This window comes from Suricata suricatta, chromosome 9, assembly GCF_006229205.1.
Source record: "Suricata suricatta isolate VVHF042 chromosome 9, meerkat_22Aug2017_6uvM2_HiC, whole genome shotgun sequence".
NCBI classification, from domain to species: Eukaryota; Metazoa; Chordata; class Mammalia; order Carnivora; family Herpestidae; genus Suricata; species Suricata suricatta.
This window is the reverse complement of record NC_043708.1, coordinates 126,102,167-126,170,061: the sequence shown is the minus strand read 5'-3', so window position 1 is coordinate 126,170,061 and position 67,895 is coordinate 126,102,167. Positions and strand designations below refer to the sequence as shown.

At 39.5% G+C, this 67,895-nt stretch overlaps 1 long non-coding RNA gene across 1 annotated transcript; it reads left to right on the top strand.

Annotated features, from left to right (window-relative positions):
• The first annotated feature begins 8,965 nt into the window (after positions 1–8,965).
• LOC115302572 lies at positions 8,966–17,286 on the top strand. Its single transcript, XR_003913538.1, has 3 exons — positions 8,966–9,099; positions 11,881–12,089; positions 17,260–17,286. It is a non-coding gene; the product is annotated as an uncharacterized LOC115302572 (long non-coding RNA).
• Positions 17,287–67,895: the final 50,609 nt, after the last annotated feature.

The following is a 67,895-nucleotide window of genomic DNA, read 5'->3' as shown; positions in this document are numbered from 1 at the left end:
CACATCTTTTCAAGCTTCAGTAGTAAATATTCTGCTACTATATATTAAATACTGCATGGTTTGCCCAAGCTAAGATGAAACTACATCATGAATCAATAAGCATTTTGCATTTTCTTTCATTATATACTCAAAGTCATGCCTACTGCACCTCTAAACATTTCATTAAATCCAATTATACAGAAAACACTCCCAAAGTAAACTTAGATTGTATTGCAGTTTCACTTAACAGTATATAAAATGCTGTGTTGTGACAGGTATCAACTATCCATTAGATACTGAATCAATTTTTCTTAAGCACTACTCACTGCTTGCTTTTCTTGAAGCTAGATCATTCTGAAAATTTCCTATTTAAAATCTTTGTGTCAGTATACTCCCTATATGCTAAACAAAAACAGCCACTTGCCCTGTATAACATTCCTGTTACTTGTACATCACTATGCAGATAGTGACTACAAAGAAACATGATCCTTAAACTTCTTAATAAAGAAAAATGCTTTCTTTAGTCATTACTAAAGTGGCATATGTTGTGACCGGATGTGCGTTTGTAGTTTTGGGATACTGTAAAAATTAGCATCGCTTTTTCAGCAGGAGCTTTTATTTTTCTTATAGGGACCAAACCACGTCTCATCCTTTCTTGCCTACTTGCAGATAAGGCAGAATCCTTGAGGCATTAGACAGATGTGACTATATCCCATATATCCAGTTGATTACCAACCCTTCTCTCTGCGTGAGGCATGAGATGTTAGGTCTCTGTTATATAAATATAAATATAAATATATATATACACATACATACATATATAAATATATATATACACATACATACATATATACATATATATATAACTGATTTCTAAAAGGAATGCAATAGTGGAGACGGTATTTTTCTGGACCATTTTTAAAAATAAGCAAGCATCCTCAGAAAACTGACACAAGTCTATACTGGCTCTTTACAGAATGAATTTCACTTAGATCTTTCAGTACTTTATGTTGCGCTGCTTAAGAAAATGAGGTGAAACCTTATGGTACCTTTCTTTTTTTTTTTTAATGTTTATTTATTCTTAAGAGAGAGAGACAGAGCATGAGCAGGGGAGGGGCAGAGAGAGAGAGAGAGAGAGAGAGAGAGAGAGAGAATCCAAAGCAGGCTCCAGGCTTTGGCTGTCAGCACAGAGCCCTACACAGGTCTCGAACCCACAAACCATGATATCATGCCCTGAGCCGAAGCCGGACGCTCAACCAACTGAGCCAACCAGGCACCGCATGGTACCTTTCTAACAACTGGAAACATTACTTCTGTTTTTCACAACACAAGCACGTTATTCCTCAAAATCTGAAGAGATTTCCAAAGAAATTCATTGTTCTCCTACATCTGGGTGAAATATAAAAATCCAATGCTTTGCTTACAAGCACTAATCGGAAGTTTTGGTACAGCATGTACCAAACGCATGCCCAATAATATAACAAGACAACTTTCTATATTTGAAGTGGATTGTAAGGGGTCTTTTGCAGATACTGTTGTAAATGTGATTATCTTGCCTCCTTTTTTTTTTATTGTTACAAAATAAAGACTTTTCCCCTTAGGTTGCCTGTCACTTTTGAAATGGGAAGCATGATGAATTATGGCACATTTGCCTTGCTATGCTTTATCAAGCTCATTAGAGATGATGCATGATATAAACTTTACAGAAGGGAAAAAAATACACGGGCACCCTCTTTATCTTATCTTCCTTGTTTACCTCTGAGATCCTGTTGTTTTACTTGTTGCACGAACTGGCCACCTATTAAGAAAAAAGAAAAAAAAAAAAACTCTTGTCTGTAACATCCATGGCTTCCCTCTAGAATAGCCCTGAGTTTAATCTGTGATTTCTCTTAAAGTGGTATCTCTGAACTTCTAGCTCAGAATGGTTGATTTTGTTTTTTCCATTGTCAAATGACTTCATATGCATGTATAAATTTGACAGAAAATGTTATTCTTAGCCCAGTTTTCCAATAAGATAGTCTTATAATGAAAATCCCCAGTGAGAAAACTTGTTTAATAAAAGCAACGTTCATCCATACATTTGAACAGATCTCATTCTGCCTTAAAACCTCATGATTTTACTGAGTATTCATTTGTAAAGAAAAATTTAAGATTGGGTTTTAAACTGATTTGTGTCAAATAAGCTTTAAATAAGTCTTGATAACCCAAAAATTATTGCAGAGCTAAAAAGCCATATCTTCTTACCTCTCTTCATAGTACTTTGAAAATTTGATTTGCACTAAAACCTAGATAGATTCACCATGATGAAGGTCATCAGATAAAAAAATGGTTCTGCAAGTTTAATTCAATGCTTATCAGCTAGAACAATTTCAATCTAATCCTTCAGATGTTAACTACTGTTGAGATGTAAAATGCAAATATTATTTTTAAATGTGAAAGACAGAGTTAGAAAAAAGCATTTAGCTTCAAAATAAAAAGGTGATTGTTTGGACAGCAAATATACATATTATCTGAATTTCATTTTCCTTAAAGTATCTCCTGCTTCCGGTATTTGTGATTGGTAAGTTTCCTTGGTAATAGAAAGAACAGAGGCACTTACATTAAAAATTCTAAAATTGTGGAGAACTGCACTACAAATCCTTACCATATCGCCTGGAGAACTCATCCAGGCGGCCCATGGGTCCAGCTCTACTTGTGAGGATGTTTTCAAAAAGAGTGTTTACGCTTATGCTTCTGTAATTAATCAGTTCACACACATGACGTTTCCAATGGGTCATCGCCGGCATCATCTTGTTCCCTCCCTTCATTCACTTTGAAAATGTTCTGTGTCATGTGCTCTGCTACATTCTGGAGTATTGACCCTGCCCTGATGGAGATGACAGTCTGGAGGAAAGACCAATCTTAATCCAACATAATTTAATTTAGATAAAGAATTAAGGTATTTATGAATGAGGTGAACTCCTTAGAGAGGAACGTGGAGGTGAATTCGAGGTTGCAAAAGAAAGCCAGTGGGGCAGGAAAGAAGGTAAAATCAAGGAGAGCTGTCAAGAGGGGAGCCCGACAAGGGAAAGGAAGAGGGTCAGATCATGCAAGGCCTTGCAGTCATGGTAAGAATGTGCAGTCTGTTCAAAGACTTGTGGGAAGTCATAAGGAGATTCTGAGAAAACTTCAGTGCAAAGAGAATGACACAACCCAGCTTCTATGTTTTATAGATGACCAACACAGATACCTTGTGAGGTAGACAAAGTAAGTGTCATCAACCCCTTTGAACAAATGCAGAAACTATGATCCTAACGTTGAGTTCCTTGCCAAAGGAGGAATGGACAACCGGTGGCTGGTGTATTCACTTGCCCACACTCATGGTATGTCTCATGCTCTGTACAACCCTGCCATTTCTATATCCATCAGAACTCTCCATCCACTACTGAACATATTCAAAATCAAGGCCATGCTTCTCCTTAATTTTTGGTGATGTTGCATTTTAAGGCCAAGTGGGAAAATACAAGTTAGGCAGCTCTAAGAGAAAAGTTATATATTTTTTAAATTTTTCAAATGTCTTTTATTTATTCTTGAGAGACAGAGAGAGACAGTGCGAGCAGAGGAGGGTCAGAGAGAGAGGAAAACACAGAATCTGAAGCAGGCTCCAGGCTCTGAGCTAGCTGTCAGCACAGAGCCTGACGCAGGAGCCACCCAGGTGCCCTGAGAAAAGTTATATATTTTTAAGTAGGCTTCAGGCCCAATGGGGAGCCCAATGCAGGGCTTGAACTTAGTATCCTGAGATTAAGACCTGAGCTGAGATCAAGAGTTGGTTGCTTAACCAGCTAACTAGGTCCCTGAGAAGTTGTTTTTAATAATGGATTTCTCTTTGATGTGTGTCCATTGGTTGTCTAAAGAATTAACTAGATACATTATGTTTTGTATAATTTTAGAATCATTTCAGCTTAAGAACTAGAATGGTATTTAAATAGTAGCAATACTATCTATTCTTAAAAGCAGATTAAATAGAATATTACAGCCACATCATAAGTTCTACATAGAATAACTCCCTTATTATATGCTAAATAATAATTATACATAGATTTCTAACATTGAAGTAGGATAAACATAAGATCTAAGAAAAATATGCTTTATGATATTCTACTTAGTCTGACAAGTGGGGAAACACTACTTGAAGGAAGAAAGCCTGTCATGATTTATACTCTGCTGCTTTTTCTTCAGCCCTTTTGGTTCCCTGGCAAATGCCAGATAAGAGACCAGCTCTGGGCATTCTTTTTCAAAGACTCAGTATATAAAGGGTTTGTCCAGGGGTGCCTGAGTGGCTTAGTCAGTTAAGCGCCTGACTCTTTATTTCAGCTCCGGTCATGATCTCACAGTTCATGGGATCGAGCCCCATGTTGAGCTCCGTGTTGATAGCATGGCCCCTGCTTGGGATTCTCCGTCCCCCTCTCCCTCTGCCCCTCCCCTGCTCACATGCACTCTCTTTCATTCTCTTTCTTAAGAATAAAATAAAATAAAATAAAATAAAATAAAATAAAATAAAATAAAATAAATTCATATGTAAGAGTTTGTCCATTGCATAGGTGCCTGGATGGCTCAGACGGTTAAAGGTCAGACTCTTGATTTCAGCTCAGGTCATGAGTTCAAGCCCCACATCAGGTCAGGTTTGTGAGTTCAAGCCCCACATCAGGCTCTGTGCTGTCAGTGCAGAGCCTGCTTGGGATTTTCTCTGTCTCTCTCCCTCTTTCTCTGGCCCTCCCCTGCTTTAATACCTCTCCCAAAATAAATAAATAAACTTAAGAAAATAAAAAAAAATAATAAAGTGTTTGTCCCTTGCTAGGAACCAGAGGAAAACATTTAGACTTGGTACTTCTCCTTCCAAGGAAGGAAGAATAAAGAAGTCACAACAAGAACATTACAGTTTTGCAAAGTGGAATTGTTGAAAAGCACCGCACAGTATCAACCTCTGCAGTGGTTGTAGGACAATCAGGAATTTCTACTTTATAATATGAACTGAACTAAAAGTTGAGTTAATTTGAAATTAATTGGCTAACAATTCCACAGGAGACAGAGCTGTAACACTCATAGCCACAACTGCACACTGACTGTGTCTGAGTTTGGGCTGCTATACATAGACAGTACAAACTGGGCAGCTTAAACAGAAGCATTCACTTCTCACAGTTCTGGAGCTTTAGAGGTCCAATATCAAGGTGCCAGTACCGCCACGTTTTGTGGAAGACCTGCTTCTTGCCTTGCAGAGGGCCGGCATTCTGTGATTTCCTCACATGGCAGAGAGAGAAAAGGAGACCTTCTGTCTCTTACTCTTTTTATAAATGCATTAATCCCACCATGAGGATATCACTCTGGTCACCTAACCTAACTCTAATTACTTCCTGAGGTCCCCACTTCCAAATGCTATCCCAGAGGGGTTTAAGATGTGAATTTGAGGGAGACACATTCGGTCCATAACAGACTGATTTGCTTATAAAGACCAAATTACCCCCCAAGATGTGTGCTGAGCCCCCATCTTACAGGACAGAGTAAAAGGGAAAGAACTACTATCAACTTTGGGCCACTCCCGTCATCTTGGGTTTTTAGGTGGCATTCATAGACAGTTGGATGAAACAATGTAGAGGTCAAGGGAGAGGACTGTAGACAACTATACAGAATTGGAAGCCAGCAAAGAGCATGTAAGAGAAGCCAAGAGCCAAATGCAAGGCTCTGGGGAACATTAACTCCTGTCACACTGCCTGAGCCCTTCTTTGTTTTGCATAATTTAGCATCAAATGATTCATCTCATAGGATTCAAATTGCTCTTAGAGACCACTCCTATCTTGTAAGCTAAACAGTTGGATTCTTGAGGTCAGGAGGACGTAACAAGATGTTCTATGTCCAATCATTCCCCCAAAATAGAAGCCAGGAATTTAGGAAACTATCTAAATTCTACCACCAAAAGCCAACTAACCAAGCAGTATTGGATTAAATATTCCATTATACTACCTGATTGCTCTACTTTGTTTTATTGTATAAGCTGCCTGAGTCATCATCGACTTCTTAAAGTAGGTGAGACCAGTGATTCTTCATGGGATACGGATGAGGCAAAGAGGGGAGTAGCAGGTGACAAAAGAATTTCTCTTGGATGTTCTGGGATTCAGGTTCCCAAATGCAAAGAGCTAAGTGTGTGAAAAATGTCTTTTCCAAGACATTATGAGTCACTGTGTTTGAAAAACCCTCTGAAATCACAAAATCCCATAAGAGTGGAACATATTTCCTCCATCCCCTCATCAGCATGGCCTTCTCTGATTCTTGCTGAAATGGACTTTCAGTTGTGCTTAGAGATATGAAACCTTGTATTTACAAGGCCAAATTCAAGTTCTGGTTATATTTGTGCTTTCAATCTTCTTTTTTTTCTGTTGGAAACTAAAAAGTTGTGTCTTAATAGGTCTTATAGGCTGCATAGGTTGCCTCCCCACCAAAAAGATTCATATTCAGTCCCAGCCCTCATGGTATGTTATTTGGAGATGGGTCCTTTGGGTGGTTATTAGGTTTAGATGTTGTCATGAAGGTGAGGCCCCATTATGGGATTACTGTCATTGTAAGAAGTGACAGCAAGGAGAGCTTGTGAAGACACAATGAGAAGGTGGTGTAGACACCAGGAAGAGTCCTCACTGAGGAATCAAATTACCTGGTGCCTTAATCTTGGACTTCCCAGCCCCCAGAACTGTGAGAACTGAATTTCTTTTATTCAAGTCACCCAGGCTAAGGTATTTTGTTATGGTAACCCAAGCAGACAAATGTAATGTAGATGTCCAAGATGATAGCAAAAAACTTTTCAAAACAAAAGAAGTTTACTGTAAATTATAATGGGAGAAATTGGTGAGAATGTTTAACATAGGACTTATAAACTCTTCAATCATTTGGAGCGATTTAGAAGGCTTTGTATTGATATAATTGAAGACTGTATTCCATTTAACCATAGTCAGTAGGCATTTGGGGGGTTACACAGCCCAATTGTTAAGATATTATTTTATAGCTTATTTGAAAAACTCGCATCTGATATAAATATATCTATTTATCTAATTTAACCAAGTATCAAGAGAGAGTTAAACTTTGTGCCAAGAATATCATATGGTATTATACCTTCTCGATTAAAAAAAATAAATGTTTCCAATTTGGAAGAAGAACTTTTAGTACATTCTTGAAATCTGAACATGGATTTCATGTCCGGATTCTCAGCAGGGCACCTGGTATGTTTCCATGAAGCCTGTCCATGTTGGTGTGCATTGGTACAACCATTACTTTAATAAATCTGCTTTGAAACACAGAAAAAGCATGCTGTTTAAAAGCTGGCAAAAGGTGATTGCTAGCCTTGAAATGAAAAAAAAAAAGTTGAGTTTTATTTTGCAAAACAAGACCCTTCTCCATTTTGACTGAAATGTATTAAGCAGGATAGAGAGACTATCTCTTGTAATTATCAGCAGATTGGCAATCTGACATATAATTCTGGCAAACCTGTATTTAATTGCTAAAATATGACTTCCTAGCAACTACAAGTATGTTCTGGCAATGTCAAGTTATCCCAAACCACATGACTTGACTTCTGCTTTAGAATTAAAATTGAAGATTTATCCCAGGTTGAAGCTGTGCCTCGTGCATTCTGCAAGAATTCTATACACTGCAGACAGAAAAACGGGATATCGTTAAAGCACTGCAGTGCCCCAGGGGTCAATGTCAGATACAATCTAATTTAACATCTTTATTAAGGATCTCGAAGAGGGAGTAAGCCACATATTAATGAAATGTGCAAATGATATTAAACTGGGAGCTGGTGCAACCACCAGTAAGGACAAAGAAATAATAGAAATGCACCAAAAGAGGTTAAAACTATGAGCAGAAAATTATTACATGAAAATCACCTTCTTGGGATTGATAGTTTGGAGATGAGCACTGGGAGTCAGAAATCTCAAAGTTTGGGGGTGGTATGCAATTGGGAATTAAGAGGAAGAAAAAGAGGGCAACCTTTAGCCAGTATCTAATTTAGACACCAATGTAAACACTTTACATTACATTATGTAAATTTATACGGTCTTTAAAATCAGAAAGATCACCAACTCTAAAAGTTAGATACAAGCCAACTCAAATGTAGGAGCTTAACTAAATTCGGCACAGATAGCTATTAAAAATGGCCAGTACCTGAATAATATTGACATGCAGAAGATTTGAAATAGCATGAAGTGAAAAAGAACAGAATATATGTGCATAATGATAAAATATAACCTAACGCAGCTACGTACACTCATTAGGCTAGCTCCAGAGGTCTTCTACTTTTCTAATAAGCACTAATTTGAAAACACAAATAAATGTGTCTTTTGTTTTAAAAAAAAATCACGAAACAGGAGTGCCTGGGTAGGCTCAGTCAGCAAGCATCTGAATCTTGATTTGGGTTCAGGTTATGACTTCATTTTTGTGGGATCAAGTCCCACGTCGGGCTCCGTGCAAGGCATGGAGGTTGTTTAACATTCTCTCCCTCCCTCTGCTTCTGCCCTTCCTCTGCTTACACTCTCTATCTCAATAATAATAATAATAATAATAATAATAATAATAATAATAATATAAATGAAAAATCACAAAACAGCTTAGAAGCCTTGAACTTTTAGCTTTTGTATCTCCATGGTTTCCCATATCCTACACAAACAGCAGATGAAGCAACTCTAAAAATGACATTGCTGGTGTTGTTGCTGAAATAGGATGCCCTTGAAGCAGCATCTGAGAACCCTGCAGTCTTCGGTAGGAATCCCCTGACTGCCTAGAATTTCCTGAATTCACTCTTTCTGCCTTTTCCACCTCTGCGTCCACTCCCAGGCCAACAACCCTGGTCACTATGAGGTACCCAGTCATTGTGACAAGAACTTATAAGCAAGCAAATGCCCTGAAGCAACTGTGCGCATTTTAGGACTCCTTCCCATCTTCCTCCCTTAGCATTCCTCCCACAACTTCTCTTAGTTGAACTACACACAAGGGCATACCCATGGCATGGAGCTGGAAAGGGCTTCTTTACAAAACCATGGCTTTCCTGGAATTTTTGACTTCGCCGCTCAATCATTGGTGCCTACTCAAAAAAAGGTAGCTTCCATATGCTTTCTAATTTCTTTCATGATCCCTTATCTGCTTTCCGGGTCCAGGAGGGAAAATAAAGAAGGAAAAGTCCCTGGTGCCCTCAGATATACCAAAAGGGAACTCATTTGACCTAGAATGGAATTTAAAAGAATGACTTTTTCTAAACAGTAGGACCACAGTAGCAAATGATCCAAAATGCAGATGTAGGCGAATCCAAAGGATTGAAGATGCTGAGGTTCTAAAGTAGTAGGAGAAAAAGAAAATACTATTTTATTTGCGCTTCACCCAGAGAACCTAACTGACATCATGTAATTGAGGATTTACTGCTCCTGGGTCAGAATGATTCACATATATCAGGGGGTGACTAGGAGCTCATGGAAATGGAGCCACGAACACTTGAGGAAAGACTATAAATACCAAACATTGTAGCTAATAGAGGGGGGCGTGCTGAAAACCTTCCAAGGATAGTCTTGCCAATGAGGAAGAGGAATTATTTTAAATATACTAGAAAGATTTACTGGACATATGGGAATAAGATTCCAGGAGAAAAAAAGTACGTGAAACCTTAAGAATTTTATTATAGTTTAGCCTTTTCATGGATTTAAGATACTTAAGGGTAAATTTAACAAACATCGGAAATGCATACTGGCAGTTGTATTGATGATTCTGCAATTATACTGAATTGGATTAAGCTTCTCTACCTGAAGTGTGAAGTTTCCTTTCATTCATTACCTGAGTTCATTTACAAAGTAGAATTTCCTTGTAACCTCACTATTTCAAGCACAAACAAATTCCACCTCATCCCACCCGAGGTTAAAAAATGTTTTTTAAGAAATTATTGCATTTTCTTAGATATTTCAACTTGCCTTCATGTGTAATTGGAAAACACGTCAGAAATTCAACTATAGGAGCTCAGGAGTGGCTTATTCTCTTAAGCCTCTAACTCTTGATTTCTACTCGAGTCACAATCTCATAGTTCATGAGTTCGTGCCTCATGTAGGGCTTCATATTGATGGAGTGGAACCTGCTTTCATGCTTGGAATTCTCTCTCTGCCTTTCTCTGTCTCTCTCTCTCAAAATAAATAGATAAAAAGAAGTTCAACTATAGAAATTTTCTGAATGCTTTCTACTATGATAAAATAGTTGGGGTTTTTTTTCTCATTAAAGAAAATAAATTCGGCATACCTATGTCTTCTTCCAGGCATACACGAAGTAGAAATTGTTCATGCCACAAGGCCACGGAAGATGTTTAGGCTCACTGTATGACAGCCAATCCTGTTGTGGGAATGCAGAAAAAAAAAATCAGACCTAGTCCCTCCCCTTAAAATTTTCACCATCAGTGGACGGAGGTTAAGCAATAGAGAGTTTTTTATTGTAGACTAAATGTAAGTGGTGGTATTTGTACTAGCAAATCTTCCAGGAATGCACCAAATAATAAATAACTTGGTTTGCAAATGTTAAGGTGCATATTCATTATATGGAAATAGGTGATTTAAAAACAAAAGGCAACTTTCAAAGACCATCAGAAAAGCCTAGGGCAAATATTAAATTGTTCACTGATATTTAATTCCCCTCTTCTGGGTACATGAAAGGATTTTAATTCCCTGTTCCCTTGAAATTAGGATTGGCCATGTGATTTGCTTTAGTCAGCGTCATAAGAATAGAGGAAAAGAGTGGAACTTTTCTGTAACAGCTTTTTTAAAAAAAATTTTATTTATTTTTGAGAGACAGAGAAAGACAGCACGAGCAGGGGAGGGTCAGAGAGAGAGGGAGATACAGATTTCGAAGTAGGCTCCAGGCTCTGAGCTAGCCTGGTGCGGGGCCCGGACCCACGAACCATGAGATCATGACCTGAGCCGAAGCCGGATGCTTAACCGACTGAGCCACCCAGGTGCCCCTGTAACAGCTTTTAATTGGCCACCAGTTGGATTCTTTCTGGTTCTGCCCTGGTGATCACTGAAGTACATGTGGATAGGAAGGTAAAGATCAGAGAAGTCACCTGGAGGAGAGCTCTGAGAGTCACTTAGATCTGCAATGAACATTGCAGGAGCCAGAATTAAATCTGTGTTGGTAGTCACTGATACTTAGAGATGTTTGTTACTGCAGCATGATTTTGCTTATCCTAACTGATTACACTCATTAATCTTATGAACAAATAGGATGTCTTCATTACAAAGGAAGTGTTGCTCAAGGAAATAAATTAATTCTAAGTGAGCTAATTGCCAGCTAGTCAAGGAGCATTTATTGCTATGTGCGCAAGGCTTAGAATAGTTTAACCAGACATGTGTCACGATTTTAATTTTGTAGAATATCTTGAGTTTATAACTTTTGCCTGCATACCACTATCTGTGAATAGTGACAATAAAGGGACCTGATGCAGAGCAAGTGAGTACCAAGTGGATCTTCCGTCCCCTTAGTAGATTGTGGGTCTGAATCTAAACATACCTAAAAGAAACATTTTAAGATACTCTAATGAAGGCAAGATGGTTTTGCCGTTTTCATTGTCTGACACTTAAAAGACATCTGACAAAGAAAAAAAATACAAGTGATCAAGAAACTGTTCTTAAAATTGACTATATAGTTGTAATGATGGGCAAAAATAAAAATAAATATGTCTAATCACAGAATGGTTTATCATGTGAAATCAAATGAACACTCTTCTGCATTGAAGATCATTCTCTTGTATCCAATTTGGAGAGATATTTAACAAGTAGTGTAACAAAGGCTCCCTTTCTATTATCATAAGTAATTGATGTAGACTTATCCATTTTGCCTTTTGGATTTTAGAGCCGAAGAGTGACAGTTGCTTACCGTACCTTCGCTGAAAGGCTGCATTCTAGATGATGTGATTTTTTTGAGACATGTGTATGCTTCTTGAAATGAGAAAACATCCTAACTGTGAAAGAGCGCTGTCATCACTGTGTCCTCTAAGTACCATGTGCAGGATTGCAAAACAACATGGGCGCTCTAGCTCACATGCCATCGAGAATGACCTAGTAAGTGGTCTGGACTTTGAGTCAGGGAACTGTTTTCCTGGTCCCTGGACTCAGGTCTCTTTTGCATCCAACCGTCTAAATAGTCAGCCACCAGAGCTAATTTTCTAAATCTAAGCTGACCTCATTCCTTCTACTTGAACAACCTCCAAAGCTTCTCAGTTGCCTTGGACATAAAGTTCAAATTTCTTAGCCCACTCCTCTGTCCAGATTACCCTGTGCTCCTGTCATGCCAAGTGGGTCTTTCTCTCCAGATTTATCATGCTCTTTCCTTCTTTCATCTGTGACATGTTTCTTCAACTCCTTTTCCTGTACTGGTAAACTCCATCATATGATATGCTTGAGATATATATATATATATATATATATATATATATGTGTGTGTGTGTATATATATATATATATATATGTGTGTGTGTGTGTGTGTGTGTGTGTATGTATATGTATGTACATATATATGTGTATATTATTATTCAGTCATCCAAGTGGACTAATCTACTGTCTTCAATCACAAAAAAATGTATTTTTATTTACCTTTGTATCATATCCTCCCCTTTCACATAGTTCAAGTATCTGGCATATAACTATGGGTGAATAACTGGCGAATGAGTAAATGAATGAATGAAGAAACAAATGTGTGAATGAGTTAATCCGACCTGAATTTAGGCAATGACTTTACCAATAAGCTGCTGGGTGACCTTGGCCTTGTCTGTTTATTTCTTTGTGCTCCCAAATTCCTGAGACGAGAAAGGGGGATCATAATTGCTACCTGCCATGGAGGGTTGCTGGGAGGATTAATGAAATAATTTTTGTAAAGCAGTTTGAGCTCCCTGGAAGAAAAGCACTATGTAAGAACAAAGTGTTATTATAATTATTATGTAGCACCTTTCATCTTAGAATCTCAAAGCACTTCACAAAACATTAACTCATTAATCTTTCCATGCTCCTGCAAGAGAATTCCATTATCTCCCTTTTAGAAAAGGGCAACGTGCAGGCAGTCAAAGGTTAAATATCTAGTCCATGATGCTATCCCCATTGAATGCCAAATCCAAGAGGAAGGCTTCAGGACTCCCAGCTCAGAGACAGCCCTTTGAACCTTCACACTCTGCACCTGCCCCCCTTTTCCTTGTACGGAGAAGCCATTGAGCAGCCTGGGCTGGATGGCAAGGATCCAGTTGGAATGGGAGCCCTGGGTTAATACCTTCCATAGAAGAAGGGGTGGGGTGGGGCAGCAAGGTGATGACCACAATCCTCCCCTCAACTGTAACAATAAGAAGCGAATGTAAGCAATGCCTGCAATCAATCGCTCACCCTCCTCCAAGGGCTCGGACTCAAATCTTTTCATCAGCCTCTTTTAACTTGACACCTTTCTGGGATGTCTGTCTCCCAGCCAGAAAATGTCTCATCACCTTTGAATACAAAGGTAGCAGTTTAGCAACCAAAGAAATAATCCGAAAATACTGCATTCAAAGGAGCTTTCCTCCCCTAATACTGTTTTTCCTGCTGAATCCCATGAATGTTAGCTGAGACAGGTGGTACTAATCCGCCTTCTAAAAGGAAAAGGAAGAATGTTAGCTATTCTGCATATACTTAGGGCAGGAAAAAAGCCATAGTTTGGATAAAGATGCGTTACATCAGGAACCTCTAGCAACGCGGAGCTGTTTCTATTCATAGCAAAGCAGAGATGCGGCATTTGTGCTTTTCTCACAAATGTTGAGTCCCTTCTTCCTGGAGGTTGTGGTCAAGATTACTGGCCCAGGAATGTGGGCAGATTTGCTACAAACATACACGGCATGTGGGTCTCCACATCCCGGAAAGAACAGGATCATGCCTAGAGGTCAGGTGAATCAGGCAGCCGTCACTCCAGTGGTGATTCTTCGGTAGCACCCATTTTTGGGCGACATATTTATTGCGTTTGGTCTTGAGGTGAAATCCCGACTGGCATAATGAGTTCATTGTGATCAGTTTGATGTTGACACCACTCCTGACTCTCCACTCACATCTGTGACTTTCCTGTCCAGGCCAGGCATTAGCATGAGGTCCCCGTAAAGATCTGAAACTCCTGGCCTTCTCTTTTTGGAGACGGACTCGTTTGTTTACCTTTTTAACTTCCTCACACTTCCTTGGATGCCACCTGTAGTCATGGAAAGAGAATGAGCTTGGGAGCCAAACCAATCTGGCAGTTAATCCTAGGGCCTGCCCCTTCCTCCTTGCGTGACCTTGGGCAAGGCTCTCCATCTCTGAGAGCCTTCTTTTGTGCCCCGCTAAGAATTATAAGTCTATATTGCAAGCTGCCTGAAAGATAATGGGCATACGTAGTACTTCTCAGCAAAGATTGGTGCCTGGACTGATAGGACCTCCAAGTGCTGAGCAGAAGATTAAGTCTAAGCTCCTATAACAAGCACTGGAAGACCAGAGATTAGACCGAGGCAAGGCACTGACAAAGGGAATCCAATAGGTGGAATTAAGCAGCCATTGGTAGGGGATCGAGGGGGCCAGGGAGAACAGACCAAGGTCAAGGCCTAAACGGATGGGTAGCAATTGCCAGGAAAATCTGAAAATTACGGGTCAGAAAATCACCACAAGGACCAGAGTTTTGTGACCACAGCCCCTGTAGGAAACTTTGACAAGGGGGTCAAGGAATTAAGGAATAGGATGAGGAATTAGGCTAGGATTTAAGCAAGAATCTCTGAGTCAGAGGCCTCGAGGCAATGAGACCTGGGAAACTTACAAAGAACCACCTCCAAGGAGCTCACTTTACAATGCCTCCGCCCTCCCCACCTCTCAGCCACACATCAGCTTCCATAGTTCTGAACCCTCTCAAATTATTGTTTTGCTTCTCATCTACCATCTTGTCACATATGGGCTTGGATATTGAGCCTGAACTGTTTCATCTATGATGGACTCAGAAGCCTCATTAGATACTAGAGCAGTGCTTGCTCACAGGTACCATAGACATCACGTGCTCAGTCACCATGGTCACGTGGGTGCCTGGGGCACTGCTTGGCAGTTTCCCAGCCACTGTCCACTCTCCATGAAGAAGAACATCAAGCAAGAATGGGAATGGACTCCTAGAACTCCAGTACAAAACAATATACCACCCTGCAAGAACAAGAAGGTGCACAGTAGCACTGGCCTGGACGATCACCTCTACACCTCCTTAGGAGACAGTATCCAGACCCTTTAGATGCTGGATCCGCAGTGGGGAGTCCCTCTGTGCAGCTCGGCACATCATCACCCCAACCACCTACCCGCTGACACTCTGCTGGTGACTTCTGCTGACCTGTGGCTTCAGGTCTCCCACTGAACATATTGCTTCTCCAATGTCCATTTCTCATCTCTAACTTTTCTCTAGAGCCTAAGGCCCACATTTCAAAAGGCTGGCAGGCATTTCACCTAAGTATCCGAAGGACATCTCAACTCCACTAGTGATCCTCTCCACTTGCATTAGTGGTATCGACTATCTTTTACATACCAGACTCAATGAGGCTTTTACTGTCCAAGTTGGGGATTGAATGGGCTCACACCCAGACCCCAGAGCCAGGGGGAGTAGGGTCTCACTATGCATGAGCATGTGCAACAGGGGCAGAGGCCTTCACCCAAAGATCAGGTAGAACAAATGTTCAGGAATGTCTGCAAGATCTAGATTCTTTGCCCATGAATGTAAACAGTGTGTCCCAAGCGCCCCCCTCCACAGACTGAGGGCATTAGAAGTGACATAATAGAGCAGAAGTGACTAAGTTGGCCTTAGGACATTAAATCGGATCCAAAATTTAACCATCATACCCACTTTCTGGCTCCAAAATTGAGTGAGTTCAGTGATACAGAAGGAAGAAAATTAGTAGTACAGATTGTAACTTTTACATCCACTCTCAATACCATCCCCGACAAGGTCCAGAGCATGTTAAGTAATTAAATATTTACTGAACAAAAGAATGAATCTTTGATGTTTACATCTAGCTTTTATTTCCTTGACATATTTTGTTACCTGTGAGCTCTTCCTTTCTGAGTTGTTATTTTTCCTTTCTGCTATTTAGGATTCTAAGCAGCACTTGACTTTCCAAGTGGAAAGTACATTCTACCCAGTGACCCAGTACTATGAACCAGCCAGCACTGTGCGAGCACTTACTTAAAGGATGGATTGGTATGGGGCACCTCATTTCTCAACAGAAAAATCAGAATAACCCCAGGTGAATCAGGTTGAATGCATCCTTAGATGCATTTGCCAAAGGAGAGTGGTAATGACACTCGCTTCCATTTATCCACCTTTCATAATGGGCCAAGCACTGTGCTAAGCCTTTCACAGAGTCTAATCTTGATGCAACAAGAAAGACCATAGGATTATATGAGTAATGTATAGCGGCAGAGTTGGAATCTAAACAGGAGTCTGTCTGCTCCCCGAATGGGGCTCTTCAATTCATACAACTCACACCCCAAGGGAAATATTTGTAAGTCTGTCAGCCTTCTTTGGTGTGAACCTTGGTGGGATCCTTGCCAGCATTCTCAAAGTTCTCAAAAATGTCATTTCCAACTCAGGCTCAGTAGAAGATACATTTTCTGTTGTAATTGACAAATGCTAAAAATAGAAATGGGAAGTCTGTACATCAGAGAGGGTAATGAAAGAAGGAGCCCTCCTTGCTCAGACCGACGAACCTGAAAGAAAGAAAAAAAAAACCACAGTTTTTGGCTTTCGCATTGGTTTCATAAACATGAAATTTACTCAACCAGAATGAACATGTCAAAATAAAGAAGTCTCCGTAGCACAGACTTGGAGACTCAAAATGTCATTGAAAATTAAGATGTTTTTGAATGAAATAACTCTTCTGGTAAGTTATGTCTGAACATGACCACTGGAATCTCAGAATTGACTGTAGGGAGATAAAAGATGTAAATGAGCTCTGCCTGGAGGATCCCAGGCTGCAGGGTTTTCTGGAAACAGTGATAGGAAGTTGAATAGCTATGGTTTCATCCAAAGTAAATTAACCTTGCATGAAGGGCCAAACTTCTTATTAATGCCAAAAAGTGCCCCCAGATGTTTCTATAACTCAGCCATTTCCAAAGAGTGGGATTTTACTTGGGCGGGGGAGGGCGGGGAGGAAATGCTGTATAACATTTCCCCTTTGCCCCACATGGCTAGATTAATTAGCATGTTCTTCAACATTGCTCTTTTTAGATTGACAACTTTCTTTCCAAAACCGTGAACAAGAACAACTCTTGGAACCTCCAGACCCTGCAGTGTTTCTGCACTCGACAACATTTATTGGCCTTTGAAACTCTCACCTCCATGTAGGGATAATTTTAATTGGACCCTTGATCACTCAGTCACTCTCACACCTCCTGTTCCAGAAGATTGAAGAGAGGCTGTGGATCCAGATTGCTTCAGCAGGATGACGGGCAGGGGGTTGAAAGGGAAGGCTGGCCATGCTTTCTTGGCTCTCCACACTTAAAGTTATAGCTTTCATGTATGGACAGGTCTACACAGCTTCCATAGCTACCCACTGCTGCGGGTGTCACCACATCGGATTGAAATTATGCCAGGACCCATGGAAGCCTTACTCTCAGAGCCAACGGAGGCCAGGAAGAGAGCAAGACAGAGCAAAACGCAGGGAGAGAAAGTGAATTCTTAGCTCACACTGGGCTAGAAAGGGAGAGATCCAGATTGCATTATCAACCAGACATAAGGGCTCTAGGATGTTCTATGATCCTGTTGAAGACAGAGTCTAGAGGTGGTAGAGTTTTTCATCTTCCAGATCTCATATCTCCGCATGGATGGCAATCACTTATTTAATTGTAGCACTCCCTACTAAAATCTTTTAAGGGCAGGAAATGGCTCAGTTTCCTTCACCAACACAACCCCCAAAACACATAGCATAGTATCTGCCAAAGGGTAGGCACAAAAAATATTTTTTGAAAATCAGATGTCAACCAGGGACCTTTTTTTTTTGTGTGTCTTATGGCAAATTCTCACTCATTCTACAAATATATATTAGGTGCTGGCTGCGTCAGTAGGATGAGGCTAAAGATACCTGAGTTTCTTTGTTTTTTAAATATTTATTTATTTTTGAGAGAGAAAACGAGAGAGAGTGCAAGTACACATGAGCAGGGGAGGGGCAGAGAGGGAGACACAGAATCCGAAATAGGCTCCAGGCTCTGAGCTGTCAGCACAGAGCCTGAGGTGGGGCTCAAACTTGTGAACAATGAGATAATGGCCTGAGCTGAAGTAGGACCCTTAACTGACCGGCAAACACCCCTACGAGTACCTGGGTACTAAAGAGCCAGCCTAGACTGTTGCCAAATCCCCATTGCAGAGATAGTGGTCCAGGCTTGAAGTTAGTAGCTCAGCTTTAAGATGCAGTGAGGCAAGGAAGGAACCCTTAGATCCTAGGCAAGAAAGGTAGTAACACAAGGAGGAAGAAGAAAACACCCAGGTAGCTTGGGAACCACCTCTACCTCTGCTCTGGTTTCCTTCTTGGATCTGAGTGTGGAAAGACAGTGGCTGACAGGTGCACAGGCTTCCTGGGTTACGCAGAGCTCCACAGGTGTTCAAAGTTCTTGATTGCAGGGCCAACCGAAAGCTGTGTCCTTGGGGAGTTGGGGAGTTCTCACAGCCCCAATAGCTGATTCCTTCTCATTACCCACCAGGTCAGCACCTAGCAGACAGCTGCTTCGTGCATGTAACCCTTTGTGAGCCTCCGAACGCCCCATTCACGGAAGACCACACCAGTCCTGGGGCTGTGAAGTGTGGGCGCAGTCTTATACCATCATTCACAAGTTCAATGACTTAGGAAAACCCGTCCTCTGAACCTCATTCTTTCATCTGTACAATGAGAGAGTGCTTCCTGCTCACTCCTGCCTCCTAAGCTTCTTGAGGAAAAGAAGACCCACAGAGATGGTAGAGAAAAGTGAAATGTAACATGGTGGCTAAGAAAGAGGAGAATGGGAAGAAAGGGGGTTCCCCTCTAATGTCATCAAAATGCAGTCAGGGGTGAAAATTCTAGAGACGGTGGTAAATAGCTGAGTATATTCCTCCAGAAGGAGATAACTGATTGATTTCTGTTTTCATTCAGCAAATTATTAAGTACTTGGTACATAGCTGCTCCATTTATCTTAAACAGAACCTCCCCTGCTGTTTGATGATGCTTTATCATGATGTAACATTTTCCCCAGTGAGAAATTCAAGGAAATGGCTGGGATAGCAATAAAATCACTCAAGGTGATATAGATGAAGAATTGGTAACTTCTTAATAAAATGGGTACCTTAGTGGGCAGTGGGAACTTCTTTCTGCTCTATCAGCTTAATCTTAAACTATAAGGTTGGGCACCTGGGTGACTCAGTTGATCAAGAGACTGACTTTGACTCAAGTCATGAGCTCACGGTTCGAGTCTCATGTCGGGCTCTGTGCTGACAGTGAAAATCCTGCTTTGGATTTTCTGTCTCCCTCTCTCTCCCCTTCCTTTCCACGCACACACCCTTTATTTACTCAAAAGTAAATAAATAAGCATAAAAAAACCTATAAAGTTGCTGCACAAGTATTTGAAAAATAAATCATGTAAGAAGAAATATGAAGCTGAATCTTTTTAAAGCAGTGGTACTCAAAGTGTGGTCCCTGGACTGGCCCCTTCAGTGTCACTGGAGATCTGATCAGAAAGGCCAATTCTCAGAGTCTCCTGCGTGGCTCAGTTGGTTAGGCATCTGATTTCAGCTCAGGTCATGATCTCCCAGTTCTTGAGTTCAAGCCCCATGTTGGGTTCTGTGCTGACAGCTCAAAGCCTGGAGCCTGCTTCAAAATTCTGAATCTCCCTCTCTCTCGGCCCTTCCCCCACTCATACTCTGTCTTTTAAAAATGAATACACATTAAAAAAAGAAAGAAAGAAAGAAATGCAAATTCTCAGCCCAGCCCAAAGAAAGTCTGGGGGTGGGTCCAGCGACCTGTATATTCACAAGCCTTCCAGGTGGTACTGATGCATCAGGCTGAAGAGTTTTCTGAATGCTGCTAAGATGCTTTCTTTACTCACAGAAGCTGAAACTGGGAAACTCAGCATGAAGCCAAATACCCAAAGATGGATGAAAAACAGGGTTTAATTCCTCATCTTGTAGCAGGGAGAGTTTTATAATTATCTGGAAGCATTTTACACATAAACTCAAATAAATCATTTTAGGTATCAAAAAACTACTGTGTATTTTTTGTGTATTTAAAATTAGTGTAGCTCTGCCTTGGTGGCTCAGTCGGTTAAGCATCCACCTCTTGATCTGGGCTCAGGTTATGATCTCACAGTTCGTGAGACTGATTGAGCCCAGTGTCAAGGTCCTCGCTGGTGGTGCAGAGCCTGCTTTGGATTCCGTCCCCCCTCTGCTCGCTTGCTCTCTCTCCCCCCTCCAAAAAAAAAAAACTTTTTTAAAAACTTTAAAATTAGTGTAGTATCAAAATCTCAGAAAGTGCCCGAATGGGAGCAGGGGAAGGAACTATCTGAAAATGAACTTTCTTTTTTTGCATCTCACCTCAATAGTTAATTTAGAGATGGCCAAAGCATTTTGATTTAAAGTGTTGTATTAACATTATTAACGAGGGAACAGAAGTTGAGGAAAGTGATTTAGAAAAGATATGAACTTTGTTACTTCTACATTCTTTATTTAATAGCTACCTATATCTGATGGTATTCTAATTTTTTTTGTTTTTTAAACATTGTAAATATTCACCTCAAACAATAAACTTATTAACAATGGGAATACAAGTGACAAATAGAACTTTTCCTAAAGTGTTAATTAAAAATTTCAATAACTAACAACCTCCCACCATCAAAATTCCAATCAAAGCAAAAAAAAAAAAAAAAAAGCAAGCTAAGTTCTCTGAATTTTTTGCACTTTAAAGAGCAGGATAAAGATGCTTTTACATGAAATGCCTTCTCTTTATGTTAATCTGTGGCCACGAAGTCACACCCAGGACTAATGCTCACAATCAGCTGTGCCGGTCATAGAAGTCAGAAAATGCTACTTGGTTTCATTAGAATTTTTGGAAGCATCCATCCTGAAGTTGTTCTGAAATCCTTTTAGCCACTCACCAACCTGTTTCATTTATGTATTAGAAACTTTTAGTCAGGACAACTTTTCTTGATTTTTTTTATAAGTTATGATCCATTAATATGGCTCTTTACTCCACTATGTTCACATTTTAGAACTCATCACTAAATAGACGCAAGGGAAAAATCAACTGGTGTTAATACCTCTAATTCAACAGGTGCTAATATGAAAATAATGACAGCCACAAATTAAACAGCTGGTGTGTGCCTGCTCCTTTTCTCCCCTCCTTTAATGTGAATACAAATGGCTCTGTGCTACGTATAGATTCATATCTGATCAGATGGGGTCTATATAAAACGATCCATTTGAGGATCTATAAACATTGACTCCCAGTCTTAGATTCTAAATTCTGTCTCTTCACTTTTCCTAATTTCCATCCACCATTTTTTTTAATCACGTAACTCTGTCTTGGAAAGGATGGCCTAGATGGCTAGGGAGTGAAGAGTGAAGAATTCAACCTGTTTGGAGAAGTTTTGATGTAAGAGCTGCCTGAGGTTGGTCTGGCTGAGGAAAGACTCCATTAAGATGATCCTGAAATACAACTTTGTCTTCAGTTCCATCCACCATATTTTTCTTGCTCATCTATGATAGGCAATCCTATATCGCTTTCTGTCTTTACTCATATTGAACATAAACAGTTCATCCCCGGGGATGTTAGAAGGGCCAATTAGCTTAGTCCCTAACTGGACTTGCCATATTAGCAGAGAACTGTAGATTCAACAAGGGAAAATTGATACAAGGAATTCTTTCCCTTATGGCATCTGAAAAATGAAAGCCTGTTGCTGACCTGTGTCTTCTGTCAGTTAGCACTTTCTGTCTCGCTTAAGGCAGGATGAGATTGTAAGCTATCCTAAGAATTTGATATGTCTTCCCATTTAAGGAGGGAAAAAAGATAACATCATGCACCAAATTGACCAGTTGTTTCTTCCAATTGACGGAAATAATCAGGTGTTCTGGTATCTTATATATAAATTGTCCAGGCAACGGGGTCAAGATGGCAGACCCCAAATTCACTTGCTCAAAACAGATTTTTTTAATACATGCGTTTTTGTATTGAAATATATTTGACATATAACATTGTGTAAATTTAAGGTGTACAACATGTTAATTTGATACATTTGCATATTTTAATATGATTTCCATTATAGCAATAATTAGCACCTCTATCACATTACATAATTTCCTTTTAGTAGTTGGAATAATTAAGCTCTAGTCTTTTAGCAAGTTTGATGATTATAATACAACATTGTGTATTCACAAACTGTACGTTAGATCTCTAGGACTTACTATTTATTTCACGCTTGTACTTTATCCCTGCACCCCACTAGTGACCACTATTTTACTCTGTTTTTATAAGTTTGGCTTTTTTAGATTCCACATCTAAGTAAGCATAATGTCCTCAAGGTCCAACTTTATTATTGCAAATGGCAGGATTTTCTTTTTTCTCATGATGGAATCACAGCTCATTGTGTATATATACCACATCATCTTCTTTATCCGTTCATCCACTGATGGGTGCTACGACCATTTCCATATGTTGGCTGTTGTGAATAAGATTGCACTAAACATAGAAGTGGGTATATCTCTTCAATGTCTTGCTCAAAATAACTTAAACATCCAATACATTTCTCATTCAAAGTAAATAAATATGCCTCAGTACAATTGAATTATGAGAATAAAAGTCATGAAATTTAACAATAACCTAAATGCCAAAATGGAGGAATAGTTAAATAAAATACCTTCAGCCATAAATCAAATACCAAATAGGGGTCCCTGGGTGGCTCAGTCAGTTGAGCATCTTGATTTTGGCTTGGGTCATGATTCCAGATGTGTGGGATCAAGCCCTGCAATGGACTCCACACTGAGCATGGAACTTGCTTAAGATTCCCTTCTTCTTCTTCTTCTTCTTCTTCTTCTTCTTCTTCTTCTTCTTCTTCTTCTTCTTCTTCTCTCTCCCTCCCTCCCTCCCTCTCTTAGCTCTTCTCTCCTGCTGTGCTCTACGTCTCTCTAAAAAATAAAAATACAAAATACAAAATAGAATAGAACCAAACATACTCACTTTAATTATACAACATAAATGAATGGCCTGGCAAGATATCTGGGTTATATTTACATTAAAAAAACAGATTACATATTTTAATATAATACACTATTTAAATATAATATTATATGTATATCTGTAGTATGTTATATATGTTCTCTAAAATATTGAAAAAGTCATGCATGGCTGTTAGAATTCTATCTCTTTAGTTCATATTTCCTTTTATTTACTTTATTTTTTATAATAATTTTTTACTATATATTGCTGTATACAAAGAACAAAGCAGTACCTACTAGTTTTATATTTTTAATGGGGTACATTTCTTAGCACAGGAGTGTAGAAAAGTGTAAATTTTTTGGCTAAACCGAAGAAAATCTTACCAAGAGTGTTCATTGTGTGGGTCTCTTATTTGTCGAAAAGCAAATTCCATGGGTGAAAAACTCCCCATACATTTGGTAGGGCTCACTGTATGTTGTCTTCCATTGTTTGTAGCTTCTCTTTCTAGTCACTAAAAAGACAACGTAGTTTTCGGAGTGTTTTCCTCATTGCTCCTTGCTCTCTTTTAATGGATGTCAGAATTTCTGCCTGTGGAGTTCTACTACCACACAGAGGAAAGGTAATTCTCCATTCACGAATAGGTAAAGTCCTAAATGTTTATTACTAAGTTGATGGCTTTGATGTAAGAATGCATTTTCCCATAAAAACCGTGACCCACTCTTGTCTGTCCCAAGACCCATAACCCATATATCCCTGAGAGACCATCATTGCTCTGATAGGGAACAATCAATCAAAACTTTGCCAGCACATGTAATGGGTGATCAGAGAAGTGACTTGGGCCACCAGAAATGAGGGCTTTCTTCCCCACCTTTTCCTCTTCTATTTCCAATAAGCCTTTGGGAGTGTGGATTCCTGGTCCCTGGAAGGAACTTCACCAAACTGTGCAGAGCAGGGACTGGAGAAGGAAAGAGAGAAGAGATGGGTGCAATGGGAGGGTGTCATCAGAGATGAGCCCTCTAGGCCAAAGACAGGGCTCTAAGGGTCAGAGTAAAGCTTTTAGAGCTGGGCCTCAAAGATATGACTTGGTTTGAGATGAAAAGCTAGGAAGGATTTTGATTCCTGTCTCAGCCTCCCCCCCTCCCCCATTGGTAACTTGAAGCCTTAGCTTCCTGAGACCCACCATAACTGGAACTGAAGCCATCTGGGTACTTTTCTCTTACTCTTCCAACCTGAACCTAGCACACCACCCTCCTTTGATTTTCTTAGGATTATCACTGTTCCCAAAACAGGAAAAATGGTGATAACAACAAAAATAATAATGTCTAATTACATTTACCTACAGTTTTGTGGATTACAAAACATCTTACAGACATAAACTCATTTCCCATGGAAACTCACAGGAATTATGTCAGTTTCCTGATTTTTCTTATGAGTTTTAGGAAAAACAAAGTCACAGGTACATGAAACGTAAAGCTTGTTTCAATCCTCTGCGTCTTAATGATCCATTTCCATGGCAAACCATCTTCAGGCTTGACGTGGAATTTCATCCAAAGACATGGGTCTCTGTAGAGCACGTGGGAGTAGGGAAGAAAAAAGGACACCAAGGATATTTCTGTGATGCCTCTTGAGCTGGGGAGATGGAGAGGGAGGAAAAATACTAGTCCTAGAGGATTCCCCCTTTTCATGGGATAGACTTTTCCCAGATCAGATATCTAATGGAAGTAACAGAGGAAGAAGGAAAGTAGAAGTGAAGGCCATTTGGCCATCTGGCTGGTGGACATCTGTCCAGGTGGCATTTCAGTATATAAAGGAAGTGTTGTATAAAGTGGAGTGTGTTTGCTGTGCTAAGTCACAACAAAACAACTTGCATTGCATTCTACAAACATCTCCTTGGAGTTAGCCAGAAGTAAGTCCTCACTGCCTAGAGTCCTGCCAGTGCTTGGGTGTCCAGGGGGCTGGTCCCTTTTTAATAACATAGGGTGGGTGTTGATTGCAATCACAAATGTGCTCATATCCTTTGCCGATACTCTGTATAACGGTGATACTCCTAGCACTTAAAGAATCAGGGTAGATTGATCCATGCTTTCAGAAATGGAGCTGGAGACGATCTGTGTGTGCATGCGGGTATGCATCTATGGGCACGTGTGGAATTCAGAGGTGCTTTGGAAAGTTCAGACAATGGCATATTTGTGTAAGGTGTACAGCAAAGATGGAACACGAAGTCACAAAAGTAGACTGGAATGTTGTTTCAAATTGCTCCTTCTTTGTGCTTATTAGGGTAAATATTGAATGTTAAAAAGACGTATGCCACTTTGGTAACATCTAAAGTATTTGGAAGCAAATATGTAACACGTATTTGATCTACCCTAGCCAGCTTCTCAAGGGACTGTCAGAAGAATTGCCTGCAGGGTTCATAAAAAACATATCTGGGCTCTACTTCAAACCTGAGTGTAGTGGTTTCCAAAATCTGTACTATTAACAAAAACCCTGAGTAAACTTAATGTGCACCAAAATTTGAGAAGTATGGATTCTGACCATCATTATCAAGAACTTACGGCAAAGATAATCAATCCCTTACTATTTGTGGCATAGATTTTTTTGGTTTATATTGTGAAATTTTGGCTGACTATTCCAGGCATCCCAATTGACAAGTTATTTTTTGTTTTATTTTTATTATCTTTTTTTCAAATTTTATGTGTGAAAAAGATACATTCTTTGGAAACCTATAATGTAAATTCCTATTCTTTGCATTTTAAATTATATATTATTGCAAATATGCAGACATTTATTGATAAGAAGTAATACTGCTATACCAACTTCAAGGAATTTCTATTATATATAATACATAATATAATATAATATATTAGAGAATGCATGAACAGGGGAACAGGAAAGGAGGAGAGAGAGAGAGAGACAGAGAGAGACAGAGAGAGAGAGAAAGAATCTCAAGCAGGCTCTGAACTCAACCTGGAGCTTGACATGAGGCTCTATCCCATGACCCAGGGAACATGCCTGAGCCGAAATCAAGAGACGGTCACTCAACTGACTGAGCCACCCAGGCACCCCTCAGTCAATTTCTATATATAAAATTGTCTTTTGTCACTAAGTCAAATTAAAAAAATAAAATCCTGGAGCACCTGGGTGGCTCAGTTAGTTAAGCATCCAACTTTGACTCAGGTCATGATCACACACAGTTCATAGTTTCGAGCCCCATGTTGGGCTCTGTGCTGACAGCTCAGAGCCTGAAGCCTGCATCAGATTCTGTGTCTCCCTCTCTCTGTGCCCTTCCCCCACTCATGCTTTGTCTCTGTCTCAAAAATGAATAAACATTAAAATAGAGAGAGAGAGAGAGAGAGAGATAAAATCCTTGGGTGCAGTGATGTCCTTTGTATTATGCAATGGGACTTAAAATTTAACAAGTGTGGGGTGCCTGGGTGGCTCAGCCAGTTCTGTATCTGACTCTTCATTTCTGTTCAGGTCATAATCCCACAGTCCTTAGTTCTAGCCCCGTGTTGGGCTCTGCACTGGAGGTGGAGCCTGCTTGAGATTCTTTCTCTCTCCTGCCCCTCTCCCTTGCTCACACACACTCTCTCTTAAAAAAAAAAATTAACACGTTTCAGTGTAATGTATATATGTATATTATAGGTAATATATAATATGAATATAGACCCATCTTATCAAGAATTCTCTAATGACTGGGGCACCTGGGTGGCTCAGTCGGTTAAGCATTCAACTCTTGGCTTCTGCTCAGGTCATGATCTCACAGTTTGTGAGTTCAAGCCCTGAGTCGGGCTCTGCCCTGAGACAATGGAGCCTGCTTGGAGTTCTCTCTCTTCCTCTCTCTCTCTCTGTTTCTTTCCTGCTTATACTCTTTCTCTCTCAAAATAAATAGGCAAACTTAAAAAAAAAAAGAATTCCCTAAAGACAATCCTGAACCCTATGGTTTTCACTGAGAAACCACCCAGTTTGCTACACATTTGAAAATACAGCTGAGTGTGGATACTTATTTATAGTTGCTGAGATTACATACCTTCCAACTGTATGAAGAAAGAAAAGGAGATAGCTGGGAAGGCAGGAAAGGAAAGAATGAAGTCAAGCTATAGCGAGAGATGTCCAGTTTGGAGACTTTGATGACCAAACACCAACCTTCCAGAATTTTCTTTCTCTGAATTTCCCTCTGGACCTGTGCAACCAGGCATGGGTCACTTCCATGCATTTCTGAACCTTGGCACCTCATGCAGTCTAGATTGACTTCTCCAGTGTTCCTGAACACACTAAGGGCCCCCAAAACATGTGTTTTAAAAGTAGTATTAATGATGACTTCAGTTTTATGCTGACCTGGAGTTGAACAGCTTCCTGTCACAGCCAGTACAACCCAGGCCAGTATCTCCTATCTGCACAATCATTGTCTGTAAACTTACCCAACGTCTGACACACAAAAGAATATACACTTATTTTTTTGTAGATCACTTACTATATATTTGGGCCCCGTGACATTCATTATATGCACTATTAAAAATTCTCAGCATAGGGGTGCCTGGGTGGTCCAGTCAGTGAAGGGTCCAACTCTTAGTTTCAGCTCAGGTCATGATCTCACTGTTTATGAGTTCGAGCCCCGCCTCAGGCTCTGTGCTGACAGCTCAGAGCCTGGAGCCTGCTTCCGATTCTGTGTCTCCCCCGCTCTCTGTCCCTCCTCCACTGGTGTTCTCTTTCACTCCTTCAGAAATAAATAAATATTTACAAAATTAAAATATTTACAAAATGATGAAAAAAAATCCACATCATAACCTGGTTAGTCAAATAACATCACCCCAACATTAATGACCAGAAAGCTAAGGCCTGGATGAGTTGGAGGACATGGCCACATTTACAAAGTGGGAAATCTGGGATTCAAATCCAAATCCACTTGTCACAAAGTTTTGAATTTTCCTCAATATCTCACAAATTTTTTTAATTTTTTATTACATTTATTTATTTTTGAGAGACAGAGAGAGACAGAGCATAAACAGGGGAGGGGCAGAGAGAGAAAGAGACACAGAATCTGAAGCAGTCTCTAGGCTCTGAGCCAGCAGTCAGCACAGAGCCCAATGCGGAGCTTGAACCCACAAACCTGAGATCATGACCTGAGCCTAATTTGGACGCTCAACCAACTGAGCCACCTAGGTGCCCCAACATCTCACAATTTTTTATAGGAAATATTTAGCACTTACAGGTACCAGTTGCCATTTTCCTTAGCAATCGATTCAAAATCTCCACCCAAACTAGGCCACTCACCCTCTGACTGTTTGGTTGGTCCGCTAGAGCATACCCATAATCTCTTCTTTTCTACTACACTCTATAAATTATTTCATCAATGTCTTATTGAGCCCCTCTCATATGCTACACCCGCTGTCTTGATAGTAGGTGTGGGCCACCAGTCTTATGAATACAAGTTTTTTGGAGAACTTTGTAGTCTTTTCCTTCCATTCATCAAAAACACAGACGGACTGTAATGACGAAGTGATTCTTCTACAAACAGTGGGTCACGACTTCCTATTAGGGATATCATTTATGTGGTTTTCAAGTAGCATTTATTTTTAAAGCGAAATAGAATACAATAGGAAATAGCTGTGTGCACTGTGGGTAGTAAAGGAAACATTACATTAGCAATGTTTTTATGTTTTGTGCATACATTCCCATATGTGTTGCTTTACAAAATATATATTTTTTGAAGTAAATGAACTTCAAAATAAATGAATATATTTTGAGAGAGGTAGAGACAGCATGAATGGGGGAAGGGCAGAGAGAGAGAGGTAGACAGAGAATCCTAAGAAGGCTCCAGTCTGTCAGCACTGAGCCCTACGTGGGACTCGAACCCAAGAACTGTGTGATCATGAACCAAGCCAAAACCAAGAGTCAGACACTTACCTGACGAAGCCATCCAGGTGCCCCTAATATATATTTCTTAATATGGGTCTTGGTGAAAATAGTTTGAAAAGCTTTTATCTACACTAAAGCCTCTTGAGATAAGTAAGGATGTCTTTCATTTTTCTGTCTCCAACTGAACACATCACTGCTGTTCCTATGGGTGGGTTATTATCTCTGATTTCAAGAGAAAGTTCATAGCTTGTTGATTCTGTGCACCGACTTTGAGAATTGCAAATGATGTTCTGACGTGCTTAATGTGATCGTCTATTCCTTCATTTATCAATGCAATATCGGACAGTGGGCTGTCTGGATAGCATAATTTAGCTACTTTTTGTAAAGGAAAAAAATCTTTCATTAGTAATGCACTCATTTATTCTTTTCCAAAACACTTTTCATCATGTGGACATGGTCTTAGCACCTTGAATGTTAATTATCCACTTAAATGATACTAGATATTCCTGTGTGGAAAATATATTTCATGAGTTCATCTGGGGGGAAGAAAAGTTAGGAAGCATATCTCTGGCATGATTTGTGGGAGGCCAATTTTGGAAGGTCCCATTGGATAGGAAACTCCAGGACAAAACCCAGATTTGTTGCCCCATCTCATGATTCTACCCAGTTCCCATTAGTCTACATCTTTAGTTGGTTAACTTATTTATGGAAATGAACCCCTATAGAATAGTGGTTTACAGGCGTGGGGGTTGAAGGATATGGGGAGATATTAGTCAAAAGGCACAAACCACCAGTGATAAAAATGAGTAAGTTCTGGGGTAGTGACTATAATTAACAATACTATATTATGCACTTGAAAGTTGTTAAGAGAGTAGATTTTAAATATGATCACCACACATACACATACATACACACACACACACACACACATCATAATTATGTGAGAGGATGGGGTGTTAATTAAACTTATTGTGATGATCGTTTTGCAATTTGTATGTATTAAATCACCACATTATAGACTTTAAACTTACATATGTTGTATGTCAATAACATCTCAGTGAAGCTGGAAAAATTTTATAAACTCCTAAAGGATTGGTAAAAATTTTAAAAAATGAACCTCTGAATTATGTCAAATCATAATTTGGTGACACAGAAACAAAAATATGGAAACCACACCCATCTTCCAAAATGTATATCCATGGTATTTTGTCAATCTCACACATATGTCGAGTGGAGACTGACTTTGAAGTCAAAAAAACTCTGGACTATTTGGAGTTGAGACATGAAGGGAGATTCTGTAAGTGAGAAAGGAAACTCACAGTTTCAAGAGAAAATTGGTGCTAGAAATTGGGGCATCACTATTCCTCAGGGTTAAAGGCAGAATGTTAAAGATTAGATAAGGGATAAAAATTCACATTTCCTCTGAGTGACAAGACATCCCCTTGGTGCTGGGTAAATTAAAAATCAACTTTGTTTTTGCCTTCTACAAAATGTTTTGGCCTAGAATGGAATAAAACAGTGTATATGAAGAAAGAATTGCCAAATATTCAATTCATTTGGAAATACTCATTTCCTTCCAATGGGTAGAGCCTAAACTTGCTTAGGTTGGTCAACACTCAACATTTTCTCTTGCCTCACCACTCTTTTTTTTTTTTTTGAGAATTCTCTGCAAGTCTCAGTTGAGAAATATTCATGGATTACAAATTGTTGGATTGGAATTTGTGATCAGAAAGAAAAATGAGGTTTCTTAGTTGCATGAATGGAATACTTTCTGATATTGTGATTACCTGCCACACTAAATTTGGAATTAAAAGCATGATTAGAGGGGCACCTGGCTGGCTAGGCTCAGTCGGTTAAGCATCTGACTTTTGATTTTAGTTCAGATCCTAATCTTACAGTTCCTGAGATTGAGCCCACAGTTGGGCTCTGTACTACCAGTGCAGAGCCTGCTTAGGATTCTCTCTTTCCCCCAACTCTCTCTCTGCCCCTCTCCTGCCCACTCTCTCTCCCTGTCTTTCTCTCAAAATAAATAAATAAAATTTTTTAAAAACCTATGATTAGATTAATGGCAGTAATACCCTGAAAAGTACAATGACTTGTTCTGAAATCTTACAGGATTATATACTTGAAGTGGCCTATGTAAGTGCACAATTTTAAGATTGTAAATAGCTATTTTCAAAAGCCCTAAAAATGCCCGAGCTGATTCATCCTCATTTATTCTTGAGTATTCATTGAAAAGTAAGGAGAAACCAGAGGGGGTGAGCTAAAGAACAGTCCCTTCATCCCAAGAGGCACCCCTCCTTTTGTTTACTCATAGCATTTTATCCAGCATATTGAAATATTTATGTCACATGTCACCCCCCATATCATCCTCAATTATATAAAAAAAAGACCTGGAAGAGAATAAAGATTTATCAGCATCAGTTACCTAGACATTTCTGTTCATGGGTTTATGACTCATTGAATAAGCTGTCATTCACATAGTGACTATGGGAGAACTCTCCATATAATTTGTTGTCCTTTTGCCTAGCCCCCTGGTCTTGCACTCACCTAATCCCAAACAGTGGCACAGAGAAAATCTGGTCTCCTCAGTTTCCAAGACATTATGAAATAGACACGATATATACACGAGAGAATGACCTGAAAGGCTAATTCTAAAATTCATTTTGTTGTAAGAAAAAATGTTCTCCTATAATCAAAGCCCTGCTGATAACGTCCTTCCCTGGATAAGCAGACATTGTCAACATTGGAAAAGCATCCAATCATTCGCTTCATTCCTTGCTAAGAAAGATCCCACTATCACCACGCACTGGCAGCTCTCCAAAATCAATCACAGACACCAGGATGATTCTTACCCAAACTTGGTCTCAAGGTTACAGCACATCAGGTGATCAACCCCTGACCTTCTAGGGGCCCTCCCAGGTTCACTTTGGCCTCTGATGAGTTAATATGTGCAACAGGACTGTGCATATTTGGGTAATTTACTTATTAAAAACATTAAAAGCTTTTGGCTCTTTGACATCCAAAGAAAAAGCAAAGCAATCAAGTGACTCTTGACCCTCGCTTATCAGATGACGGATGTCATGCTGTCAAGGCCTCATCGCTGACCATGTGAGGAAGGCCACATTTTATAGGTGTTTACAACAGTTGAAGGTTCATGCTGCCAATCTGTGTCAACACCAGGCCATGCAGGGCAACCAGCCCAGGGAGTGAGGCCAAGCATACAAAGAAAAGCATTGGATAGAAATCCTTATCTAATTAAAGATCCCTTCTTCATCACACACACACACACACACACACACACACACACACACACACACACACCTTTTTAAAATCAAAGAGAGAGGAAAGTAATCTTCCCTAGTAACTTTTCCTACATCGTCCTCAGTAGTTGGGTGCCAATCGATTTAAATACTGAAGTATTACAGAGAGTTCCAAGGAGTCAGCCTGAACTCCATGAGTACCCTGGAGAACAGGACCTCAACATTTTGCTAAAACAACAAAGTATTTTTCTTTTAGCCATAGTGCCCTAAGAGAGAAAACTATCACCTCGTTCCAGTGAAAAGCTTAAGCAAGTTGTTGGATCAGTTTTGTGGGACATGCATGCGTTAATATAATACTTCATAGTGTTAGTACTTCATAGGTCTTATTTGTGTTTGTGTATGTGTGTACATGCTCTCATGCCTACTTGCCATGTGCACCCTGATTTTGTCTGAGTTGTAGGCAATAGTGGTACAATACTCCCAATATAATGCTCTCTGTCTGGAGTCAGTAAGTCTGGGGTTAACACTGAAGGCAAAAAACAATATTTTTTGTTATTTCAGCAACATATGCAATGCATATGAATGCTCTGGTTGATAAGAAGGGATTTTCTTTCATGGAACTGAAATGTCTAATGTCCCATGCCCATGTTTGTATTTGGTACTTTCTAAGAGGCTCAGAGAACAGCTGAATGAAAGTTTATGCCTGAATACCTGGAAAGTCCCTGTTTATTCTTTTGGCCATTCAACTTTATCTTTCCTAGTTTTGATTTTAAAAGTTCACACTTCCTAACAGGATCTTTTGTAAAGATGGTGTATCTCTCAAGACAAGTCTTCAAGCTGATACCCAGATAACTTCCACATCGATACACTAACCTAAAACCTCAAGCAATTTGAACTTGAATTGTCATTCATTTTACACTCTTTTGAGGGTTAACTCAAAAGGAAATGACGGTGTTACAAGTTTTGGCTTTTATGGATACACATGGGACAGCAGTTACTCACCCTACACTCAGATGCTAGGTGAAAAAATGTGGCTTACTTATTTGCCATAATTCATCTAAGCCTTCTTCAAGAACTTTTCTTCCCCCACCTCCCCGCCACTCTCCTCCGCCATCCACTGAGCCCACTGGGTCATATGCAGAGAGAAAGAGAGTGACCTTGCCAAGTTTCAGAGTGAGAACCCATCTCCACTTAAAAGTCATTGCTTTCTGGTAACTAAACATCTCTCAGATAAATACTAAGTCTTTTGGGCTTCCTCCCCTTCTCCCTGCTCCTTCTGGAGACCGTGTCGGAGTATGAGGAGGCTCTCTGTCTTTGGAACAGGGGGAAGATGGCGGACCAGATTCACATAATGACTCGGGGTGCATCTGGAGCCTTAGGGGACTGGCAGTTCTGGCCCCACTCTAGACTGGCAGGATGTCCTTTCCCATCTTTTTGCATGTCAGACTTCTCATCTCAAAGGTTCCATTCACCACTGTATCTTTATTCTAACTGTAGTCCTTTGTTAGCTTACAGCCCAACCCAATACATCTCCTCATGGAGGATTATGGGAGACTCTGAGGCCCAACAGGCCTTGTGCTCAGCATGGAGGTAGTGCTGGCTCAGGGGTACATCTGTCAAGCCCAAATGCCACTACGTGGCTCCAGCACCCAATAAGATTTTTCTAAGCAGAAGGAGATTTCCCAGATTGTGCCAAGGAACTAGGCAAGGCCTGCTCCCCTTGACCTCCCTAAATATATTGGGTCATTTCTAAAACCACATCCAGATCTGTTTACCTTATTTCTTTTCCCCAGAATTTTAGCTTTGCACATGACTCCCCTGGATAAGAATCACATTTTCTACCTTTCCTTACAGCCAGGTGGGCAAATGATCAAGTTATGGCTGATGGGAATTGATCACATTTGGGAAGTTATCCTTAAAGTTAGGGAGCATGGTTTTCTTTATAGTTTTTTTTTTTTTTTTGTCTTCAGTGGCTGGGATGTAGATGAGTTGGATAGAGCTAGAGCATGGACCTCCTCTTGGACCATGAGGCAGCCATGGAATGGGGATCATGGTAGAGTAAAACAAGAGATAGAAACTGAGTCCCTTGTACCGGGGACTGTCATCCCATCCAGGAACTGCCTTTCTTCAGGCAATCACACAAGAGAGAAATACATTCCTATCTTGTTTCAACCACCATTTAGATTTCCAATCACTCAGAATCAAAGCTAATCCCTGACACATCTTCTCTGTCTCTCACCTGCCTCCTATCATCTCCCTGAGTTAAAGAGTGAATTTCCTCTTCCTCTTCCTGACTTCCAAAGACATCCTTTCTTCAGGAAAGCTAGGCCCCCTGGTCCAGCCCCTTTGACAGAAGACAGGAGAATGGGAGCTTTCCTCTGGAAGGAATAGCTGATCTCTTCCAAGCTTGACTCAAAATAAGTTGACAAGAATTTAGGGGAATTTAGAAAGGTGGCTTTTTCCCAACAAAGGCTAACTTGCTACGGGTACAACAAAATCCAATGTCTGGTGTCAGAAGCTGAATATTGCATTCTTCTTTCTTTTTGAAGTTCCATTAGAATAATCTTAATCCTCCCCAAGGCAACTAAGTGCTTTGGACAAGATAGGTAGTTATGGTTGTGAGAAGGCAAGTGGGAAATCACACATTAGAGAAGAAGGAAAAGAAAATACATAAAGAACACACAACCACCATTTAAATATTCATATATTTTCATGTACATGCACACAGGCTCACATGTGTGTGTATATATATACAAACAGCACAACTGTGTGAGCCTGTGGCCTAACAGCCACTCACCACCCCAGTATGAAGCTAACCCCACTGCCCCTAGACAGGGGGCTCCTCCCTCTCCTGGGCTCCCTTCCTGGAGCTCCCAAACCTGTCAAATACTTGAGATGAGTCACTCCCTTAGTCATGACCGTGTGGCTCTTAGTCACTCTGTAAATTACCCAGAAATGGAAATGGGGAGAGTCTCCATTCCTTGGTGCCAGCTTAACTTGGGCCCCAAGTCAGCACAGCTTGAACCCCAAATGCCAAATGTTAGTAAATCCCCCACAAAGAGTCCCAATGAATCTCTCTCTCTCTCTCTCTCTCTCTCTCTCTCTCTCCCCCCACCCCCTGGCCTTGAGACCTCATCCAACCAACCATTCATCCAACTATTCCCCATCCAAAGATCCAAGCACAAAATCTCAGCTCCTGGGTGCTGCCCTCTTGCAAACCCACTCCCATTTTATCCACACAAGACTCCCCCAAGTTCCCAGGCTCTATCCTGGCCTTCCTTCACCAGCTTTAAATGCATTATGTCCCCTCCAACCATGGGGCCTCAGGATAATCTGTCCCCCACACCTCAAATCTGGTATCCCTACCTCACACTGAGTTTTTGAGTGCATGGGCCCTGGTCCTCCTTCAGCTCTCAGTTAAAATACCACTTGCTCAGGGCATCCTTCCCTCTATCACCTATCAGGACTACCCATTACACTCGCAACTGCCCTAATTTCTCTTTTCAATACTTCACACATCCAGCACTTTTACTTGTCTGAATGCTAGATCTGTGTATACACAGACTCTGAGAGTGGCATGATGGTCTTGTGTTCTGGACTCCACTGTAGCCTTAGAGACACTAGATCACCTTCCCCTTCCACTGTGTGACTGGGATGACGGGTCCTTAGGGAAGATAAGCATTCCTCCAAAGCATAAGAAACCTAAGAGTTTGGATTCCTAGGCTGAATCTTCCGATAGAAGTATAAGCCAGGTGACATAATCTTAAAACTTTAAAGAAAGAGAAAAGAACATACCTTAGAAAAATCATAGTTTCTGAATGTTTCTTATGACATATCCAGATTGACGCCTAGAGGAATGTCTAAACACTTGCCTAATTCGTTTTTTTAAAACTAGTGTAACAGTGAATGTTGGCGGGATTAGCCAATTCTAGGCAGACACACATGTTGATCCAACGTGCCTGATTGAATGCTGCCCTTCACCTTTGCCTAATTGGCCCATAGATCCTTCCTGTATGTCAGTTCTCAAGACCTTGGTTGGCCTCTCCCTGGTCTTTTCTGGGATATAAGCAGAGGCGTGTGGGAGCTGGTTTGAGCAGGCTCCAAGAACCCATGTGTGCTTCCTTCCCAAATCTGCTTTAAGGGCATTGCATAGTAGCTCAAAATTGGCTATGATAAGGATGTTACGGAAATGAGCCAACAGCACAAAGACTTCTAGGTCCAAAGATCCGGTTCTTAAGAATTTACCAACACACGACTGGAGGTAAGAAATTCCATAACCAAATGAAGAATCATGTTTTTAAATGAGTTAATTTAGGGCCACTTGGCCCTGATTATATTTCCTCTATTTCACTGAGAAGATCGTGCATAGCTATTTATTTAGCGTGTTATTTTTAAACCTTGCATGTGTTTCTTGGGTGAAACTCTTAAGCCACAGTAAGATGAAATAGCAAAGTAAGATTAAATAGAGCCTCCAGTGTAGAAACGTCTTATTAAACTCAGAGTTGTTCATCCACTCTGGCCTCACCCATACTGACTACTGGACTTTTAGGCATATATTTCCCATTTGATTAAAAAATAAAAGTGAACAGCTGCTCCACTTGAAGATGATGGTCAGAAACAATACAGGAAAAGGGAGGCGGAGGGGCTATTCCTGAGACACACAGGACACCTGACCTCTGTCCCCAGCAACCTTGCATTCTGTTCCTCTTAGCACAGGCTTGCTCCGGTGATAGATCTGATCTCTGCCCACTCCGACTCTTCTTCTCATCCTCTTACAAACCAGAGTTGTCTCATAATAAACACTTTTGAAACTAAATATTAAAAGATAGAAGTGGAGGAGATAAGTCAGAAAGCTGGCGGAAATAAATGACAAATTCCATGAATAATCTAATAGTTACCTACCCTTAAGCTTTGCAAATAAAGAAGATTTCCTAGCTAGCCATGATCAAAATTTTTCTTTCTCTTCTCTTCAGCTTTGGAATAAAATAACTCTAAATTTAAACTTATACCAAATTATATAAATTCTCCATCTGGAGCCCAATTTTGATAATATGTCCTTTGGGATCGATCTCCCTCTCTGTCTTTACTTAAGTGGATTTATAAATTCATAATGCAGTCTTCTGGTTCTTTTAATGGAGAGGATTAACGTGAGAGAGCAAGAGTCTTCTGTGTCTTTAAATACATCCACACTCCTAAGCATATATGAGTATTTTGTTCTATGAGAAACAGTCAAAACGTGGCATGACCTCAGGAGCTTCATTTTGAAGATTTAGAACCAATATGTATATGATATTTGTAATGTGTCAGACAGTGTCTTAAGCACTTCCCACCAAGATTCTAAAAGGTAGTAATTGTTATCATCCTTACTTAAAAGTTGAGAAAACCAGGGCACAAAGAGGTTAGGTAACTTTCTTGGGAGCACATACAGGTCAACAATCTAGCTGGGATTTGAATTCAGCATTCTGGCTCTCAAATGTGCACTTACTCTGTCACCAAACCTATGTGTCAGGTAGACTTACCCAACCGCATCACAGCCAAATAGTTGTGCTTCATTTACACAATTACCTCCTTGAGCTACCTCAGCCTCTGTTTACATGGAGTCCGAGGACCACTCAGTGGTGCCTTCGACTTTGTTAAGAATGCAGAGTCCTGGGACCCTGCAAAGACTTAACAGTCTCCTCTGTGTCGCATGCTGATATTTGAGAACCAGAACCCAAGGTACATCTACACCCTGAGATTTCTGGGAAGAAATGATTTCTTCGAGTCACTTTTTCATTGTTTGCTGTATACCGATGTTGAAATTGACAAGGAGTTTTGCCCAAGATGCTGTGAAAGGGGCACAGAGCCAAATCCATCTACACCATCACGAAGAGGCCAAGGAACAGTGAAAGAATCAAAAAGTCCACAACAGGGGAAAGGCGAGGTCTTTAGTCTAGCAAAGTCATTTGCTAGATAGACCATCTGGTGGTTTTTCTGACTCTGTATTAAAGAGTTGTGTGAGGTGTATTTATTGTTTGCTTTTTTGTTTTTTCTTATGTAAAACAACAGAACTTGAATTTCTCCCTGGCTTTCAATGTAATTTCAGCAAAATGGGAAGGATTGAAGTATTTGATGTTATCCATCTGTTGGTTCTTGGGTGTGGACATATAGATACTTTTGCAAACATCCTTTCCTTATAATCAATAAAGACTCCCTTTGGATGACCCTTTAAAAAAAATTGACCAGATATTCTAATAATGTCATACACTGACCCATGGTGGCCACAGCCGTGGGGAGCATAACATAACCTATAGAGTTGTTCAATCATGATGTTGTGTACCTGAAACTAATGTAGCATTGTGAGTCAACTATACTCAAATTTTTAAAAAATTACTAGAAAAAAATCCAGACTGTTCTGTTGTAAGGTAAGCCTGAACTGTGTTCAAAATACTTGGCAATGGCCAGATAGGAGGATAATAAAAGCAATTAACATTTATAATTTCATTTATTTCTTTAGAAAATATGTATGACAAAGTTTTGAGTGCGAAACCTCATACAATGAGTGAGAAAGATGCCAAAGATAAATGGGTTTTGCTACCAATAAGCTCGGAAAAAAGAAAGGAAGATGTCACATGCTGTTTTAATCATGGAACAGTTGGGAATACCCTTTTAAAAGGTACTTTAAATGATCCTTAATTATAATAAGCATGTTTTATCATGTAATTTTTTAAATTTTTGGTACTTATATTTTTATTATGTTAGAGAACCAAAGAATGAACAAAACAGAAAGTATATTAAGTTAGCTAGACCTTCAAACCTCCTACCTTTAACATAATGAATCAATCTCCAATCAATGGAAGATGGTAGAATTTTTTTTTAAATGTCAGCACTTAACTACAAAGATCTATCATTTTTTAAGACAATTCAACTTCTAAAATGTTTGTGACCTCCATAAATCTGTATAACTTAACAGATGTGTTATTTTGTAATAGTATGAGTGAAAACATCCAAGGGGTGCTCAATGCACAGCTTGAATCAAAATCTGTCTTGATCAGTTTTACTTACTTATATGATGTCTTTTAAAATGTTAGAGGGGGAAGAGCACTGGGTGTTATATGGAAACTAACTTGGTAATAAACTATCTTAAAAATAAATAAATAAATAAATATTTATAAATAAAAAATAAAAAACATGTTACAGAACAGAAGTACCTCTTCATATACATCCATTTCCTATCGAAGACCCACTAGCCAGTATCTCTCTGGGGTCCTTAGGCTTAATCAGTGAAGCCTCATCTCATGTGGGGATTAGAGCTTATGTTCAAAGTGCATGTGATGTACAGGTTCAGATTCTGCACCAGAAACACAAAGACAATGTAACAAGGGCATAGTCTACAGGCTGTCTGGAGCAGGGGGTTAGGGGAAAATGAGTTCCAGGAAGTCTTCACTAGAAAGAGAGCATCTGAGGGGCTCCTGGGTGGCTCAGTCGGTTGAGTGTCCAGCTTCCGCTCAGGTCATGATCTCACAGTTCGTGGGTTCGAGGCCTGCATCAGGCTCTGTGCTGACAGCTCAGAGCCTGGAGCCTGTCTTCAGATTCTATGTCTCCCTCTCTCTGACCCTCTCCTGCTCTCGCTCTCTCTCTCTCTCTCTCTCTCAAAAATAAATGTAAAAAAATAAATAATAAAAATTTTTATAAAAAGAAAGAGAGCTTTTGCATCTTAAGGAATAAATAGGATCCTGTTGGGCAGAATAGTTGGAAAACATAATCTGAATTGTAGCATCAGAATGCTCAACTGTATGAAAACATGAAAGAACATGGGGTGTTTGGGGAACCACACACAACACCCCAAGCTTGGAGTCTACAGTGAGTGCAACCTTTGAAGTTCTTTCAAAATCTAGTGAATTTGTAACTTCTGAAGCTAGAAATAAAGATAGAAACAAAATTTCAGCGGTCTTGGGGTTCCAACCAAAGAGGATGAACTTGATCTTGTAACTAACAGGGAGTCCCTGAAGGTCCAAACAAAGGGAGAGTGTCATGTTTGTGTTTCACGAAGTTGCCTTAATGAGTGACATTGTCACTGGGTTGCCCAGGTAGGAAGCTAATGATACTGTCCAGGTTAAGAGAATGTCTGAATGGGAGCCAAGGAGGTGGGGATGATAAAGTATAGGGAGCAAATACTGTTTGTATTAAGTAGGTTACATTTATTTATTTTAAGGAAATCTATTGAAGGTGAATCACTCATTAACAGAGTACTTCCTGATCTGAGTGAGATCTCAAATTGGTCCTTGGACTGCTAATAGCAGTTCAAATTTTTTGGAAGTTTAAAGAAAATGTAACAAAACTTCAGGATAACTTTATTCTTTCATTAAATAAAAAAGTGGTATTTTAGAAGTGAACTTGTAGATTACAAATAGTTTGCTAGCTTTGATATAACATACTTGGAGGAAAACACAATTCTAAAACAGGCCACTTTTCAACAATTCTAGCTTTCAAATTAGGAAAACTATACATTCCATAGTGTTAGAATATTCTACACTTTGGTAAAAGGTAAATGGCTTCTTGCCAAATCTTGCTACTGTCACAGACTACCTGTGGTTTCTCTCTATAGCCATCCATCCCTATTCTTCATCTACAAAACCCCAGTGGTCTTCAGATATTATCCTTCTATCCTTGAGTAAAGCCTCAGTCGCATAGTTGTGGGGTGAATCCATCAGAGAAATTATCCTCCTTTGGCAGGGCTTGATTTTGGAATGGGCAGTGATGAAATTCCTACCAAAGTGACATGAAAGCAAGAAAAGTCAAGGCCTTCTGGGAAAGGTTTTTGCTATCTCTGCCCTTGTCCTACTCGGGTTGCTAAATGAAGTGCTAAGTCTTATAGCTGCACTCTGTAGCAACATGGGAGGACAAGACCACCATGCTGATAATAGCACAGCACAAAAATGCAACATCTTTGATTCTCGAGGATGCCATTGAACTTCTGAATAAACCAAACCGAGAGCTAGCCCCCCACTTCTAGACTTTTTATTGTATTAAATAATAAATATTCTGATCATTTAGGACACTTGAATTAATGTTTTTGTTGGCAGCCAAATGCACCCCGATCAACATTTTATATACAATTAGACACATTTCCATCAAAGGTGCTTTTTATGACTTCTTCCTGGTTCATCTTCCTGATTTGGTTACATCTTCCCACGGAAGACTCACTTCCCATCAGTACAGCGCCCATGAGACAAATGCCAGAGATATGTCTTCTCAGTATATTTCTCAGGATATTTCTAAGAAAATGATATTTTAAGTTGTATATTAGAGTTGTACTATTGGGCATAAGAACAGGAAAATCAATCAAGTGAGACGAGGCTTCTATGATGGCAAAGCTAAAGATAAATCATTCCAATTCTTCTGTTGGACTAGTCCAGGAGCAAAACAGGTGAGATGGGCAGAGCCCACATCTGGTTTATGCACAACCTTGTCTTTTTCTGCAACATGTTATTTCTAGTTCTTCATACTACCCTATAGGTTTCATTGAAGAAATTATGACTTAGATTCTACAGTTCCTCCAAATGAAATCCAGAAAGGTGGAATGAACACATCAAAAAATTAAAGAATAGCACCCTTTGGATCTAAAACTTTTCCCTCTGGACCATATTGTCTGAAAGAAAGAAAAGTCTGAGTGGTTTTAGGTGCTACTATGGACATTATTACTGTGAGCACAGTGCTTTTTTAAAATAACACCACCGTTAAGGCTCCAAGGTTGATCTGGCTTTTCCGTCTCTTTTCTGCCAACCCCTACATGTTCTCTGCAAGCAAAATTTCAGATTAAAGGTGGGCTGAGTTGAGTGTTCTTTGTTGCAAACATATTTCACTCTTCTGTCTGGTTCAAGTTTGTGCATGCCACATATGCAGAGCAAGGAGAGCAGAGCCCATGTAAATATAAAGAAATAAAGTCATTTCAGGAAAAGGAAGAAGATGGCATGGTGAAGGATTCTTCTCTCAAAATAAGAAGAACCCTACCTTGAACTGGATTGGCAAAATGGAAGTAAATGGGAAAGAATTTCTCTTCATTCCTATAATAGTTAAGACTTTTTGATAATAATTAACAAAATCCAAATATGAAAAGCCCATTGGACCTTAGAAACAAATGGCTCCAGGAATGCTAATAAGACCCTCTTTCTAGACCTCTCTTGTGCAAGTATCTTCATGCCTGCCTCTTTCTTTATACTCTTTTGAAATCGTTTTTTTCTTCTTTCTTAAGTATACATAGTGAGAAATACTGCCATCAACAATCTATTAACTTGGTTACCCAGTCCAAGTTTCAAAGTTTCTAGAAGTTGGTTCAGTTTGGTTCAAGTGTCCATCTTTGGGCCAAACAATTTTGCCCCTGAGAAGAGGTTTGGATCGACCCATCTGGAGTCAGGTGTCCTCTTCTGAACCAAGCAAGCATAGCCAAAGTATATTGTCACCCTGAGCAAAATGGCCACCTGTGGTAATCCCTGTAGTGGGAATGAAGAGGGGTAGGGTTCAAGAGAGTCAGAAGGATTATAAAATAGTATTTGTTTCTGGGGCCCATAATTTTCATGGCCCAGTCCAAAATGAATATGTGCCCCCCCCTTGTGTTCACAAATTAAGAATTTTAAGATGAAAGCAGCCAAGTACTAAACCAAATGTGAGGCCCCTGTGAGTGTGGGGCCCTGTATGACTGCACAGTCTTATGCCCATGAAACTGGTCTGACTTAACGTCTACCCTTCCCTTTAAAAGGCCAAAAAAAAAAAATCTTGAATGATAAATTTGATCAAAATAGCTTGCTTGTCAATAAACAATATACATTTACCAACAGCCCACATAATAGATTTTCTATTAATGTAAAGCTGTCATTCACCACAATGCCAATGGCCCTCCCCCCATCTCAACTGAAATATTCCTCAAAAAGAAAGTGTCCACAGAGAGCTGGAGTTTTAAATACAAATTTTATCTTAACACATTACACTGGGAACAAGTAAAATAAGCTCCTTTATCTGTTTCACAAAACTTGATTCCATTTTAGCTTATTTTAATCTCAATTTTCTTTTGTTTCTATAGAAACAAAGAAATGAAATCCTAGCATTTTAGCATTCACACAAAGTGAATTTTCAATTTATAAAAATGGTCCTCTATTGTTTTAACGTCTAACAAATTCAAAAGTGCTGTTGAAATCAAGTTATTTATCATAAAATTTATAATAAAAACTACCTCCACCTTCCCCAAGAAAAACAACAATAAAGAAAATTAAACTATATTTTAGAATGTTCTGGAAGCTAATAATTCCACAATGTAATAAAGAACTGAAAGATGACACCTTGCCTACTCAACTTGGTTTTAATTTTATTAATGTGTATTCCTTCCTTAATAATTACTTCTACTTATCTGATTTATTATTTTCTCATGGCCTCTGAAACAAGATGGAAATTGCACCTGCGCCCAGAACAATGGAATATTTCTCTGTTGAAAGTCCAGGAAAACATTTCAAGAAGTGGTATTGCAGGTGGAGGATTTCACACAAATAAATATGGAAATCCAACTTTAGGAACTGTTCTGAGTATGCATTGCATATAGTACGCTGTATTAGGGAAGAGTGGGAAGTGTCAAAATGGCTTAGATTAGAATCTTAAACTTGCCATTAAGGTAGATGACTTCAGTCAAATTATTGATCTTCTACGTACGTCCCCCGTCTTCTATATATGTCCACAAAATGGTGGCAAAGTCCATTCATTATATGGGTTAATAATAATAGTCACCATTTCCTGGGCACATTACAAACATGGTCTCATACAACTCTCAGAACAGCTCCACATAGGAAATAATAATATCCCCATTTGTCTGGCAAGTAAATGATGATTCAGAGGGGTTAAGATTTGTTCAAACAGTAAGTGGCCAAGTTGGAATTCAACCCTGACTCTGATTTTTATTCCTGTGCTCTTAATTTCTGAGTCTTATCTACTACAGCAAGGTAGAAGTTCATTGGCATTAATCCAATTTTGAAGCGCACTGGTCTCCATACCAGCAGGAGTGGTGGCAGCAGCATCACCTAGGCCCTCAGAAATGAAATTCTCAGTCTCTGCCCCCTAGATAGAGTGAATCAGAAACCCTGGGGAAGAGACTCAACAATCCGCCTCACCAAACCCTCAGATGACAGTGAGGTGACGTACACACATGTTGAAAAGCCATGCTGTAAAGATTACAAAAGAAGGCATAATTGGGGTGGGAGGAATTAAAAATCAACTTAAATGTAACTTAAATCAATAAAAATTTAAATCCATTTAAAAACATAAGACACCCCAAAAAATGCAAGTACCCATAATACAAGTAAAATCTTGATATATTTAATGAAAGAGATCAACAAAATGCAGAGGAAAAATATTGGGGAAGGAAATGAATGTTGAATGAACTCCCTGAGAATCTGAGCAGGACTCTGAAGGATGGGTAGGACTTCAACGAGCAAAACTGGAGTTAAAGTTGGGGCAGGTGCGAAGGGAAGTGTGCCAGCAAGATATTCAATGCTCTCCTTTGTGGGGAGCAAGAAGATTGGGAGATATGAAGGATATCAGGCTGAAGAGTAGGGCGGAGCCAAGCAGAGACTTCAGGGTCTCCTCTGTGGGCAATCAGCAAGGTTTTTACCGTATTTTAAGCCAGGAAATAGCGTGGTGATAGCTGTCCATGGAAAGAGAACTCGGAGGGCAGTATAGAGGTTTGGGGGGAGGTAAGGGCCGAGTACAGTCACAGGAGGCCTTGCTTGCTCAGAGCCTGGAGCGTGTGTCCTGGCCAGAGCCTGAACTGAGACCTCACATCCACATCGTGTGCAGGCCTGAGAATTATCAGCGTAGACAGCAAGGTGTGTAAAAGGCCAGTAAAGGATCCTTTCATCCTCTCCAACATGATCCTTGTTAGTTTTTCTTCTGAGTGCTTTATTTCAGATTATGAAACTCATCCTCTCAACAGAGAAATCTGTAGACTTTAGAGAAATGTGAGGATGATCATAGAAATCACCTAAACGTAGAGCATTGTTAGTATTCTGAGAAAAGTCATTTGAAAGTTGTGTGTGTGTGTGTGTGTGTGTGCCTGTGTGTGTGCCTGTATCATGGATAGATGATAGATATGAATAGATAGATGATAGATAGATAGATAGATAGATAGATAGATAGATAGATAGATAGATCAAACCTTCATACAACTGTTTTACTTATCACTGAATATAATGGGCCCTTGCCTATGAGAAAAAAATATTTGAAAATAGAAATCTTGATAACAACGTAATGTTCTATCACCTATATGGTCTGCCGTTTGCTTCATGTTCTGATAGCCATCATTCTACACCAAACTGTGCCCATAACTTTACATTTCTAATCATCTCCATAAGTAGAGTCTTCCAAGTACAATCAATGGCCAAAGATATAAACGTTTTAAGGATCACTTAACATATCATGAGATTGGCCTCCAAGACTGTTAATCACTTTATGAATGTATCAATTTTACCATAACTTCTCCAGTGTGAAATATTATGATTTAATTTATCTCAATTCATCCTTTGTATAACCACATAATACCATTAGAACTGATAGAACCCAACCCTCGCATTACCTTTTGAATATAGTCTGATAGTGACTTACCTGACATTTTCAGAGTGTAAGTGATTCCCAAAAAAGACCACTTTTCTGACAGAGCCATTGTCGGTCTGTGAGCCCCAACCCATGCTGTCAGGAACTATCAATAAATATCCCAAACTATGAGAAACTGCAGAGTGAAATGTCACAGAGACCACAAGAAAAATCCCATGAGAACCGGAAGACAACAAATAAATCTGGCTTCTGAACCTACAGCATATTCATTTATTAATTCATTCATTTTAGCAATATGCAGGGTGATAAATTTGAGATAACATACATAAAGGGCTCCACTGATTATGAACAGAACATTGGGTGCAGACAAGATTTTCTTAATGCATGAGAGGTTAAGAATGATCGTTTTTGATGTTAATTGGAAGAACTCTCTGTAGGGTAGGTGCAGCCTTGACAAATGAGTTCTCAGTTAATTTCAGGGCATGGTAAGTGAGTGGTACACACTTTAAAAAGCAGTTTTCCTCTCATTTGTCAATACTGTGCCCTATAATGCTATATTTAAAATTGCTTTCGCTTATGATTACTTTCTTTAAAAATTAAATTCAGAATGAGGTCAAGTAAACGGCCACTTTGTTTTTCACTGGTAATTAGCTTACAAAAATAGAAAATTTATTTCTGCATCTCTCTGGGCTGTCCTGAGAAACTCTTAATAATACACAGCTCAATGCACAACATCACTTCCTGTCTCTTCTTAGAGACACTCCCTGGGTGAATTAGTCACCTTTTTGCGCTCTGCTTCTAAAATCCCTTGTGCCTATCTCTCTCACGTCAATTATCGTGTTGCACTGGAACCGACTAGGGCCATGTTGGTCTCCCCAACTAAAACCCTCAAACTGTAAGCCCTTGAAACCAATGGTCATGGTTTTATTTATTCCTGGCATGCAGTACGGTGCCAGTCATCGATTATTTCTTCTTAAATAAGTGGATTGGTGAACAGGTGCAATAGTAGCCATCAACACAGACACAAATTTTGTTGATGTGGACATGAACTAAAGTTCTTTTTGTAAGTTTATTTATTTATTTTGAGAGAGTGTGTGTGAGTATGAGCAAGAAAGAAGAAGAAGAAGGAGAGAGAGAGAGAGAGAGAGAGAGAGAGAGAGAGAGAGAGAGAGAGACTCCCAAGCAGGCTCCACACTATTAGCACAGAGCCCAATGTGGGGCTCAAATGCACGAACCACTAGATCATGACCTGAGCTGAAGTCGGATGCTTAACCAACAGAGCCACCCAGGTGCCTCTACATGAACTAAAGTGATGATAATAGGAAATAAGGAGTATTAGACTCTTTCATCCTACCCATGGAAGTTTATTTTAAGAAAACATAGGGAAGTAAGAACAGGTTTGTGGAGTCTACCCAATACCCTTTTGCTGATCACCTTCCCAATATCATTTTGCACTTTCTTCCTTACAGATAACTCTAACATATTGGGGGCACATGGTTGCTCAGTCGGTTAAGCACCCGATTCAGCTCAGGTCATGATCTCACAGTTCGTGAGTTCAAGCCCCCACATCAGGGTCTGTGCTGACAGCTCAGAGCCTGGAGCCTGCTTTGGATTCTGTCTCCTTCTCTCTCTGCCTCTCCCCTACTCATGACCTGTCTTTCTCTTTTCTCTCAAAAATAAATAAATATTTAAATATTTTTAAAAGAACAAGCACCAAAAAGAGTGTCACCCTTGCATCAGTGTAGCTGTCTTATAAGTGTGACAGACTTTGTGAGATAAAATTGACACCACTTACAAATAAATGTGGAAACTTCTGAGAAGGTGGAGGTCAAATGAGTGTAGAGACAAAGATAATACTGAAATGCTGGGGTCTTAGCAGCAGGAGAGGACAATTTCTACTTACAAACAAAATTACTGAAACCAAAAGGAAAGCGTAGGAGAGCTAGTTCACGGAGAAAATTGACGAGTCTTGATTTTATGTACTGAGTTTGAGAAAATCCTGGTGAAGATAATGAATGTAGGTGAAAAAAATATGGCGGCCCAGACTTGGGGGTGGAGAAAATAACTAGAGTGGCAAGAATGGATGGATTTACCTAAAGATAAAGCCTCTGGCAAAAAGGAGGTGATAGAGGACAGAATCCTGAGCAAAACCATTAAGGCCACAGAAAAGGGGAGTCAACGGAATTGGAAAGAAAACAAAAATAGTTCATCGGAGTGCAAATGAGGGGGTTTCCAAGAAGGTAGTCAATGATGTAAAGTGACAAAGGAGAAAGAACAGTCACAACTTGTCATTGGATGTGGTGCTTGGAAGGTCAGAGGTGTCTGTGAAGAATGCAGCTTTGGTACCAGGGGCTGGGTGAGCTAGGGATTCAAAACCCATGAAGAAGTGTTTGTCAATAGAAAGTATTTGTTCAAGCATTTCGGCTAGGAAGAGAGAAAGAGAAAATACCGTGTGATCAATACCTTAAAGACAGCAGGCTCCTCATTTCCCCTAGAGTAGATGGAAACCACAATGTTTTCATTGGATAAAGAATATGGCATTTTAATATTTAATCATGTCTAATGTTGAGTAAATGCCTACATTTAATATGTATAGGGAATATCAAGTAAAGAAGATTCAAGTCATATTTTGGGCCAGCCAGGTTTGGCAGTGAATATGAGTTTAGAAGACGATGGTCTTCCAATGGAATTCCTAATATGAAAAGAACTTTTAGAAACGATATCCTGCTAGGTTGGAATTAAGAGAGTGTGGGTTTCATGTTTGAATTCCACAACGATTTTATTATGACTTTTGCATATGTTTGCACTTTTTCACCTACCTCTCTGCTGGTGAAAATTAGATGCTAAAAATTGCCAAGACCAGCATTGCTTTATACTTGGCATCGGCTCACCAAGTGTTTTCCACTTGTCTCACCAGATCCTTACATTCAGCCCAACCCATGTTTTGCATCTGTCCAAGAATATGTAGCTATGACTCATAGCAGTACCTCACAGTGTGACAATTCACCCAGTAAAATTCTGCAGCGTGTGTAACTTCATGGAAGAATTCAGAGAGGGTCTCTCCAGATTCTCCTATGTTTGTATTTGGACTGGCTTCTAGAATTAAGAACATATGAAATTGCCATCATCATCGTTACTTTATACAATTATTAACAGCCACCAATTTTTCCAGCATTAACCATGTGCCAAATATCATATATGCCATATTTCATTTATTTAATCCCCACAACATTATTCCCATTGCACAGATGATAAAATTGATGGTTGAAGATGGTTAGTGACTTACACAGACCAAGAACCAGGAAGCAGAGGTGTAGGGATTTGAACCCAGATGTTTGATCATAAAGCTCAAACTTCTAGTAACTATTATCACACTACAGTGATAAAGGAATTTTTTAAAACACTTTACTCTTCATAATACCCCAGTTAAAGTTGGTGTCATGATTTTTCATTATTTTTATTAATTTTACCCAAAGGAAACTGAGCATCAGAAATGTGCCCTAGTCATTCTCCTAGTAATAGATCAAGTCAACATTCAAGACCAGATATCCAGACTCCAATCCCCTCGTGTTCTAAATTACATTATACCATAACATTAAGCATGTTAATAAAACACATCCTCTGTTATAGTGACCTCGTACCTGTATTGCAACTATTTTGATTGCGTGCAGTTTTGTTTTGTTTTGTTTTGTTGTTTTTGTCTTTGTTCACTTGTTTGTTTTGTTTTTAGTTATCAACCAAAAAAGAAATATTCTCCAATGGTTTCTAAAATGCAGCAATCCACATTAGAGGTGGGTCAACCAGATCATTTGGAACAAGGCTCCGGGGTCAATCATTTTTAGAAGCAAAAGCAGAGCAAACCATTTTTAGTTTACTATTTTGAGGTTCTGAAATGTTCAGTTGGGTTTGTTCCCTTTGGTCTGGAGCCAGGAAAGAGGCAGAAGGGCTCAAATACCAAATGAAAGGGTGTTCTCACAGTGTTCCTGGCTAGGACCAGAGTAGAAATATCAGAAAGCTCGCAAGCAAAGCTGTTCTTCTGAGATTTCATACCAAACCCGCAAAAGCAAGATGTTTGGTGGACAGGGGGGAGGGGATCTAAGGAATTATCAGAAACAAATTCAAATACTGCAAACTTTTCCCAACCTGACCGTGAACATTACACTCCCATCCATTCCAAGACCATGTATCCACGTAGATGCACCCTCTTCTACTTATGCTTTAATGAATAGATGATTATTTTATGAATATGTCTCATTCAGAGATACACTTTGCCTCTCTGGCTTTTTGCTCCCAGGAGGACATAGTTGAAGTCAAATATTCCACTCAGGCTGAAAGTGCCGACCAGGCAAATGATGTTGCCAAAAAAACGTATGTAATTATATTCAGTTTCCCAAAAGCTCCTAAATTCTTGGCTTTGCCAAAGTAGATTCAAAACACAATTTTTCATTAGGTAAATATGACATTTTCATATTTAAGTCTAACATTTACTAAATTCCTACATGTAATATATATATTTTATTTATTTTTAGTGCTCCTTTGCAAAATGTCTACCAAATTATTTTGACCACTGGATTAAATTAGCTCTATTCATAACTTGCATTTCTAATGTCATCCCATCCTTCTGGTTCCAAGGATAAGGTATGATCTCATATAACATAACTGTCTTTCCTTTATTTAACCATGACTTGTGACTTACTATTTAGTTATTAATTTTATTTCTAAATTGACAGCTCAGTTTTTTTCTTCTAGATCATTTATGTTCTGCCTTCATAAACTCAGTTCAAGGAAAAACCACAGTAGTTAAGTAGAATCCTTTCTAATGTGAGTGTCTATATAAGCTCATAGTTCAGAAAAGGAGCAGATGGTCTTCAAGAAGATGAGAAAGGCTAGGTCTTCATCAGACCAACACAATGCAGTAAATTCCCTGAGGGAGGTTACAGAATGTTAGAACATGAGTTGGGAGATCACAGAGAGGAGGGATCTACAAAGCAGGTCGTGTTAAATGTCAATTAATAATTGCCACCCAAAAAGGAATTTGGTGGTTACATAACTTTGAGAAACACTGCTTTCAACAGTTAATTTGCTTCAGTGTTTTCAGAATTTTAAATTTGCTCAGGGTGCCAGTAAAGTCTAGAATGGAATATCATTGGCAGTCACTGAATGGGACTGACAGGTGCATAGTCTTTCCATAGAGCATGCCATGGGGCTACTGCTCTTTAGAACCCACTCTGGGGAGCCCTGACTTAGAACAACCAAAGCCCATTGGAAGGAGAAAAATGAACCCCTTCTGAACTTGCTGCAGGTGCCTTAAATATATCATTGTATTTGACCGTCACAACAGCCCTATACTATGTATAGGAAATTGCTTTGCCTATTTTACAAGTGAGGACACTGAAATTCAATGGATGTATCAGTAGTTACTGACCCCAGCTGTTTTTGAACAATACAGGGACCAATCTGTGACCTATTGAACCAGAATCTCTGCAGTGTGGCCCGGGTGTATATAAAGCTCAACACAGTTTCGTTGTACAGCTATGGTTGAGAACCACCAGAATAAACTATTTCCCCATGGCCACCTATTTTTAAGTGAAAGAGCTGAGGTTTTGAATTTTCTCTCCTGACTCCCAAATCCACTGCTGTTGCTACTATAACATGCCTTCCATGAATGAGTCTCTGCTTCCTGGTAGAAATCTGGAAATTGTCAGAAGGCACACGCTGGCTGATTGTGTGCTTTCCTGTCACGGTTCAAGGTGGAACAGTAACCTCTAAGATAGCCAGGTAAACAACATGATTCTTTAGAAATAGAAGTCAATACATTAAATTACACATTGAATTCTTGCAAAACCACCTAGGGACATATCTTATAAACACTGTATTGTCAAATATGAATGCTTTCCTTTCCATTATCGGATGGAGGTATTGTTCCATTTTTCTCAACTGTTCTATATGGATTTCGAATGTTTGGTGACTTGTCCTTAAAAAATCTAAATTAAAGTATGTTCTCAAATATAAAATAAGCCCTTTCCTTTGGCCTCTCTAAAATCCATAAAACTTTCCCTTTTCACGTACACTGGTGAGGTTTCCAGATCTGCTTGCCTGACCTTTCATTCTGATTATTAATGTTCCTGCTCAGCTTCCATTTCTGCAACAAAACTGCTTGTTTAAAAAAAATTGCCAACAATTATTAACCCCTTTGCTGCTGCTTTCCCTGAGGACAAATTGGACAGATACCCAATTCGAATTCAAGGTTTGTCAGATTGAAGTGCCTGAAACTCTAATCGATGGGTGGGAGGAGGGATTCTTTTGTAATTTTTCCCCCTAAAGCACTCATTCTATTCTGTAGACATTTTCCACTTTCCATTTATCTTCTTAGGCTTTTTATGCTTTGCTTGGTTATTAAGGAAAGTCTACCAGATCTTAAGCAGAAAGAATACCCCTCACTAAGAACACTCAACATATGAATGCACTTCATAGTTATTCCTTGAACTTTGGAACAAAGCAAGCAAATGCGAAAACCTTATGAAAACATACCCCTCTGCTCTAAAACGAGCCAAGTTTCTTAGGAAAAAGGAGTGAAGGAGAATTCAAAAAGATAATGGCTTTCCTATTGTATTTACAGGTCAAATGTCTATTTAAGGATATGTTATGCATGCTTCCATAATATATAATATTCACTCAGTTGAGCCTAATGGCTCTTTGAAAGCCATTAAGCAGTACTAAGTAAATACATTTTTTTTGGTATGTGTGCTAATTTGAAAAATACATCGCTTATTTATAATGCACTTCTTCAGAGTAGAACCTACCTAGACTGTAGAAGTGGCCCAGTGTTTAGATCGGGCAGTTTGCTGAGGGAGGGGTGATGAATCTTTGTGGGTGAAGCTTGGTGCTACATCTAGGCAAGTTCTGGCTAAGAGCATTTGAACACTGGGAAAGTCCCCAGTTTGGGGGCTATGAACACGATCTAAGAGTTGCAAGCAATTCCTGACAAGAAGGAGCTAAGAATATCTATAAAACTCTAGAAGACTTAAGCTATCCTTCTGGTATCAACCATCAAATGTTTCATAAATTTAGGGGGACCTTTGGCACAAATGGGGAATGCCAAATAAAGGGGGTGGTACCACGTTAGGTGGTTGCTACTTAATCAAATTAGAAGAACTTTTTTAAAATTAGACATTATTTGTCAAATCTACTCCTTCTATCAAAGAGGAACAGGAAGTCCAGACAGCTAAAATGACTTGTATGTATGCAATCCCAGACCAGCAATGAAACATGGCTCGTGTTGATCCAGGCTTTCATGATTCTCCAGACAGGTCTTCACCACACACCAGAAGTCATGAAGGCAGCTCATGACAATCAGGCTTTACTGGAGGTATTAAAAAAAAAAAACCCATAGTCATGGCCCAATTCTTAAGGAACCTACAATGTGATAATACACACTTTTTATAAACTATGTCATTGAATGTCTAAAGTTGAACTCGAAACTCACCAATGTCTGTGCTTTTTGCAGCTCAGATGACAGCACAGCCTCAGAGACCAAAGCTTCAGAGCTGAGAGTCACCCTGGACTCCCCTCTTCCTCATGCTCCACCACTCACCCCCACACACTGCCAACCCCCAACCTCCCCACCCCTGCCACTGCACTGACCCGGCACAAACCCTTAAAACACCCTGTCTCTGGACCACAGACCACAGCACCAGTGTTCTGATGAGCTGTATCACCCTAATTGCTATCCTCCATTCAGCTTTGGGAAGAAATATTTCAGGTCTGCCTTCTCATGGTCTACTGGACAAAGCTTGAGCAAGTTGGCCAGGAAAATACAACTTCCACCATCTCTGCTTCCTTCTGCAATGGTGGCATTCCCTTGACCTCCAGCTTCTAGCCTTGGGTACCATATCTCTGACTACTGGCACTCCCTTCCACACGCTCCCCACTTATGGGGGTTCATCTCTCTATGCCTTTGATTTTCCTGGTTCACCCTCTCTATTCTCCCCAGCTTAGATCATTTATATAACTCCAACTCATGCAAAAAGTCTTTTTTTAAAATTATTATTATTTTTTGAGAGAGAGCATGCACAAGGGGGGCGGGGGGAGAGAGAGGGAAAGAGAGAGAGACTCTCAAGCAGGCTCCGAGCTGAACATAGACCCTGGGATCATGACCTGAGCCAAACCCAAGAGGCAGATGCTCAACCAACTGAGCCACCCAGGTGCCCCAACAAAGTCTTCATGGCCATACCACCACCACCTCTCATGAGAAACCTCCCATGCTACCATCTTACCCCTTACCAATTAGGTTCCCCCCTCAGTGTTCCTATATGGCATGGTACCCCTACATTTACTGTATATAATTCTCTGTGTGTAATCTTCACCCTGGACTCCAACTCAATGAAGTTGACAATCATGTTTATTTATCCTTGTATTCTAAATGCCTAGCATGGGACTAAATACCTAATATTGCTCAGGTTTTATTGGATAAATAAATAAAGCATTTCCATCCCAGATAATTGCCTTCCCCAAAATTAGACTATCATTCCAACCCAAGTAAAAGGAAGCAAACTTTCCATTCTATTGCTTGGTTTCTTTTTTCAGGAACTGCTAGCATGTAAATTTTTACTTAACATGTAATATCAAAGGATATGAAACATTTTAAGTGCAACTTTCATAATAATAGTGTATGGTCCCTAGTTATAAATAAGTCATCCTCTCCTAACTGAGAAGAGTAACAAAATCAAGGGTGAAGGTGGAAAAAGGGAAATATACTATTAGTAATTGTAACCTTGGCTTTGCAGGTGAAAAAATGTAGTCACGTGGAGGTCAAATAATTTGCCTAAGATCCCAGGGCTGCATATAAAGAATCAAGATTAGAACTCAGATCTTTCCCATATCCTTCCCACTGTCCCTAGCTGCCTCAGGCAAAAACATCATCACGTTGACCTTAGAAATCATCCAACCATCCAAGAATCTATGGTGAATGTTTTAAATGTTTAGTATGTGTGAGAATCACAACCCTGCTTATAATGTATTATGTTGAAGTGAATTGCATTATTTCAAATAGCTTGTTTGATTTCCTTAGAGAAAAGAAACAAGTAGTCAAAATAAAGACATAAAAATCCTGCCTTTGAGCATTGCTCACCCCTTTAAAGGTTATGGGCCATGGCCTCTGGCTCAAAGAAAGCCTCAGATGAATTCTTTTTTTTTCCTTCTCCTTCTCCCAGCAGAAAACAGTTTTGTAACCATCCTTCCATTAACTACCTGTGGTTTCTTTCGCCAAGCCCATCTCATTTTAAAACATCATTTTTATGAAGGGTAATGTTACATGGTGGAAAACTGTAAAAAATTAATGGATAGAGTTGGTATAAAGAAAATACATTATTTTGATAGTTTTATTATTTTTTGTCCATTACCCATTTACAGGTTTTGATGTTTATATGGATATGTCTCATAGATGGCTCTATTCAAAATAGATTACCTTAACACTTCAATCATTGAGAAATTTAAATCAACACTCTACTTGCTTTTCCACAGGACAAACCCTTTTCTAAAACATATATCTGGATTGCAGTTAATATTTTCATTCTTTTTATTTAAAAACAATCTGTCAGAAGCTTTCACAGATCATCACATATAAAATCATCTTAAAGGTTGAATGAATGTCATTAACCCATTAATTTCATTTCTGAAAATCCAGCAACGAATATCTGTTAGAATATATATTGTTCTTACTACTTTCTTTGGTTTTTCACTGAAGCTACTGCCTAGAGCAGTGCCTGGAACCTAGGAAGTGCTTTAGAAGTCTGGTTCAAGGAGAAAATATGCTCTAGACATCTGACCTCATGCATCTAGGGGTATTTCTCTTGTATTTTCATGTTTCTTCATAGACTATCACTCAATCAATCAGTTACACTCAAATTAAGCCAAAGAAAAGAGGGAAATTATTGGGATAACACAGAGCATTCATAGAACCCCAAAGCTAGGCACTCAGGACATCAAAGGAAAAAATATAAGAACTGGACGACTACAGGTTGCTAAATCATAGAAATTCATAAACACCTTCCTCAAGGTGCTGCTCCCAGAAAGAATCTCTTCCAAGCTTATTTCCATATTTGGGTCTTTCCACTCACAGTTCAGCTTCCCAGCCGAGATCACCCAAGTGGCTGAGCTGGGACAGTTTCCCATCCCAGGATTGGAAGGGAGACAGGAAGTTGACTCAGCACAAACATGGGACCCAGCAGGGGTGACTCCCCAAAGGAAAACTCAGGTATCCTTCCTGAATGAAGACACCAGTGACAGACAAAATCAACGGATACTTACTGAGGCTCCAACAGCACAGTGGATGCACCTAGATTCTGTCTTCTAACAGAGTGGTTGAATATTTTTGCATATTAATTTTTGGATCCTGAGGTGTTAAGGTTCATTTTTCAAGTAAAGTAGCAAGCAGGTCTAGATTACATTTTTTTTCTAGTTATATGTTCCCTCTCTCATTCTTCTGCCCAATTCTCATGCCTGGTCAAAAGCAATAGGGAACTGAATAATAAATTAAATATAAAGAATGAGTCACTTACTAGGGAAGCTGAAGAAGTTGATTTTGGATGAGCAAAACTGTAAAATCATTATACCCTAAGCATAAGATATAAAATATTCAATTATACTAATACTAATTGACGAATCATAGTGTTTTTAGAATTTTTTCGTTAATGTGTGGATCTCCATAAATAGAATCCAAATGACATAACTTATGCTCAGGTAAACATGAAAATAGACAAATTGTTCAAAGAATCCATAAAACAAGACTTAGGGCAAACTGAGAAAAACACTATGGTGTGTGGGATATGGGAAAAAAAGCAGTTGGTCCTCTTTCATGGTCCAAAACATTGCTCATGCTATTTCCTTTAATAAGTTCTTGCTTTCTCTTTCAACAGCCAGCTTAAATACCTCCTCCTTTTAAAATACTCCCTTAACAAAATAGTTACTAACAGAGAGGGAAGGAGACAAACTGTAAGAGACTCTTAAATACAGAGAACAAACCGAAGGTTGATGGTCAGGGGGAGGTCATGGGGAAGTGGTGAAAATGGGTGATGGGCATTGAGGAGGACACTTGGGATGAACATGTTGTATGTAAGCGACAAACCAGGGAGTCAACCCCTAAAACCAAGAGCACACCGTTTACACTGTGTGTTAGCCAACTTGACAATAAATTATACTTAAAAAAAAATAATAAATAAATAAAATACTCCCTCTAAAATATTCTTTATTTCCATCTAGCCAAGCTTCCTGCCCTACTGCTATAGAGGCAAATATCATGCAAATATCACAGCTTTATCTCATCATCTCCTTATCTTAATCTTTTGTAGCAACTGCTTTTTAAATTTATTAAGCATTTACCATGTGCCACATGCACATGTATTTTATAGCACTTCTGAGTATTATGTTATAGTAAGTATAAATCCTGTATTTTTATACATTAGATTTCTAAATATTGTAAGTATTATATTATTTTATTGTCCCCAAAACCTTTTTGGGTAGGTCTTCTGGTTGGTCTCCATGGTATAGACTAGAGGTGGGGCCTCAATGTTCAAATAAATGCTGTATCGCTCATCACTTCAGGGAGTCAACAGAGACTCCAAGGGTTTGAGTGAAGGAAAAAATAGACTGTCAAGGATGGTAGGTGGCCATAATGAACTTAAATCAATAAATTTATTTATTCATCTGTTTGTTTATTTATCAAGGAGCGTCTTCAGCCTCAATTGTTCACAACCTCCAGATGATGTTTGACTCAAATGGCCTCCTGCTTACCCATAAATGGCTCATGCAGCAAGAGCACGATCTGGATGCGGAAAACGTTAATAGAGACCAGTGTCTCGGAAGAACATTTCCCAGGTTTCTCCTATAATTTCTAGAACTCCCAAATCTTGTAGTCAGACCTACTCAGTTTCTTGGATGTCTTAACACCCCAACCTTCTCCTTCCCCTTTGACAGAAAGATGTGATAAAATATTCTTCGATTTGATTTTGAGTTTACAGTGTCTTACCCAGTTTTCAACAAAGATATTACTTAGGCAGAAGTGGGTAAATATTCAACACAATGTCTACTAGTCATTAGCCATTTTCCCTGTTGAAACCCTAAAACCGTAAGTGGACTTGGAGTGCCTTCAAGTCAGAACCCAATATTAGTATCATCTTTATCTTCCAACTGAGCTCAATATAGAGACACGTGATACTTCAAGAAGCCAATCTGATAGAGTGATTGAAGTATAATATTTTAATGCAACTTAATTATAAAACAAGTAACTTTTTCCTTTACTTTTTATAAAAATTACTAAATCACTTTGAAACAGTCGAATTCAAATCCATCAGGATGTCTTTCCCTGGCAAATAATACGACCAGTAATCATAGATTTACACTTAGTCTCCTTAGAAAGGACCATAAGTCAGTTTTTTTATTTATTGGGATACCTCCCAGTACTTTGAAAGCCATGTGTCTCAGGTTCCTTATTTCACCTGTAAAGTGAAAATGGCCCTATTGCTTGTTTTCAATTCACTAAGAGAGTGACTGTTTTATAATGAATTTTTTTTCTATTTCTTATTTGAAATCTACACTTGTGATTCTTGGAGCATGACCAGGGGTTGGGGTAAGCTCTGAGGAGAAAAGGAGGACCCATTTTGACAAGAACATGTAATATATGTCATAATTACAGATTTTGAAAAGAAAATAGAAACCATTTTTCTTAATACCAACTACTAAAATGAAGCTTGATTATATCTTTTTGGTTACAGCAGATGATTCTCCAAACTTCAGGGTAAGGGAGAGTTTGAGATTTTTATGTTCCTCAAGAGAAGGTTGGTTTCAAAACTAACTGAGAAATCTTGATGTAGAAGATGGACATCTTTACTTTCTGTAGACTTCAGGATTGTGTAGCCTTCCTTACTTCAGTTTGTAATCAAGTAGCATACTCTTACAGAGGTTAGATTCTGAAGGTAAAACTGAATTTATCCTTGGAAATTCCTTAAACCACCTGTAGCATAGAAGATGTGTGGCTGTATGGTTGTGTACAAGAGTCTCACATTGTGTATGTTCTAGAATCACAACACATACAGAAGATGCTGACACTGTGAGTAGAATAGAGGTGGGGGGCCGCTGAGGGTAACTGAGGGGCTTGCAGATCCAAACCCTTATCCAACCCTTCTCACTCCTAGGAAGAAACAAAATTAATGCAGTGGAAGGCAGAATTGGCTACCTTAGTTAACTTTTTTTGGTTAAATGTGAACAAGTGAATTTTCTGAAGTTAATGGACATGTGTGCAATTCCACTGTATATTCAGGAAGGAATGGGGCAGAAAGACTACTCAGCGCAAGTATGATCATTTATCTTACACTTTCTAAAGACATTTAAATTCCTAATCAACTTTCTGAATCCTCTGTCAGTTGTATGACTATAAAAGCTCTTCATTACTGAAGGTGGTAAACAAAATAACTAATTATCTGAGACATTTCCCTTCTGAATAGACTTTATTGAGTCATTATATTTTTCCAATGCAAACTCATTTTCCAATGCATACATGAAATCCAATCAATATGGGAAGTAGTAAGACGCTGAACGTTGTCCAAAAGCAAGATAAGTGTTAAGGACAGACCAAAGGTCAGGAACACAGTAGAGGTCAAGGAATATCCACGAAATGTATTATGTGGTGATTTTTTTTTTTAAGCAGAGATTTTGACTAGGCCAGCCTATGCCAAGTTCACATAGCAAGTGCTCAATCAATAAGTGTCCGATGAAGACTTGATGTGTCAGAAGGCTTGCTCAAGAAGGTGTTACCCTTGGCTGCAAATTTAAGGCAATAGTGAATTCACAATCTAGAAGTTACTGTTCTCAAAGACTCCCATGAAATCTTGGATTCCAAACTTACCAATATTGAAAGTTAAGTATCTCAAATATGATTTTTTTTTCTTTTAACGAGTTGAGCAAGAAATACTATTGCCCATTCCACTATAGTACATCAAAAATAGAATTACTTGACATGATATATCCCTTTTCATCATCATGACCTTTCACCTTTACTGCGGTACTGTCATTCTTAGGCGACACCTGCTCAGCTTGCAACCAACAGCCCAGTGTGTTGCAGCAGATGGCTTGAGGCGTGACGTGTTAATGGCAGTGATTACTTTATGAATAGTGACAGCTGATCGGGGACATAATAAAACAATAGTGGCTGCCATCCTGAAAAAGGTGCTAAATAGGGGTGACATGCTTAGTGAGGGCTACACCTCTCTCTTGAACCTCATTATCAGTTCCAAAGGGACGCACTGGCCAATAAGGCAATGGCAGGTTCAGACACAGAGGAAAGAACCTAACCGGCACAAAGATTGCCCTCCGCTCTAATTGGAGTGGGGGAGGGTATTCAGTTTCTAGTGTGCAAGCCATTTGGGTACATGTTAATGTGTCTTCTCAGTTTTACTCCTCATTTGTCGTCCTCTGACCTTGTGGTCTGATACTCATCACTTTTAAGAGATCTGGTTCCTACCACTTCTCTTTCATGAATCATCACCTTGAGCTAAGGTAGAAATCCCTATGACAGAGTATTAAGAAGTCAACCCTTGTGTCTAGTGAAAGTATATTTATGAGAACCAACAATATTCTAATCAACTTTCTATCTTTGATTCATACCTTTAGGGAAAGAGTATGTGAAGGGAGTCACAGAGAGGTTTCTGTTAAGCGTTATTCATTTAATCCACAATTTTGGACATTGGGAAACAGCAAATAAGGTGGGAGTTCTTCCTTATCTTCAAGGAGTATGAGGAAGACACATACATAAACACTCAGTTATAATCCAGATCAATGATCTTCTGTGTTGAGAATAAAATTAGTATGGGGTTGGGGTGCCTGGGTCAGTTGAGCGTCTGGCTTCGGTTCAGGTCATGATCTCACAGTTCATGGGTTCAAGCCCTGTGTCGGACTCTATGCTGACAGCTAGCTCAGAGCCTGGAACTTGTCTTCGGATTCTGTCTCTCCCTCTCTCTCTGACCCTCCCCTGCTCACACTGTCTCTCTCTCTCTCTCTCTCTCTCAAAAATAAATAAAACATTTTTAAAAAATTAGTATGAGGTTTGGCCAAACAATATCACCAATTTAAATGTGTGTGTGTAAATAAATTACATATTTATATAGCATATATGTAACACATATAAATACCAATTTATATGAAATTACCTGATAAAATAAACATTTAATATTCCAATGAGTTACTCCAATCCTAGTGATTTATCTTGGATTATCAACTTGCCTTCTTAAATTTTTACTAATTCAAAGGAATGTGAGGTCTTTCATTTTGTATCTGTTCTTTTGAGGCTTCTCATGGGTTTTGCTCTTGTCTTAATTGTTACCCACACACAAAAACATAGTATACATAAAGGCATGTAATAACCTAAACTAAAAAGCACTATATCCAATAACCTTTCTACATCCTTGGATAAAGAGGTGAAAAGACACATTGCAATAGATTCGAGGTATTTATCCTTCAGCATCTGAGGAGAATAAATGGCTGTGTCATTCCATTCAAGTTGCACTGAGCACATGACCCACAGGCCTCAAAAGCCTGGCTCGTATCATGCTACATTAACAGGCATCTCTTCTGTACATGTGATCTGCCACCAATAGTTTCTTTATAAGTCTCAAGACCAAAACTAAGTGAGACTATTACACTGATTTCATCCTGCCCATTACAGTATCTTTCCAGAGCGACTTTTTGAGAATTACTGTATTATGTCTGCCCTGGAGACATTTGAAGGTCCTGATATATTCCAGTGATTTTACTTAACCCAGTAATTAGTTTACACAGTTTTATGGAGATTTTACTGCTTTGGAGATGACAGTTTTTCTTCTCAAGATGAGTTTAGATAGTCAGTCATTTCATTTCATGGTTTATGAAGGATCTGATATATTGGTTAAAGATCTTCATTTAAGAATAGAGAAAAAAATCCTCTTTCATTAAATGAATGCAATCTTGTGTACATTCTCACTTTCTTTTGTTATTTTTTTAACCCATATCCTGTGGGTGATTGTTTGTGAGGAAAAAGAAAGGGCAGTTTCAATGTATGGCCAATTCTTATTAAGAATAGCAAGAATTTTAACTATAAAATGCAGAGGCATGATTTAATAATTTCCATGGCTTTAAAAATGTTACACACGGATGTGTAACAAGTTAACAAAAACCCCACTATGGCTCTGTTAATTCAGTGAACAAATATTTAGTGAGACGTTGCTTCTGTATTCCTGACACTGTCCCAGGCACTGAGACATGGCAGTGAAAAATAAAGTCCCTTCTGTCTCAAAACATACATTCTAGAGAAGGAGAGAGAAAACAAATAAGTGAACAAGGGTAAGTGAATAATTATAAAAAGAGTAGAAAGAATGATTGAGAGACCAAAAAGAAAGCTTCAAGGGTGGAGAAAAATATAAGAAACTTGAATGAGGTGAAGAAAGAGGCCATGTCAACATTGGAGGAAGAAGGTTCCAGAGAAGGGGAGTAGAGTGTGTAAAGTCACCACCCTGAGAAAGAGCAGAATCGTTGTAGGCATGCATTCATAGCATGCTGAATGAATAGCTCAAGATTGCCTTAGAGCCTAGATTTCATTCATTCATTGACATTAAAAAATGAAGGATGTTTCCAACCCAAAGGCAGGAACCATAGAGCTCCTATGTGCTTTCATCTATGTATATGAGTGTGTTTAAAATTTCTCAGGCCCAGAAAACAAAAAGATTTCTAAGACCCAGGTAGAATAATCTATGTACCAATGACCTCTCAAAGCATGACAGAGGTTGTACAGTCAGTGTGCAGTGTCAGATTCAAGTACAGGTAAAATGCTTTGATACTAAATTTTAGGAAACAGCTTCATAATCGTTCACCTTTTTCAATTAGTTTTTAACTTTAGGAATAGAACATGTATTTTTTAAAAACATCTACAATTACAGGGCACTTGGGTGGCTCAGTCAATTGAGTGTCCAACTTCGGCTCAGGTCATGATTCATGGTTTGTGAGTTCGAGCCCCGCGTTGGGCTCTGTGCTGACAGCTCAGAGCCTGGAGTGAGCTTGCTTCAGATTCTGTGTCTCCCTCTCTCTCTGTCCCTCCTCTGCTCATGCTTTCTCTCTCTCTCTCTCTCTCTCTCTCTCTCAAAAATAAACAAAAACATTTTTAAAAATCTATAATTAAAGAAAAATGATTCTCATTGACCCAAGCAATCTCAGTTCCTTCCCTAGCTCTTCTGAGGTAGAAATACTCTGGATACATATCTTTCCAGAATTTATGGGATAATCTTATATATGTTTATATGAGCCCATGATAAATATGTACCATTGTTTTATTGGGTTTTTTTCATGCCAATGCCATCATGATGCACTGAATATTCTGAAACATGATTCTTTCCCCCTAATACATTGTTGAGGGATGGTCTCATTGTTATAAATAATCTTAACTCACTTCTTTTAACTGTTCTAGAGTACTCCATCCCAGAATATACTTAATCATTCCCTCATGATGGACACAGAGATTTTTGCCAAGTTTCTATCGCTTCAAACAATGATTTTAATGAAACTTATAATGGTTTTAATGAACATTACATGGGAAATGTACATGAGAAAATGTTTCCCTTATGTAGCTACCTAAACTTACTACCTTTTTTGCGAGACTTGCCATTTTCTTCCCTTCCCTCCTCCTCCACCAAGACAAACATTAACATCACTGAAAGGGTGCTGCTTTGGCTCCTTGACACCAAGTTCTGACTCTGAGGTCAAACTGACTTGACTTATTAAGGACCACTCATTACCACCAAGCAAAGCACTTCCAAGAATAGAGGTCATCACACTGCAGTTTCTGACTTTCACCTTGAGTTGAAGATGACCCTTCAAGAAAACATGTGATAAAAGTAGTTTTGTCCCATGAGCCAACAGAAAATTGGCCCTTGAGGTGACTTGTAAAAGGATTTTGTGAGCCGTGATCAGAACAGCATGAGTTCTGACTAGGCATGGGATTCAGAGCTATAATGGAAAACATTTATTTGGCTACAACTAAACATCCTAACACATGTTAGCATTTGCTGCCAATATGCTTCCTAATTAAGAATAACGTAAAATCATAGGAAGTCCTGTATCTTGTCTTCATCACTTTTCATGTATCTCTATCTCCCTGGCCTTACTTCTCAAGTATAGCTACCACCAAAAAAAAAAAAAAAAAAAAAAAAAGGAAAGAAAAAAAAGCCAGGTTGATTCAAATGTCCTGTTTTGCCAACCATGAACAGTGGTGTCATTAACAAGATTAATGTACATTCCAGAACTCAACATCAAGCATTTTCTCCTCCTTAAACAAATGCTGCTATTAAAAACTAATTTAAAAAGAAAAAAAACCCTAATAAGCGTGCCCCAAATAAAAGACCAGCAGCATGTCATTGGTAAGGTGTCATCTGTAACTGATGGAAAACTTCAAGAAAAAAAAATTTTTTTAATGCCTGCTCTCCAGGGTTGCCTGAACTGTTGGCCATGTTTGTATATTTTATCATGTTGAACAGATTTCAAGATGAAGGACAGACCAGGATCTGGTTTTCCTCTTAGGTCTTTTTTAAATTCATGCTAATTTCATCTGAAAATATTTAAAGACAAACCTGTGAGTATAAACCATCAGTCCCTCATTACATACAAATAGACATTAGGTGATTGCCACACAGGTAAAGATACATCCAGCACGTCTAACCAAGCCTAGAACGTGTATGAGTTACTCTTAGAAAAATTCCTGATTTACCATTTGGGGTTCAGACTTTGCCCTCACATGGCCAAACTAATTGCTTTCTTTCCCTACCATCAGGTAAAAATTAAAAATTAAGAAACAAACCATCACTCTGGCACATCATACTTTAACTTTCTCCCTCCGGGTTCCTACTTGGTGTTTTCCCCAGGCTCTGAAATAGACTCCAAAATGACACAACAGGAATAAAACGTCGGTCCGAAAAGCACTCTTAAAACATCTTCCATAGTACATTTTAAAGATTTTCAGGATGATTATACTTTTCTCCAAATGAAACACAGAAGCTCTCAGTGCCCCCTTTGCTGAGCCTGGCAGTCCGTCCTTTTCCGACTTTCCCCCTCCTTCCAAATCTATTTATTGCTTGTTGTTCTTGGCCCATCGTCACTTTCCATTTTTCATGATTAGTTCTTTATGATCGTGTGTTTCCTTTTCTTCTCCCCCCATGGCTGCCCGCCCAGTTCTCTCCAGGCCCTTGAACTTCCCTTTGCTAATGAAACGAGAGAGCTGCCTCCCCCCCTGGATTTTGCCATCCAGCTGTTTCCTTTTGAAAATATAAACTCATCTTTATTCAGTGAAGTGCCGGGGCCAATCTGACCCCTTTCACGGAAGAGTTGACAATCACACCAGGGATTAAGAAGGTTTGAAGAGAAAGCAGTATCTGTGAAACTTGGGTGTAGGCAGAAGGAAGGTAAACAGAAACTAAGTTCATTTTTTGTGCAATCTTCTGGGGAGGGGGGAACATGGAACAAGAAAGGTTTTCCTTAATGTTTTCATCCTTGGGCGGCTCTTGATGGCAAGGTGGTCTAAAGAGTATCTTCCTGAATGCCTGCCCACGACACCTTCATGGCGTCTTAAACCTCCCATCATGCCTGCTTTCCGGCTTCTGGCCCCTGAGAAAGTAGCCAAGCTAACCCCACAGAACTGCCTTGTGGGTGATTAGGTGGTGAAGGGTGCCAACCTGAGAGGCAGCCTGCCAAGTCAATTTACTGTAATGCTTTGACTGTGCGAGTAGGTTTAATCCCTCTTCAATCCCCGGCATGTCCTTGACATCATGGAAATTACCAGCAAAGTTGATGTCGTCAGATGAACCCTGCTAACTCTTTCAGAGAAGGTTCCCTGAACAAAACAACCTGTTTACTTCATAAGCTTCTGGATTCCCCACTCCAAATATTTCAAGAAAAATGAATGAGCCCACGGGTATCCTCTCTCAATAAGAGAGTGGCTAATTCTTTTACTGTATTATAACTGATAAGAGCTCATGTGACTGGAAACGTATATTCTACCCAAGCATCAGTTGAATGTATTGTATGAAAGGCCGAACTGATTAGATAAAGAGGTTTATTTAGGAGCTCAAACAGCTCTGAGTTTAAAAAAAAAATCTCTTAAATCTGAGAAACCCTCCCTTCTCTAAAAATGTTTTTCTGATACAAAATTTCCAATGGAATCATTTTTCACCAGAAATAGAAAAGAAACAAAAACAGTTTAGAAAAAAGGAAACAGAAAAAGGATTTGTCATCACAAGAAAAAAATATTTGGTGACTGCACGCTGATTGATGTTAACTGGATTCACTCTGGAGATCATTTTGCCATATACACAAATATCAAATTGAAACTGACACATGTTATATGGCAATTGATATGTCAAGTTTTTAAGTATATATCAGGTGATGTAATTCCATCTGAAAATAATTGTCAGGTGAGATAAAACCCAACATCCCCATTGGAAAGAAATGGAATTACAATAAACTAGTACAAGGTGATTTTTCACAAATCACACTTGAACTTCACTGTAACTCTGTAAGGTAAAGAGCTAGAAAGTTAGTGTCTTTGATGAAAAGTCTCAAAATTTTCCAAGATAAACCTTTGCTTTGAACTAAGCTTGGATCGGAATAGGCATCCTGGATACTGGCACCACAGGCATGCCTTAGAAGACTCTCTGGTCTTAGAAAGAAGAAAGCCTAAGCAGGGAAGGCAGATATTGGCTATCACATCTTATTCTCCAATCAGCTCTAGTGAACACAATTCCAGAATCTCCCCAGTAAGAAAGAGCCACAGCCATTTCCTGTGCTCATCCAGGGTTTCACGCCCAGGGTTGAGGAGCCCAAGTCCAGTAGACATGAGTCCTACCAGGAATAAAAAGGACAGGAAGACCTAAGGCCCAAAGCAAAAGGCTTGCTTGATTGTGAGATTAATACTTGCCCATCATGCCAACGAGTGTCTTAGCTCCAAGTTCTTCCTGACCCTGGTTTCCATTGCCTGTGTGGCCGTTTCGTACCCTCTTTGCTGGCTGACTGCTAGCACCTCAAGCTCTGACTCCCAGTGCACTTGATCCCAGCCATTGGACTCAGACACTGTGCCTGACACAGATCTTGACATCTGGATTCTGTCCATCTGGCACGCATAGAAATACTGGCCTGAGGTTTGTTTTAGTCCTACCTGCCCCCAAATCTTCCCAACCTCACCATCAGGCCAGGAGCCAGACAATACATGGAACCCAGGGGCCTATAAGCTCACAGTGGCTGTGCCCAAAGTGTAAGCTCTGAGAAATAAGGCAGGGGAAGAAAACCTTTTAGAAGCTACTGTTAATCTCTCTATTTTCACCCCAGATTCTGACCACTGTAAATCCAACATACCAAAGTCAGCAAGACCCTAACACTGTGTCTTGGTACTCCTCCTCCAAGGAATTGATGAGGAGAGAGAATTTAACAGAAATTTCTCAACTGCCTCTGTGTTATCAATGAAAATGTTTAATTCTCTATTTTTATTTTGAACATAATCTTCTACGTGCAAATGTGCCACTTAAAGTTGATCTCCTGCGGCCCCTGAGTGGCTCAGTCCATTAAGCATCTGACTCTTGATTTCAGCTCAGGTCATGATTTCATGGTTGGTAAGATCCGTCCCCCATCAGACTCTGTGCTGACAGTGCACAGCCTGCTTGGGATTCTCTCTCTCCTCTGTCTCCTCCTCTCCTGCTAATATGTGCTCTCATTCTCTCTTGCTCTCTCTCTCAAAATAAATAAACACTTTTTAAACATAAAAATAAAGTAGGGGCACCTGTGTGGCTCAGTCAATTGAGCATCCAGCTTTGGCTCAGGTCATGATCTCATGGTCCATGAATTTGAGTCCCCCATCAGGCTCTGTGCTGACAGCTCAGAGCCTGGAGCTGCTTCTACTTCAGATTCTATGTCTTCTCTCTCTGCCCCTCCCTTGCTAA